The following is a 72,089-nucleotide window of genomic DNA, read 5'->3' as shown; positions in this document are numbered from 1 at the left end:
TTCATCATCTCTTTGACTGGTGCAGCTCAAGTGTGTGAGGCTTAGAGCGGTAAGGTAGCCGCCCTGCTGCAGTCAGCCCTACTACAGTCGCTGCAGTGCTAAATCAATACACACACACACACACACACACACACACATCTCATGCTTGTGTGGTAGTGTCATATATCACGCTGTAACCGTAATGCAGTGGGTATTCTTTGTTATTGAACACTTGGCAAAAGCCCTGTGTGTATCTATTGTATCTGTGAGTAGACACGAGCACATACAAACACTTTCAGCTGATGCAAGATATACTATCATCATAAAATACATGAATACTAATTAGCATACTGAGTTATAGAGGCTTCACCAAACACTGTATGTAAAGATGAATCATTATCCCAAACATAAACTTGCTAATTTTAAAACGTCTCCTTTCTTGTCGTTGTTTCTGTACCTGAAACTGAGACGTAGACCACGATGATGACGACCCCCAGGGCGATGGAGACGATACTGAGCAGACGGGCGAGTCGGCCCAGCCTCCTGGCCCCGTCCATATCCCCCCCCTGTAGGCTGTTTCTGGACTGAGACACACAAAGCACAGGGAGGAGCATTGAATTATAAGGTTGAGCAAGGCTTAGCTATATAGGATGTGACATAATTACAATAACATTCCACATAAGGGTAGAAAGGGTTTTATGAATAAACGTAATTTCTCTCACAAATAGGCGCTGGAGAGGATTATTCCTTAAATGACTTTATTTCATGAATGTAATCAGCTAGCATACCGTAATAAATATATGGAGGAACCTTCAACTATGTACTCTTAATACTTCTTACTCTTAACAGTCTTAATAGTCGTACTACTCTCCTTGTCTAAAATACTCTTATCAGATCAAAAGAAAGCCTTCACACTGAAATGGCTGCAAAGGTTTGTCAAATGTTTACAAAATAATCTGTATGGAGATTGACCTGAACCTTAAAGACTTATATGAGCAAAATGTAAAATAGTGGAACAAATTGACTAAATATGAGACACCTATTACATTGCAAAATGTTCCAAAAAAATATACTATACTGCTAAAGCTGTGCCTTTTTTCATTCATTATGTTGTTCATTTAGGTCTGTGGACAGTTCATCGACTTTCATATTTTCCATATCCACAATGAGTTTCTATAAGTGAGCTTACATTTATTAATACAAGCGATAAGAAACAAAGAAAACCTTTATATTTCTGTCTCACAAATAAAAAGGGGAACCACTCACTTAGCTGAATCAGCATTTACCACATTAACTCTATCAGTAAAACCTCAAAGTAGCCCCGCCACCATCAGCAGGAGAAAGATCCCTCTGCAGGTCAGGAGCCGTACTCTCCTGCAGTTTTCTGAGAGTTACACTTTGAAATATTTATCAGGTGGTTTTCCGTAAACCGGCCAAGTTAATTTAAAGGGGAAATGAAACACAAGCAGTAAAGAAATGTTGACTTGTCCACTTGCTATTGAAATTGAGACATTCATTTATCGTCCAGCTGTTAACGGGGAAATTGTCTTTCAGATTGGCAGATTGGGATTGATGGAAGGATGTGACATGTAGAGCCAATTGCACGGAGTAGGTGAGCGCAGCAGAGTGAAGGGGCTGTATATCAGCGTGATGTTATTTGTATATTGCTTTATGTATGCTGCGGATATGAAGACAGGTTGATTTGTGTGTGTGTGTGTGTGTGTGTGTGTGTGTGTGTGTGTGTGTGTGTGTGTGTGTGTGTGTGTGTGTGTGTGTGTGTGTGTGTGTGTGTGTGTGTGTGTGTGTGTGTGTGTGTGTGTGTGTGTGTGTGAGAGAAGCATGACGGATATGAGTCCTGCATGCCGGTGTACTGCGCTCATGTGCCAAAGTCCCAAAACAAGAAATCTTTCAGCGATGATGTCACTTTCTTCTCATCAACATTAGATGCTGCTTTTAATATGTGATACTGTTCGAACATATTGCTGTGCATGATGGCACAAACAAGGACCAATATAAGGCAATCACACACACCAAAACAATATATGACTTTGCAATGGTTTGGTTCTAGACATTGATTTTGTTCTGAAAAACGAAAAGATTTACTTTATTTAATCATTTATTTAAGATATTATTTGACATTATCTTGTCTTTCAAATATTTTACAAAGTCTTTACTCCTTTTATACTTGTGTTACTTTCTGAAAAGTGTGTAGTTTTAAATACACATTTGAAGGAGACATTAGAGCCGATCTTCCCTTGGAAGGATATGACAGCACTGTTAGACAAGTTTGTTTATTATGGTAAACATGGGCGCTGTCATTTTTTACATGTCAAATTCAACCAGCCATTGTATACACTCATTAGCTCAACAAATGTGTATTAATCCATGGCTGAAAATAGTCCCAATTTAGTCAAATCAAAACTACAGTGCTCAGCTGTTTGAGGTAATAACTGAGCCCCCCTAGAGACACGGAAAATATAAAGTTTGTGGTTGACCCTCTGTTTAAAATGAGTGTTACAGACAGGACAAGGACATCAAGCGTATGAAAGACTAAAATACAATATATGGTTTGGATCATGTATTGTGATTGGTTTACTAGGAGAAATATATACAATGACTAGATTTGGCCTCTGTTTGATTTCATCCATTGACATTATACTAGGTGAAGAGATTACAATAGTAATGGAGCTAGAAAACCTAAAATAATATAATAAGAACAATGCATAGCCCGTCCCACCTTACCACACATATAGTGGCCCAATTCCAATCCACCCCCTACACCTACACACTACCCCTCCGTTTGCCACATTAAGTGCTGTTCCAAACCAACGAGTGTGGAGGGGGAGTGGGTTATCAAGCCCTCAAACAGCGAGTCTGCATCTGTGCTGACTTCACCTGCTGCCCTACCTGACCGGAGTCAACGCTGTGTGGGTCCGTCAGGAAACAAGCCGTATACAAACAGTTCCTGCAAACATCCACTGATAAACTGCGATGTTAACAACCTCATGATAACCTCATATTTTTTTAACGTAGGATCGTATACCTGTGTTTAGTCTAGAAAAAGGTAAATGTGTGCATTTTATTATAAAGTTGTGTATATTTACAGACTGTTGCAAAAACTAAGAAGACACAATTAAAGATGTTTGGAGTTTTATTTGAGTTATTAATTAGATTTTTTGTCAAAGAGATGCTGATTTGAAACCGTTGTTACATACAGGTACGGCATTTCCTGTTTCTGCCGGAGAGAGGGGAGGCCGTCCCAAAGCTTGCCGCTGTATTTACTGCCTCCATCTGACAGGAGGGAGCCTCGTTGAGCTGCGAGTGTCACTCCGCCACGGAGTGGCAGTGGGCAGGGTGTGATTTGGAATTGGGCCATATAGAATGACAGCTAATGGCCGAACAGAGGCATGTTTCTATCAGCACTCAGCAAGGATTATAGGTTGTACTGAGCAAAGGAACAACTTCATTGGACACTGGAGAGTAGGCAAAGCGTTGCAGGGTCTGATGAATGACGCAGAAGATGGCTTCTAGCTAAGAGGCGTTTGGTTTTTCCCACAATAAAAGGGAAGATCATTTATCTGGTCGATGCATTCCACTTCCTGTTGTCTGTCTCTGGTTGTGTGACTAATGTCATCCATCATGCAGAGTGAAAACACTGCAATGTTGTTGATTGCATTTGAATGGCACCGAGCGTCTTTATGACAAACATTTAAATTCTAAAAGACAACCGACCCTCCTTTTATTCCAGCACTGCCAGCATCTTTTAATCAGATGACGTGCCACGCCAGGAGGTAAAAACTGTCTAGGAATGCATTTGTGAACAAATTAGGGAAGTAATGCAGTGGTCCGTCCTCTCAGTAGATTGTAATCCAGAGCAGTTTGTTCACAGTACCAGCGTGTGAGAGTCAACCTGGGTCAGCTTCCCTGTGTGGGGTCGCTTTAACTACTTTTTGAGTCCATGCTCCGGTAAATTGAGACTGTTCTGAGGTCAGACTCGGGGGAATACAAAGTGTCAATCATACTCTCTGTTAAACAAGAGCAAATATAGAAAGGGAAGGGAACACATCTTTAAAGTTTTAATTCAAACCTCCCATGTCATTTCTCATGGAACACTTTTACTTTTGAAGCCTGATGAAAACTCTAGGAGCTGTCCGTGGTGCTGCATTTCTTCATTTTTATACTGTGCGAAGTACAGCAGGTCCTCTCTTTCCTCTCATCTATATTAAATTACACCACTAGATGTCTGCTGGGTGCTCCATAAAAAGGTATTGTATTAAATTGAATCATTACCACCCATATCCTCCTTTTTGGAGGACAAAATGGCCAAAATGTCCTATTAGAGCTAATTCTGTATAAAGAATGACTGTATGAACGTTTGCCTCTTACATTACCCTCAAATGATGTTAGTTTCTTTAATTTAAAACTATTGTTTTAAAGTCATAGCAAGGACAAAACAGAGAGAGAAGTTGCACTAGAGAGGACGTTACATGAAGGGAAGACGAGGTAAAACTATATTACAGTGGAAACAAAAGCCTGAGCTAAGGTGTTTTTGTAATCTAGTAAACAATATTTCTTCCTTTGTTTAGTTTTTGACCAAAACAATGCAATTTAAATCAGAATACGGTGTATGTGTCTGCAGCCGATCGGTCAATACTGAGGGTGCAGAATTGGGGTTGCCTTAGTAAGATTACACTGCAAAGAGAGAGAGACCCCCTCATAATCCTCTCACTCCCATGAGCCTCTCTGTCTCCAGACTGTTTCGGTCTAGTTAGATCCCACAATGCACTCTGTGCAGGTGGTGCAACCCTGGGGGGCTTATTTAAAGGGGACCTGTCATGCAAAATGCACTTTTGTACGTCTTTTATACATGAATATGTGTCCCCGGTGTTCCAGGGAACTCACCAAGTGTCATAAAACACAACCCTCTCTATTTTCCTCCATACCCAAATCTCTAAAAAAGGGGCTGCAACGGATCTGATAAAAACTGATCCAGATTTGAACACTGTCCTGATGTCAGGACGGTGGCGCTACGGCTATTGTGCCAACTCTCCACCTATCAGGGGAATGTGGGGTTGGGCCACGGCCGGCCATTGCCGCTCGAAAGCGCTGGAGACGCTGTAGTACATATGCCAGGCCTGTAAGTGGCGCTGTAGTCTGCCACAAAAGCAGCGAAGAAGACTTCCCTTGCATGGTTGCCATGGTTGCCCTTCTGTTTATTCTCCTCTGTGGCTCTTTTTCTCCCTCCCCGAGGCAAGCGTTTGCGCCTCCTGCTTTAAAACAAATGAATAATGACTCTATATAATCATATGTAAGAGATAATGTGCAGCGACGCGGTCATTATGGGGAAAAGAACACCTTCATGCCGATCTATGAAGAATGTTGCTGCACATTATCCCGCTTATTACATGGCCACATTCTCAACAAAGTAACAATATGACTCCCAATATTAATTGAAATGCTTTTATGGATTTAGAAAATGATTTTATTGATTTAAAAAATAGTTGTATGTATTTATTTAAATTGACATGCATCCACTAAGAAAAATAGTCCATTGTTACTGTTTGAACTAACGTAGCAACGGCAGGCACTGCTTCGATAGTGTTTTTGAGGAGCTTTTTGATCACAGATTTGAAAACATCGTTGCTTGCTTTAAAAGTAGAACAATTCATTATGTCAAACCTTGGAAAGTATCTAGATATCCCTGCCCTAATGCCAAAGTAACTGCCAACACCCCTCTCCTGCAGGGGGGCATGGTCAGCTGCAGCTCACAGAATCAGCCCCCTGCAAAAACAGGGCTGGAAAGAGCAAATAGAGCGAAATGAGGCATGGCTAAAATGCAGGATCTGTTTGGTATTTTGAAAAGATATATATATTTATATACTTTATATAGGTATGGCCCTACAATATATGTTTCAAATATAGCATGATAAGTCCACTTTAAATAAAGTGCTGCTGACCAGGGAAGTACTCTTAAATAAGTACAGGATTAAAAACGTTTGTGAAAATATTAACTTTTTAGTAACCTTTATTATTTATAAGAAACATTATTCAATTGGCTTTAATTCAAATGCCTCTGGAGAAAGTGATTAGATGTTTTATTGGCGAAAAACTATTAAATTAAAGGGGTTAATTCTAACTTCAAAAACTTAAAATGTAAATCTTAAAAGGTAAATCAATGCACAGTCAGTCTGGGCTCCTGACAGTTACATAAGAGATCCTCTCTCTCTCACATAGGGACACACTTCTAACTTCCAGGACTGCAGTGTGAAGCTATCGTGCAAACACAGTCCCAGTGGAGCCTGTATTGATCACAGAGAAAAGCAACATCAGCACCTTTAATCAATGGAAGCTCCTTTCAGAATACACTGTCCATTTAGCCTGCTTAGAGACGAAACATTAATTAAGGTAGATTACAAATATAATTTTATTTTACATCCATGACACATTGGAACGTAAAATAAACAAAAAATAATTTAAAGCAAGCTCCTGTGTCAGCATCTGGGCAATAATACACCCTGCATTGTTTGATGTATGCTTCGAGGGTGATACATGTATTTGTGTGTGTGTGTGTGCGTGTGTGTGTGTGTAGCACAATGAGCACTGGACAAAACACTTTGAGGGTAGAATTTCCCATTCAGAAAACAAATATGAGCAGGCTCACTCTCACTTTGAATCAATAAAGACATTTATCAGCTGAGGGAACCTCCCACTAACTAAGCACACACACACACACACACACACACACACACACGTTTGGTAGAGGAAGGTGGAGGCTCAGTCAGTAAGTGCTCCCTCTCTCTTGTCATTAATAATGGAGTGTCAGCAGCAGCCTGGTGGAGAGAGATAGTGTATAACCAGGAGCTGGTGTGCAGTTATGTCTGTTAGACTGGCACTTTGGCTACAAATAAAATGGTTTGTTTGCATTCATTTTTTTGTTTATGTTGTTCTTTTTGAAAGTGTTTTCCCCATTTTTTTGGGAAAATAATATTTTTTTTCAAAATTATTAGCTGTTTTTTAAACCTAAAAGAGAGAGGAAAAGACTGTTGGTTGGTCCGGTTGAGTGTCAGAAGCACCACGGCCTCCAGGGGCCGCTAAGCAGGGCTTTTAGACTCCGCCTTGTTACACTTGAATCTCCATTACATTTGCAAACCACTCAATGCGGTCAGATGATCAAATCTGTCAGACCCGTGATGGCACCGCTCTCATTCTTAGGGCTATAAAATGCATTTTCTAGTTGCTGCTGCAGCTCATACATTTGAATTGTATTTATATATTGGTCAGCTTGCGAAACGCAATTCAAATGAGGCAGAAAGGACTGCTAAGTGTTTGCAGTCCTAAAACACAGGTCCATAATGGTGCATGCCTTATTCCATTTAGCACAAATGACACTGTTTAAATAGATAACCAGGGGTCAAATTGCACAATTTAGTATTATGTTCTGTATTGTTATCAGGATTAACATAGCATGTTGCTATGCTATTAGTGATGTTATTGTCAGAACAAAATGAGATGATCATAATTCAGTAGATCTACAGTGCTGGCTGTGCTGTGCAGTGAGGCGGGAACACATTGGTAACCTAATATATATCAGATTGATACAGGAAAAGGAAGCTGAAATTACGAGATGGTTTGTCCGGACCATCAGAGTACAGTTACATTACATCCATGTTTGTACTAAACACAAACACATACCGCTGTCATTAGTGTGTCATTAGTATATCATTAGTTTTGCTTGTCTTAAATTAAACACTAAAGAATTGGATAAACATTTTGATGGCGCTAAACAAAAAGTCAAAGTATCCTCAGAGACATTCATCCGAAGTGTGTGAATCAAATGTAATGGTAAAATATTATTTGACTGACAACCAGTAGCATTCAAAAGGGCATGTAGGATTGATATGCACCTAATAAATGTAACATGGAAAAATATGTTTCATATAAATTATAAAAGAATAGTTAAACAGTACAATGAGGTGAAGTTGTACCCATAAGCTTTGGGTATACAACTTTACTTTTTTATGCGATAAATTACATTGATAACAATGCTAACGAAATGAAAGAAATGAGAGAATATGATGAACAGAAGGATGTGTACTATCATATCCTCTGCAACTCAGAGTGCCCCAAGATGGATGGCGCACAAATGCCATCACTTGTAGCCATAACATGACGCAGTTAGCTTTCAATACATCCTTTTTTATCCACTTTGGAATGACGATATCATTATGTGCCCAGATTTAACTTTGGGTTTCTCTCTGCAAGCCTCTGATAGGCTTTATACAATTGCCAACAACAGGATAAAGGGCTCTCCCACTATATCTGCAGTATTAGATTGCTAATAAGAAGTAATTTACCTATGCACATGCGCGCACACACACACATATGTGCGCGCACACACACACACACACACACACACACACACACACACACACACACACACACACACACACACACACACACACACACACACACACACACACACACACACACACACTCATCCAGTGCAGCATTGCGAGTCCATATTTCACAGGCAAATCTGCCGAGCGTGCAATAAGGCTCCTGCAGTTTGCTCCTTCCCATTACTGGGATAGGCCGGTCTGAGTAGTAACAACCTATTACCGCTGCCTCTCCAATCCCCATAATTGACTGCACATCTTCCATGTTTGCCAGCCACAAACCCTCCTCCACCAGAGCATCTGTCAGAGATCTGTGGTGGCAGCCAGCTGGAGGTTGGCTTTTTGGCGGGACTGCTGCTGGACGATGATGGATGGAGATTTTGGCAGTCCTGTTGTTGGCAATGCACCATCTGCCAGTATTGAAATATGCTGAGTCCGTTTACAAGGCGAAATGAGACCTCAACAGATTTTACTTTAATTAAAGTTTTAAAGATTTGGGCCTTTTACAAGATGAAAACGCTGATATTGTCTTATTGTTCTCGGTTATCACTTCTACAATAAATGTTTTGCTCGCTGTGTTTTGCTTCAGCGAAGCCTCATAAAAGTGAATTGAAAAATGCAGGAATTTTAAAATGCAGTTTTCTTAATGTGCACACACAAGATTATATCTTCCCCACCATTAAAACGTCATTTGGCAGTGCATGTTAAAATTGCATTCATTGATTTTCTTTGGCCACTTAGGGACAGCGCGCCAGTTTGAAACACAACACGAACAAATGATCGCCATATTAAGTTGCCATGGCGAACATCTTAGCAAACAATTGCCTATTTTCACACACTTATAGTAGCAATATTTGCGATGATTTCAGACCCTGTTTTTGTCCCCTTAATGAATGTTAGTCCAATAATCTCACTGTTTTTACTAACGTCTGAGGAAAACACTTTGATCTTCAGCTGTTAAATGCTCCATATATTCTTCAGAAAGTAGCTTTTGTTTGCTGGGTAGGTGAACATTGGATTTAAAAGAGCATTTTTGCTAAAATGTGCGGTCTGCTGCTGAAAGCAGGGTGGATGACGGTGAAGGTGGGAATTTAGGAAATTATCCAAAATAGACTAAAAGGCTTTTTAGAGCTGTCGGGAATCTGATGTCAGAGTTGGGTGATCATTATTGGTCGGTTCATCACTACAAATGAGCCTTTTTTGTATTTCACATTGCCATTTGATTGGTTATAATTATATAAAATATTGATTTGTGCAGGCTTACGGTTATATTTAGGTTTGCATGCTGTGCTCTGACAACTTCAACAAGATAAGGTTTTAAATTAAAACATCCATTGATCTGGTTATCCCAGTTCAATGGATGGCAGCTTAGAAAGAAAATATATTGATTATTTTTTTATTTCTCTGTTTACAATCTCCTGATGTCTGTGCAGTATCCTCATCTCCCCATTTTAATCCCATTTTAACAGCAGTTGAGCAGTTTCCTTTTTTCTCTCTTCAACTTTCCAGAAGTATCCATTTCACGTGTGAGAGGATATTAGCACTTAGTCTTGAGCTTGCACTCTAGGTCTTCATCGTGCAGTGTGGTATCAACCACATTACTTTTTGATTCATTGGTTCGTAGTGCCTGTTGTAAAACCTCTGCTTTCCTGCTCTGACTCACTTGCACTTACTGTATCTTACATATCTGTGGTATCTGATTAGATTCTTTCCTAATCCAGTGATAGGAACTACTTTATAGGCATTTGCTGTATCTCTCACACCCATATGTCCTTGTAGGTACAAATGTTTTGGTCTCCTTTTGAGGCATGTATCCCCTTTCCATACCCTCAGGAAAGAGAGATGATGTTGATTGCTGCCACAGAGCTGGCTAACTGCTGCAATCTGCCCTCTGCAGAGAAACGAAATAGACTTCTCTCGCCTTCTATCGAGTTAGTGGCCAGCTCCAGTTTCTCCCTCCTTCACTTTCCTTTCTTTTGCCCTCTGTCAAAGCCTTGCTCTCTATCTCCATCTCTCTCTCTCACACACTCTCCATGCCATTAGCAAGCGGCTGACTTGTGAATGTCAGTGGGATCATGGTGATGGCTTGGGGAAGTACAGGCTGTCTCGTGGATACTGCCTGATATTCCCTTTGGTGTGTGGTGCACAGGAATGATATTACAGAACTAATGGGTCTACTGCTTTGTCTTTGCCTTGTTTCTCTGTGGATCTGAGTGCTGGCTGCTGTACAGCGTCAGAAGTGAAGTACGCTGGAAACACAAATTGCTGTGCCAATAGAAACTAATCTGCCATCAGCCAACATGAGTTAAAATCCTGACACAACAGAGTAACATCTGATACCATGAATACAACTACCGGTGAAACCCTGCATGACACATGCCATGCTGTGTAAAATATATTGTTTATCTGTACTGCTCGGTTACAGTAATCTTTATCTTGTTTCCTGGCTCAAACACACAAGAGGTTCAGTGATGGAAGAGTATTTAAAATAAAGTTGTCCAATGTTGTCAACATTTTACTTAAAGGTATGTATTTGTATATGATTAAGGGGGATCCATTGGCAGGGAATATAGTATCATGTTTCTACAGTAGCCAAGAACATAAAAACCAAACATCGTATACGGACAGGGCCGTTAATATTTTTACGTTGATGTGAAAGCTTGCAATTGGTAGCATGAATGATTTAACAAAGCAATACAAGGCCACCTAGGTTCTACAAAGCCAGAAGGGTGGACTCTGGACTCATCCCTTTAAGAAAAATGATGTTATTATAATCAGGATAATGTTCTTAAAAAAACTGAATGCACAATTAAACTCCTCACTGTGCTTTTTGTTTCCCTCAAATTTCATCAATAGATGTCTCATGATGACAACAATCAAGATTTGGGAAACTCCTTAACATATGTAACACTGCCTCTGTGGGCCACTCTCCCTTCATTAGCTGCATTGATGGAGAGACACCATGAACTGGTTCTAATATTCTGTCTAAAACTAAAATGGAAAGTTAAATAAAGTGCTCCTGCCTTAATGTTTTAGAGAAACTCAATCAATTTCTCCAGTAAATCAATTATAATGAAGTAGAATTTGGAAAGTAAAGTATTGCATAAAGACTGTAAATGTAGAAGGATAAGAGTTTCAACCTTAAAATGTTTTAAAAATAAAACCCAACTCTAACCATTAGCAATAGATTCTCATGTTGGTGTAAATTCTTTGTGCAGGTGAAATAATACTAGGTGCTTCAATAGATTTTACAATACAGGAAACATTGCGTAAAACTTTGTGGGAACAAACATTCAGTTTAAAATTAAGTAAACAATTCAAACACAAACACACCAGACGTCTAATAAAGACAAACAGCCTTTGGGTGATGCAGCAGGGGATTTTACCCTGATGTACAGTTCCAGGGCCGAGTAGATGAGCACCTGATGCCAGGATTTCGTGGTGTCAGTCAGCTTAAGACCTTTTACTGAAGATTAAGGAAATAACAAATTGAAAGGTGGCAGATTACTGACCTGCCAGTCCCAGGGAGGTTCTTGCTGTGTCACGCTATCTGAGTGTCTGTGTAACGATCCTTAGGAATGTCATCGGTTTGTGTACTGCTCTTTTGTGTGCAGTAAACACATTCAGTGCAATGTTATAATAAATGATTGATCTTCTCATTTTAAGTTATGTCTTACCTAATCAAAATAAATATTGAGCAGTTATTATCCAATCAAACCTTCACATTTTGTATTGTCAGTTGTCACATGCCTTTAACAGCTTTTGTAGGAGCTTACTCTAGCAGGATGTTTCATTGCATCAAGCATTATTGGAAGATAAAGTGTCACCTTTTATTAATGTGTATTTAGCGCTGCTGCCATATCACTGGTATATTGCTGCATAAGCGATGAGTTTTTATTGATGTGTGAAAAGTGATGCCAGGGTCACCATCATTGAGGTATAGCCATTCTTCATTCCGTTGCACCTGCGCTGTAGTTTTTTTACACATTTCTTGTCACGTCACACTTGACCTTCACACTGTTTTTGCACTTTTACACATCAAAAATCAACTAAGCCCAGCTGTATCTCCCTCTGGTAACTGGGGCATTCCCTGACTATTTAATTGGCTGATTGAAATAAACTACACTCTCTCACAGCCTTCAACAGCAAGTCCACCATTTTAACTGCAGACCTCTCACCACTGCAGAGGGTGACAACAGAGAAGTGTCAGCTTTCAGTTTCAACAGTGGAGTTCCCTCTACATAGATTGTAAAACTCAATTACATGTGCAATGTGAATTTGAAGAAGACAAGCAGTCCATAGGCGGTTTTTAAAAGTGTTTGTTGAAGACCCACTGAGGACTGTGTCCCCTGAATATTGATTGAAGAGTACGAAACCTTAGCAGCATATCAAGCATCTGTGACTGCCCTGTGTCGCTTCAGTGTCTAGATGCAACGTGTATCAGCATTTTCTGCATCCTGAAACTTTCAGGGAGAAGATGAATCAAGTGTCAGCGCCTCTAAACCAGAACAAGCAGCAAACACTGGAAAGGTAATGACGCACTGAGATCTAGGTATAGGTGTGTGTGTGTGTGTGTGTCTAGTCAACCATGACATTAAGAGTTTGTAAGGGACCTCTCAATGAAAAATGCCAATCCTGGAGAAATTGTATTATATTCAGATACGTCAATGCGCTGAATAGATCTGTTCTGCAGATTTAGTTTCTGTGGAATTGCTTGGAAATAATTATAATTGTATTACTTTTTTATTTCTTAATTTTTTATTAAACGTGACCCTCAAGTGATAACAATTACATGTTTACACTTAAACCCTGACCTGTCGCAGGCCACTGTGGATTGGAATCATGAAAATGAATCACTTACCATTTCATATTAATTTGTCGTGATTTATCCAACAGCTTGTCATTCCCCTATTTTCTTTCCCAATATTTCCTGCCCCTCAAATGCTTAAAACATGACAGAAAAGGTTAATGGATATATTTCTTGATCTGCTGGTATAATTTGAAAGGAATATTCCCTGTCAAAGACCATTATCTCCCTGAATATTAGAGAGATATTATCTTCGTCCAAAATATCATTGTCACTTTCCGAACAAGTCCAGAATTAAATGTAGACAAAATAGCAGCTTTGGAAATCATAGAAGACAATCAATAGATAACTGATATCTGTAAAATATAGACTACCTTTTTTGGAACAGACCCTGTTTGTCAACAATATGTTCACATTTGGAGCCACATTTGGTCCACCAGAAATTACATGAATAGGCCCTGAACTTTATGAAAATACATGTTTTTTTTTATATATTATTATTATGTTATAAAGAAGCTCTCTTATTTATGTTCTAAATAAACTGAGATATTGATGTTAATATTCCACACATTAATCTTTGCTGCTCCACTTTGCTGTTGTATACTTTCTGTTGTAGATTCCTTCAGAGACAGTTTAGTAATGTGATACTCACCATGATGGAGTACACCAGTGCCACGATGCTGACGGGCCACACGGGGCAGAAGCAGGACAAGATAACGAGGATGAGGTAATCCTTGGGCTTCGGGGTCTCCTGCACGGTCGCGTTCCCGGTGGAGGAGCGGCTCAGGCTGGCCTTGGAGGGGGAGAGGGGGGCGGAGGCACCCAGTTGCCCGGCGGAGCCTGACCTCACCGACACACTGTGGCCGTTCTGGTCGGCCTCCTGGCCCTTGTCAGTGTCCATGTTGACGGTGAAGGAGGTGGACATCTTCATCCCATGTCCCGCTGGCTCGGTGGTCAGCGCGAGGAGTTTCTCAGTCTCGTGGGGATGTTCAGGCTGCGTGCCTCCTCCCAAGTTGGACTTCAGGAAGTCGGTGTCCGTGTTGATGGCCATGTTCAAAAGTCAATTGTATCAATTAAGATCAGAAAAAAGGGAATTGAGTTTAAAAGTGGTTTAATTAGTTACAAGCTGGGATGCACCTACATGCCATTACAGCTGAAGCAATAGGCCTATTTAATTTGAGTGAGGTTAAACAAACTGAGGTATGGGTGGGTGCAAATTAGATTATTTGAAAGGTGCTTTAAAAAGGTTAAAGTAGATCAACCCGGCTAAAAGAAAGTAATAAAATCAGAAAGGAGATGTGGGATTCCTGCAGATATCATTCTTCCTCTTGAATCACTTTCCGTCACCTTCCTTCACTTCCACTGTGTGGCTCATTTCCGAAGGGCCTCAGATCAGAAAAACTCCCGTCTTCTTATACATCCAAGGAGGAACAGTTCAGACAGATGAGTTTTCCGCCTTGATCCAGTCCCAGTACTTTCCTTTAAGTCTGTTATTTGAAAAGTAGAAACACGCCTCTCTTTCCTTTTCTTTACGCAGAAGGATGGGGGTGAAGGGTCTCTTTCAAAGCCACTTTCTTATCCTCTCCTCCTCTGTCTCAACGACGCAGCAGCACAGCGACTGTACTCAATTTGGGACCATGTCAAGTCACCCATACTGAAACACATAACTTCCGGCGACGAAACACAAAATAAAACACCAGCCATGAATATACAGTAAACTAAAACATAATTAACACACATCGACTCATATATTTTTGGAAGTAAAACAATGCAAAAATGAAATAACGAGTTAACAACGTCATCGAGGATTGCAACGTTATCTCACTTACCTTAATTAACCACGTGTTAAAAGCAACTGCACAACACCGGCCAGCACCCTAAAGTGGCCAAAATCAAACACACAGGTGCACGCTGTTCTTCCAAACATGCTAGGTGCTGTGCTTATGCTAATGTCGGATCCTTGCAGAGAAATTTCCATCTTCAGTGAGGTGTGTGGAGCTTTGTGCTGCTGTGATCAGCTCAACAAGTTTGAAAACTGTGGACTATTAAACGAGCAGAGAAGTTGAACCTGCAGCAGATTGAGCAGATTGACTTCCCCATACATAAGACTATGGTGAGTACAACAAACAAACTTACTCGTGTGTTTCACTAAAAGTTGTAGGCCTACACCTGTGCAGCTCTTTTTGCTTGAATGTATGTTTTCTGGCTGTACTGTGGTCATTTAATCGTTAACCTCTGTGTTGTTGCTATGGTGGTGTTTTATTTTGCTGCAAATAAAAGTCAAATGACTTTTTGTGTTGCTTAATGTTGGTTTTACCTGGTTTGACTTGGTTAAATGTTTCAATTATGTCCTCGTTGTCTGTTTGAAGTGGTGTGCAGGCTGCAGAGTGTAGGAAACATAATATATTGTTGATTTGTATTGTAGCTACACAATGGGTTTGTGGTGTGATGTGGAGCGTTGCGTTACCTTACTATCAACATGATAAACACAACACACCCTTTTGGAAAACAAGGATGGGTAATACAGAAATGAATGGGTATTTTCTCTTTTCAACCACAGTGGGTAAAATGACGAAATACTATGTTGTTTTTTAAGTATTGTCAAATAGCATAACTTTAGCCTGTATGGCTTTTGCAAATATATTTCAAGTGACAGGCTACATTTGGTAGTCTGCTTAATTGAATGGCTACCAGTGAACATCTTCTGATGATATGCCAGATTACTTCCAAAGAAGTCTAAACTACTGGGTACTCCAAGCAAAAAACATTTGACATTCAAACAATGCAGGAAAGAGTTTATTAATTTGTCTTTCAATCAAATGCAGTACATGAAGTAATTAGGGTCTATATAAAGTATGCATTCATCAAGGAGTAAGACCTAAACAAGGAGCCAAGAAACATACAATAAAGACAATTATTTATTACTTTCCTTTCCAAATCCTAACATTACATATTTTATTTTGAATAGACGATTGCCTTACTTCCTGTATGACATTTTCTTTCTCTGGCTAACTTGAGGCAACTCCTGTTGGAGCAGGGGCACAGAGCCCCCTCCTCTTCCTCCTCCTGCCTCCTCCCTTTCTTTCCCTCTTCTCAACATCAGCACCAGTGGTTTATGGAGGAAAGCCAACTGCGGATTGTGCTGCTATGCAGAATTGATTGTAGGCCTGTGTTTTAGTCCAGGGCAGGGTTTCCAACGACACAGCCCCATCACATAAATCTACTTAATCTAAGTCCGTTTTCTAAATAGCATTGATGGTATTAAAGTGTGAAGATAAAGAAAAGGTTTTACTGGATCAGAGCAGAGATAAATTGCCTACGGTCTCTAATGAGTGCTGTATCTAACCACAGTTTTAGTCTCCTTGTTTACCTTCCTAAGATTAGGCACGACTCAGCAGCAGGAACTGCATTAGCAAGGTGCTTGTAAAGGGATGGATGCTATAGCTTGAATGTTTAATCATGATCATTCGTGTGTTTTTTTCTCTTTGATCTGCTCCTATTGATTTTCTTCATCATTAGACTAGTGCATTAGAGTCCGCCTCATTTCCCTGAGTGACTGCTACGATGTGCTGTGAGTGACACGTGGTCATGATGAGTGGGGGGGAACAGTGCAGATCGTGATGAGTGGGGATTCCCTGAATGAAACTGAGCTCTCTGTGCAATGTCATACTATTGATCGAATACTATATTTTATGTCAGTGCAAAAACAAAAGTGCATTAAAAGTTTTTTTTTAGTATATTTCCCAGATGTATTCGTCATGTCCTTTTGCATCACACTCTGTGTTTCCTTTTTCTCTCTTGAAAATGTACAGAGGAAGAGAAAAGAAGGAGACAAGCGATGCAACCCAGATTGTTTTTTTTTACGAGCCCCCAGACTGTTCATGGAACTGCGTAAAGGCTCAGGATTATCTCTCCAATAGTGAACCATACAAATAATCATGGTCAGAGCACCACCTTGTGGAAGGCCAATGAGCTCACAAGACTGAGTAGTTACTTGACAAGTCACTAAAGATAACACTTGAGGAATAACTACTTTGGAATTGTATATGTTTTAGGTAAAATAGTGGCAAAGTGTGACTTGACTTTTGGTGATGCCATGAGCACATTTAAACATTGAAATCCAACTAGTACAATTTATTAGCATTCAATAATGCTTTTTGTATACATGATCGGGAACAAATCCAAAACAATATAACAAATCAGAACAGAAGCAAAGGAAGATTTGGACATTTTGGGAAATACACTTATGCGCTCACTTTCTGAGCGTTAGATAAAGACTGCTTTTTACTTAACCACTAAATACATTTTGTGTTTTGGTACCTCTCAATGCTGCTTTTTACTTAACCACTAAATACCGCTTTTTACTTAACCGTTAAATACATCTTTTGTGTTTTGGTACCTCTCAATGCCTTGCTAAATATGGGAGATCATTGAATACAAACAACCATATCAAGCAGTCAAACATGTCCTTGAAATGTAACCAATTTAGGTAAGATTACAAGTGTGCAAAGACGAAGTCCTCCATTTAAAAGTTTGATTTAATAGTTTTGATGACCAAGAAAGACGGGCAGAAAGGAAGCAGCTCATATATCATCCTTATATATTCCATCTGAGTGTCTCCCAGACCTTGTGAAAGTCACTGCAGTGAAGCAGATGTGGTTGTTAAAGGTACAATCAATCTTGGGGATTCCTCTTCTTTAGCCATCACTTTTGTGATTCTCCTAACCTCTGCTGCAGCCTCTCCTGGTCAAAACATGCCTCTGTACTTGTTCTTGTCCTCCTGGTTCTTTTCCTCCATGCGCATATTAAGCACGGCCAGCTCTCTCTTGACGACCTTCTTCATGCCTGGGTCCAGGTCCAGCACCCGGCTGAAGTCCTGCCGAGCCTCTGCCTCGTTCCACACTTCTGCGTGGGCCTTCCCTCGCAGGAAGAAGGCCTTCATGTCACCTGGAGAAGAAGAACAAACGCATGTTTGACAGCTACCATTTTCAGCTCTGTAGCATTCAATTAAGGCGTGAAGTATTTTCAAGTAAATCATTTTAGTCTTTTGTGGCTTACTTAAATAAACATGTGCTTCTATGAACACATACACGATAAACTGTGCATGCTCAAGAACAGGCAGGATCTTTTATGGGATCAGAAAGTCATAGACACATTACACATCGATTTAAAGCTAGCATTCAAGATTTCAGGGGGAAAAATACCACGCTAGGTTGAAGCTAAAAAAAAAAGCTGTAAGGCTGGAGCAGCTTGAGTCTCACACTCATATCAACAGGCTTGATTTACATAATCTTGGCCTCACAGGCTCACACACATCCTATAAGTCTCTGTGAGTGTTACCTGGGTGCTGGTTGATGATGTCGGTGGTGTGCTCGATGGCCTCATAGTACTCTTCTGTGCGCATTAGACACTGGCAGTAGTTGAGCGTTATGGTGTTCGCCATCTTCTCCAGCTTCAGCCAAGGGACCTCCCATGCTTTCTCCTGAAGAAGATCAGATCCATGTCTATACATACTGTTTTTCAGAATATAATTATTAGTGTTATTTCAGACCACTTTTGATCACCTTTGTCTGAACATTCTTGATGCAGATGATGGCCTCCTTGTACTTTTGTGTGGCCTCGTCGTAGTTCCCCTGTTTGTAGAGCTTGTTCCCCTGACCGTGAAGCACAGGCACCACCTTCAACCTCTCCTCATCGTTCATAGCCCACGTCTCCCTGTTGTACTCACTGGGCTGCTGAACCTGTCAATCATACTCACAGTAAATGTATATAACCTCCCTTGGCACCATGGACCAATGTTTTCTAAAAACAAGTTAATAACCCTATAACAAACCTGTTGGTAAGAAAGGCTAAGATATTGAGGTTGTGTTTGTTCCTACTCACCTTGAGCAGCTCCAGGACAAAGTAGAGGGGTTTTGGTTCCTTCATCAGCTCATCCAGGTCGTCGTAGCCCAGGCTGTGGTAGGCGAACATGTTGGCCATACCACATGTATGGATCTGCCAGTCCACTGGGTCTTTGCCTTCTGCAATGCGCCTCATACTCTTGGACACTAGTGGATAAATGCCAGTGTGCTGGAGAGAGATCACATTTTTATTAAAATATCAAAATGTAAACTTGAATTAGGCTTAAGGTGTTAATTTTCAAGCCTCTTCCGAATTCTGTCTTATTAAAGAGGAAAATGGTGTTGTACTCATTTATCTCATACTTATTCTTCATACTCATACTTCACTTACCCTACACAGGGAATCGGATTACATTTACATTCAACTGATTAAAGATTAATTATATTATAAAATGAGTTGTTTAACATTATCTCCAGTCTATTTCCTCACTCAGCATGGCACGTTTGCCCTCCACTGGCTGGAAATGATACTGCATACAGGAGTCTGTGGAATGTGAGGGGCCGCCATGTTGTTCAGAGGAGTGAATAAATGCTGTAAGCTCATTCAAATCTAATCAGAGTGGAGGTGAGTCAGGAGCGCTGATTCAGCAGAATCAGAGCCGATTAGGGAAAAGTGAAGCTGCTGCAGATTAATGAAAGTGTGCCTCAACCATCTGTCTGTGACAGTGTGGGGCACACAGAAACATAAAAAACATAGATCTATGATTCTAATACTTCAACATTGTTTCATATTCCCATCTTCATGGGACAAACAGCTTTCATAACAGGGAGAGGCCACACAAACAACGCGACGACAAAACATTACTCAGAGAAAATACGCAGGGAATTCAAAGGGAACTTTACTGACAGTAAATCACATATTCAGGACGCAGTGTTGTTGATACACACACATACTTTATAAAACACATATTTTATTTTATTTTGATGTAGTAAGTCAGAGAGCCTGTTGATCCAGTTATGAGCAAATCGGTTCTCTGTTAGCCCTGCTTAGAGGATATCTTTATAAACTGAATACTTCTGTGTTTTTGTTTCTGTATCATGAACAGGAGGATAGTTTGGCATGTGTTTAATGTTTAGGTGTCACATTCATTTAAGTATAGCACCTACAACTTACAGTGTTGTTTTGCTGCAGAGTCTATAGCCTCCACATCCTCAGTGTTATGACATGAAGTGAACAGTCAAGCTTCTAAGAAGTCATTTGCACTAACAGACAATAATGCACTTCAATTCAAAACAAGCAAAAAGGGAACACGCAAACCATTTTCAACACAAACCATGATGTCAAGCACTCACAATGATGTCACACCAGAATTCAGCCACCTCTCCGATCCTCAAGGAGGACAACAGGGTTTCCCAGATGTCCATTTTAAACATATTGCCGATTACTATCTCCATGGGCGTCCCCACCACTTTGCTGTCATCTATCACTGTCCGCTCATCATCACACAACTGGGTGCGGAAGTGGAAAGTCACCTGGAGTAAAACGAAACATAGAGAGATGATGCCTGCTCATTACAACTAAAACAATGTGAGAAAGTGGGGATCATAGCTCTTTCTGTCAGCTTTAAATATATAAAACCTCTTAAATAACCCAAGGCAGATAAAACTAATATTAGGAAGACCAGATAGTGCCTGAAGAGCAATGATCAAAAATACCATAAAATGAAATACAATGTTTGTTAAAAAGGGAACTGAACAAACCTTCAAAGTCTTAACAAAGGTTTTATATTACAAGCTCTACACACAGCTCAGTTATTCAACAGGACAGAAAGTAGGACAGAAAGCCAAGATTCCCTGGTTTTATAACATCCAAGGAGAGTGAAGCAATACCAAACTGATCCCATATTTCATAATAAAAGTGTCCTCAAAATACAGAACCAGCACAGGTAAAGTATAATTTTATGAACCAAGGATGATTTGAAATTCCTTAATAGGGAAACTTCCGCTCTCAAAACAAAGCTATAAAATACAGAACAAGAAATCCCCAACACAGTCACAAAGCTAGAGTTCATGAATGTGAGCTGGGGCCTAATTTATAAAGGGATATACGCTCAAAAAATGGCGTCCGCCAGTTTCTACGCAATGTTTGCGATTTATAAAATACTAACTTGACGGGAAAATGTGCGGTCCTCCACGCAAACTACCCATGCGTACGCACTAAGCACAACAATGGGAGAGACGAGAAACTGCGACACCGTTGGCAGAAGGAAGAATGGAGAGAAATGTGTGGAAATAATACCATAAATAAAATGTTACCTCTTATTTATCATGAATAATTCATTTTCACAAATTGATTAAAGCCAATCTTAAAATGATTAAACAAACGCCTGTTGGAGACTCCTCGGTGCACACAAAAACATAACTTGGAGAAATAAATAAATGGATATGTTATTTAAAACCACCTCGAATATGTTGCAGTGGAGACGCTGCGCACAGCTGATCGACAGCTGGGACACGAACCACAACATACAAAAACATAATTCAGATCCAGTCGTCGTGACTCTACTCCGGAGGGATTCCCCGATCATTTATTTCTCATCAAGGGGGTGTCTCCTGTCCCCGGTACAAACACACTGCCTGAGGAAGGCTATGTGTATTTTTTTTGTCATTAACCTTTTTCGGACCACTTATTTATTTATTTTGGTGACGATCCTACCTCCATGCTGCTACTCTGGTTTAAACTGCATCCACCAAACAATATGATTTATCTCGACCTCCCCAAAATAACCAGAATCTGACACGGTGTGAGATGTCTTTTTTAGCTGTCGTCATTTCCTGCTATCTTCTTCATAAAGTCAGTCAAAATGAATGAATGAATGAATGGGCGTTTCTTTGACTATTTATAGGCAAATATGGGCGTTACGTGAAGCCCGCAAAAGCTGCACCGCATTTCGAGTCGAATGTGATTTATAAAGGGAAACCGGCGTAGGAAGTCCCGTACGCACTTTCCTCGCCGGTACGCAATGTTTGGTGAATCGGAAAATGTCGGAACATTTCTGTACCTATTTTTTGGATTTCTACTACGTAAGCAACCTTCCCACGTGAATCCTACGCACGGCGTTATAAATGAGGCCCCTGGTCTGAACAGGCCACGCATTTGTATAATTTGTTTTTTTCAGATTCAGGAATGGTTTCATAAGTCACAGTCAAGTGAAGGCATTCTTTCTTGAGGAAAGACCAAACCAGACGCAGATGGTTTAAAGTGTTTTGAATAAGTTCTGAAAAAAGTGTTCTTATTAAAGCAGCATTGAGTGAAACATGTCCTTATTAACCTCTTCTGGCCACCAGGGGGAATTGCAACTTCATGAGTGAGCCTCCCCTCTCATCATGTTCACATGCAATAGCTTAAAATCGAAACATAAATCTAAGAGATGAAGTCATGCATCATCAAACCTGATAATGGCTTTGCTTTTCAGCAGGCTGTTAACAGTATGTTATATGCTTTTATTTCCCAACTCATTTTGGTGGATTACCGATGCGCATGTTTTTCAAATCACTCCTGGAGTGGAATGAGCATATTATTATGTCTACTGTTTTTGTGATGTTCCACTGGCAGATGCAGATATACAATAATGCTTTTCAAATTGTAAACATTGCCCTAATGTCTAAATAAAATGTCATGTAACATAATCAAAAATGACAGACGCTGAGCATCCATCATAAGTGAAGAAACTTCACTCTGTTCAGACAAAGAAACCTCGGAACCTCTTGCCACTTGAAGTCTTATGGATATTAAGGGGGATCTTGATGGAGAGGTATCCATCATAGCTAAATGATTAGATTTAGATCTTTATTGCATGTTTAATATCAAGTCTATATAATAGTCGTCACAGATAAGAGCCTCTAATTGAACGTTATTCTCTTTGGTGCTTTGCAACCACAGTCTAGAAAGAATGTTGTTCTCTTTTGTCTTTGCATGGTCCTCAACTTCTATATCTCTAAGATACACATTTAAAACCAGCTTTGTGAAGCGAATTCTAAATAACTTGATCATGAAAATAGGAGCATACATTGCTGCTATTTTCCTGAAATATCTTTCAGAGAAATTGAATTATTGACTGCAAACTAAATAGACTCTGTACTGAAGTAAACGTACAGAACTTAGTCTACAATGGATGAGCTAAATGTAGCTCTTTAATGGATGATAAAGCTAGAAGACATGTATTCATAGAGAAATGTAAGTTAGTGAAGGTCAAAAATACCTTTGATCCAGAGATACATTTTGGAATTTCTCCGGTCCCTCCATGCAGAATAGTTTTCTTGATTCCCTCCAAGCCCAACAACATTGTATCCTGCATATCCGACATCTTTTTTTAAATGTTGATTAAAAATCCCCTTATTTTACCGTTCACATGTGTTTCACAATAATGTGTGGGGTACAATATGTGTAAAGGATATTGATTACTTAGAGCAGTCGTTCCTAGTGGATTAGTTGAGGCAGGGATAATGAGATTATAAACCCCTCCTCTTATGTTTGAATCATCTCTCTGTTGCTTTGTGCATTGGTCATCATCTGCACTTTCCCTCAATACAGTCCGACCCCAGATCCATCCAGAAATAACGAGAAACAGACAGAAACAAATACAGAAATGAGAGGGTGATTACCTTTTTGGATTGACTAAATATATACTTTTTGTTTCTTTAGAGGGAGATGAATCTAAACCGGTTGAATGCACCACAAGATCAGAACAAAAGTGTGTGTTAGGGAGAGACAGACAGAGAAAATAGGAGAAGAAAGAAAATAAACATAAAACGGTCCGCAAGAGTAGGACATGGTTTCCATTCCAGAGGAAATTTCCTGGATTTATGTGGATGTGGTGATCTGAACAATATGGAGACATAGTGAAGCAGACAATTGCTGTATGGACTCCTTGACCTTGTCTATTAAACATCTGTCTTCCATATGTGCAGCGTCTGTGTGTGAGAGAAAGGCAAGGCTCCTTTAGTGTGTGCTAAAAAAGTCTGCAAGCAGTTTGAGGAGGCAATTATTCTAAAACATTATTGTTAATACCTTATTACTAATTGCGCGAATAGAAAACCCCATGACCGCACCTTGGCAGTGCTCACAATTGTATAACTTTACTGCTTTGTGTTTCCTCTGTGGAGAAAAAGGTATTTCACCATGGAGTATGAGGCAAGGCTGCAGTCTTATCTCGATTCAAATGAGACCTCTGTGTCCTTGGAAAGAGCTGCAACATACTATCAAGTTTGCCTTTTTTTACTCGTGTGACTGGTATGTACTTGGCCACTCTTGAAGTACAGGCATTGAGCCGATTCTACGCCCTCCTGTGGAAGAGTTTGGTAGTGAAGCAGGAGTTTGTCCTCTTCTTCATCACACCGGCCCTGACATGTCCCTGTGTGTGAAGCCCCTTTCAGAGTACACACATAATCTTAATTTGACTTCATAATTATTCTACAACCATCACAAACAGTTACAAATTGTGACTGGCAGAAGTTGGTTGAGGGGAAGGCATGGGCCTTATCATTCTACTAATATTTTTGAAAGTAAAATGGGTGCATTGTTTCTCCACCCGCTGGATTTTGCTCCTCCTTTCTTCTCTGGGGAAACACTGAACATATAGCAGGGTTAACAGGTTTGTGTTGCTATAGTAACAGCCCTTTGAATAATAATTATATCTGTGAGTTATGAAATGGAAAAGAAAAAAGTGTCACCCTTGTCTATGAACATTTCATGAGAGCGTTACTGACTAAGGTTTTGGTTTGGTGATTTAAAGTGTTCTGTGTACTGACCTCAGGCCAGTTTAAGTATGAGTGAGTGGTGGGAGAGCAGCAATACATCCTACCTGTTGGAGAGGCAATGACACTGTTGTGCGTTTAAGCGCTCAGGCTTTGTGGCAGTGACTCATAATGCTTGCGTCACAACGCCTACATCTCTCTGTGCTTTCTTTGTGTGTAAAGGTGCATATCTAGGTTTGCTGCATGAACATTGTAGCGTGGGGAAATCTAATGTCTCAGTTTGCTGAAGCGCATGCACACACATCTTTTGACAACAGGTCCAGCTATAAGTTGTCCTGCCAGCAGGAGGTACACCCCGGTCTCTCTAATTTTTAGCCTTGCTGGAAACCCGTCGCTGATGCATTAGTTCCACTTTAAGCAAGTCATGCTCTATTTCTGGAAAGTCCAGTTGTGGATTTCCTGGGGAGGAGCCGCTCCCTGTGAAGAAGCCATTCATTCATATACATAACCCACCGGGGGAGGGCTCCTTCCATGACGCACAACATATACGCACATAGCATAATGTTAATGAATGTGTAAACCTTTTGAGCTTCTTCTGTGGAAATGAGGCACACAGTAAGAGGGAAAGACAGGATCCTTCTTTCTCTCCCTGTCAGATTGACATAAAAAGCTGACCTAGCAGATCTAAAAGAAAGACAAACATGCAAATGGGGCAGTGTGGGGGTTACTATGGTCGGTTGGTGGACATAATCCACTACATTTATTTAGTAGATGTAGTAAAAAGGTAACATTTAGTAAAAATTAGTTAAAGGAGAAATAATATGCACATTTTCAGGGTCATATTTGTATTGTAGGTTTAGGGCATGAAGGTATGTTTGAATTATTTAATTTGAGTCAGTTTAGATTAATTGAATCGGTCTCTAACGCTCAGTTTTAGAACCTGTCTCTTTAAGCCCCCCTCCAGCAAGAGTACAGTCCGCTCTGATTGGTCATTGTTCCAGGGTCTTCCATATCTGTGAACTCTGTGTCTCTGCATCGTTATTGCAGACGGGAGGTGATGACACTGTAACAAAACTTTGTCCTTGAAAATGCATCATTTTTACATCACTACCTTATCAAAGTCCTGGCCTTGTTGGCACAGTTTCTGTAGACAAAATTAATTAAACATAATGTTTTCTTTGTGGAACAGGATAACTTATCAATATGAACCCTTCATGAATAGATACACTTTACACATACATTTTTCCCCACCTATTTTGAATGTGGGAAAACACACTGGCTGCTCTGAAATCGTCACAATGCCTCGTAACCATCTGGAGCGAACATTCTTTTTTGACTAAATGTATTGGTAGAAGTTAAACATACTTTAATTTAAATAGACGATGCTAAGTAATAATAGTACTTTAATTCCACTGTGTCGCAGAGAGAGGAAAACACACTTTCATCCAAATATTAACTGGACTTAATCAGCCCTCATGTGTTTGTTTAGAGGTTATCATTTTATAGCAAGATCTAAAAGAGTTAAGGTATTGTAGTTTACTATGTCGTTTTAGCCTAGAACAAGAACTTGTAAATGCTGGGCCTCAGATACCAGCATGTAGTCTCAAAGTGTGGAACAAAAAGGCCTAAGAATATTTCGGCACCAGCTGCCATTGTCTTCATGAATACATTCATTATCAGTTCTTGCCTACAATACTCTGTCACTGTTCTCTGCTGGTTGTTTAGTTTAGGGATGAACACATTGACTTACAGGAACTGTCAAGAGACTCACTCCAATTCGTGCATGCATGCAGACTCATCAATGTTTGTAACTGGAAGACGTCCAGGACTATGTTCATGTTGATGTCAGTCATAACTGCAACCCTGAATACTGTTCAGTACTCTGTCGTTAGTCATAGCTTAATGATGGCTTGTCCAAACAGGTGAGAAACAGAGGAGGGGCTGACTAACAGCAACAGTAATTCAACATAACTTGATCCTCATCTAAATAGCAATTTGCACACTTTTTCTTATGACGGGGACAATTGTTATTTACATATACAAATGTAATGCATGTATATCCTGCACCCATCTGTGCACCAAATGATCCAAAATATGCAATAATGGTTGTTATGCAATTCCTTTCAAATTCCAGTTTATTCATGCTGGCATCTGCAGTCATATGAGTCATTGTTGAGGATTCTGATAAACAAGAACAATACAAGTTGTGCTTCTACTCCACCAGGCTGGGAAGAGAAATGTTGAGGATTTCCAGTCCACAACTCATATTTCCTCCAAAGATTTGCAAAGGATAAGAAAGATGGCTGCAGTTCAATCAAGCCAGTCATAAGTTTATAAACGTTGTGTCTGTGTGTCTTATTTATTAAAGGGGCCAAAATTGAGCAAAGCTATGCAGTCAGTCAACCTCCATTCATAGATTACAGATGTTTGTGGAATTTGAACAACTGCCTGCAAAGTTATGGTTAAATGTGTGTCTACTTTCTTTCAATATAACTTTAGTATGACCAGATCATGCAGGTGCTTACCATATTGTTTCTAACTTGTGTAATATTCCACCAGCACATATTTCTAAGTTTAAATATCCTTGCAGAACGAGGTCACAGATCTGGAAAGATTGCATAACCAATGGCAGCCTCCCAAACATGTCTTACAAAGTTCTGCTGTTAGTCAACGAGACAATAATGACTTTGTTCTCTGGCTAGATTAACACAGGAGCAAACAAATTACACCTTAAACCCTGGCATAATACACTATTAGTGTTTCTATATTTAACTGATTCGGAAAACGTCCATCCAGGCCATGGAGTGATCACTACTTAATTATCTTTTCCTCTTGTAAATCCTGTCTATTCATGTTGTAAAATACAGCCCTGACATACGTAGAGCAGACAAGTGCAAGCAGAGAAGGTCAGAGGTCAGAATCACCGTTCTCTAAAGTTAAACCACTGAGGAAGAGGACTTTTGACCTGCACTCCTTCGTCTGGCACTTTAGGTGGACGGCTGGATAGGCGTGTGTGTGTGTGTGTGTGTGTGTGTGGTGTGTGTGTGGTGTGTGGTGTGTGTGTGTGTGTGTGTGTGGTGTTGTGTGTGTGTGTGTGTGTGTGTGTGTGTGTGTGTGTGTGTGTGTGTGTGTGTGTGTGTGTGTGTGTGTGTGTGTGTGTGTGTGTGTGTGTTGTGTGTGTGTGTGTGTGTGTGTGTGTGTGTGTGTGTGTGTTGTGTGTGTGTGTGTGTGTGTGTGTGGTGTGTGTGTGTGTGTGTGTGTGTGTGTGTGTGTGTGTGTGTGTGTGTGTGTGGTGTGTGTGTGTGTGTGTGTGTGTGTGTGTGTGTGTGTGTGTGTGTGTGTGTGTGTGTGTGTGTGTGTGTGTGTGTGTGTGTGTGTGTGTGTGTGTGTGTGTGTGTGTGTGTGTCCTGACTTGCAACATTCTCAGGAACAGTGCTGTGCAGTCAGGCAGTGGGTAACGACAGGCGAGAATCTTCTGGTATGATACATTAGCTCAGATTGTGCATCAGTTGCTGCTCATAAATTACATGCATGTTTCACTTGCAGTCTCTATAAAGGGAAATAAAATAAACAGAGCTCCCTGACTGATTATTTCCTCTGGCATTCTATAGCCTGTAATCTTTTAACCTGGGCACAACAACCTGTATTGTTTTACTCTGATATCCACGGCTCCGTCCTAATCCCCGCTCTCGTCAGAGCCGCTGGCCTTTGGCTCTGCAGCTCTTCTCAGCCACAGTTTCCCTGAGCGGGCCCCTGGCGTCCTGCTCTCCGCCTGGCCCCGACCTTTAGCAACATACCAGAACACATGGCAGCCAGGACAAAGGGCAAATGCACACGACACATAGAGACACTCGTATAGTACATACCGGCTCCTTGTTCCACACGCTAATGCAAAGGTGTTCTCTGTGGCACAGGAAATATTGGATCTAGGTCTGTGACGTGCAAAGAGAATTGTTTAGATATAATAACTTGCAGTACATAACGCTCGGTTGCTGACCGTCACCTTCACGGTTTTACAGGATCACATGAGCTGGGTTTGCCCTGGTTACCAGCTATAAGGGAATAATCTGGGAAAGAAACCCTTGGGACCAGTGGGTAAATGAAATCCACCCCACACATTTAAAATACAACAACAAAATGTCACATTCAGGAATGGAAAGTATAACATATAGGACTGCAGTGCACTATGAAGCTTATAACATCTAAAAAACACATTTTTTAGCTGCTTTTAATTTTTCTGAAAGGCATACTTCACCCCCAAAATGACCATATTTATATAATTTATTGATCCAGTGTTGCCTTTCATTATTAAAGATACTAACCTTTTCTGCCATGTCTCCATGCTTAATAAAGAATCAAAAAGGGGAGAAAGTCTCCAATTAAAGTTAAGATAGGCCGCAAAAGACGCGTACATTTTCACAAAAACGTAAAACATTTAAAAACACTTAAGTATGTTTGAGAAGTACTGAGCATAGGACTGGATAATGAGACCTGGATTATACTGCAAACATTTATTTGAGAGTTTGTAAAAGGATGTTAATTTATTTTCTGCTGTATTTTAACGTGGACTATTCACTTAAATTCATTAAGGCTTTTGTCCTTTTTTTGGGTCATCATTTAATGTTGAATCATGGGAGAACAAATTCTAGGTAACATGGGCTAATTATTGATATATATAGATGGTAATTTTGAGGGTGAAGTATAATCTTTGTATTTATGGTTAAAAACATTATTTAGAGAATGCATCTCTGTAGCTTCTACACATAGGCTCCAGGAATCAGTAAGTGTTGTTCTAACAGGTGTCTGTGGTAATTGACAGTGTAGTTTTCTTTTGATGAGACAGTGAGAAAGACAAGACAAATCCTCCTGCGCCCCTGCTGGGAGCTAATGGAGTTTATTGACCTGATAGACCCAGCACAGACCTGTATGTCATTCTACTCCTTTCCTTCAACAAGAGCTCAAGCCACTATTATGAAATCCAGGTCTATTACTCTAACACCTGACATTCATTTAATAACATTGTATCATCTAATTTGTGTCAATGCAAAATAACCAAGTAAAATTGGTAAAAACATTAAGGCTTATGTCCAAAACTGCATTGTGTGAATTTGAGATAAATGCATAAAACCATTTTACAGCTAACGCCAATTATGAGTCCCCAAACTATTAGTTTTGTACAGAAAACATTACAAAAGTCACTTTTTTCTCTCCCTTCTTATGTATTGTACTTTCAACTCGTTCTTTATCAATTACCTGTTATATACAGTTAGTATGTAATCTACCCATCACATGCTAAATATAGACATTCAAATAGTTGAATAACATGTTCTGCAGCTGTTATTTAACCTGTTACATAAGTGCTGTTAGCCAGCTTAATTACCTTAATGGAATTGCTCTGTCTCTTTAGGGTTATATTGTCTCTTGCAGTATCGACTGTGTGTTCCTATTTTCCCAGTACTGAACACGCCTACCATTAAGTCACCCTCTTGTGAAATCCTGCCTACCGTCATTACTCATAGTTCTAAGTAGTTTTAGGCTGTGATCAGGCTATTTTACGCCACCATATTGACCTTTTCTGCTGGGCAAAACATTTGATAATGAAGAAGGATATTGAGTGTGGCCAAAGAGAGTGACATGATGGACCTTAGTATTTCCCCAAACAAGCCAGTTTAATCTGTTGGTTGGAACGGGTCAAGGGATTAGACGTGTACTGTTTTGCAGCCATCCTGTCTGACCTTAATACACTTAACCTGGCCCAGTCCATAAACCAAATCGTCTACCTGTTTAGAATCAGATGTATAACGCTTCAAAAAGAGGCGGAGACCAGCCTGTGTTATCTTTGAGCTCTGGAGCTAAACCAAGTTATGTGAACAATGCATCAATCCTTACTGTATCAGAGGCCATTGTTACACTGCATGACTAAACACAAACCCAGTGAACTTTGAAGTCTCTGCTCACACTGCTGGAAAAGATTATCCACCCAAAGGCCCTGTTTCAAATGTAATGTCATTTCTCAATGTAAGGATGATAACTCAAGTAACCAGACATTGGCGCTTAAAGGCGAGCAGACTTTGTGAAGGATGGCTTTAATGTGGATCATGTGCTCTCAGAGAGCAACTGGGGGCTGGGCTGCTCTTCATGAGCCACTATTGACAATTTCCTCAAGTATTCGTGAGATGCACACAGAGAGGGACACTCCCAGACACACATGCACATTGTAACGCACACACACGCTCACACACAAGCACTTTTTCCATCCTAGTAAGGTTGTCACATGCAGCTAAAATCAAAGGTCAGTCTGCTCTCACATGGGTGCTGCATGTGGTTTGCAGACACACAGACGGTACACTTGCATGCATTCATCTTCTCACTCCGTCTGTCTTAGTATACATCCTATGCTTTTGTTTGCAACCTTTATCTGTTGAAGGATGTGATGTATGAGGCCGTTTGTAGTTTGATGCGTGCAACACTGGTTTATACAATTGTAAAAATCCTTCTTTCCAAAAAAATTCTAGTTAAAGCTGTTGCCTGCTTAAAACACCTTAAAGCTGCCTGTGGTCATGGGCATGCATCCAAAGGAGGACTCCAGACGATAGGTTCAACCACCTAAAATTAGAGGAAGCTTGTAGGCGTTCTACATTCAGTACTAAAAGTAAGAAGGAAATGGCAAAAGCATCTTCTTTACAGTAGAACTTTACAATCCTTTATGTCATGTCAGATAGTTTCTTGTTACTACTTTGTTTATTTAGATGTAAATATACATTGAAGTGATTTCTGTTCACGTTTTGATCGTGACTATGACATTTTTTACAGAATTTGAGCATGTGGTGGGAGTTGGCTTTAATAAGTGCATTTTGTGTTTGCGCAAGAACCACAGTTAAGCCGCATTGACCTCTGTTGTGATGACTGTGGGAGAGGCTTTTTGTTGTTACATGATAAAGAAAAGCAGCACAATGTTTTTATCTTTATATATGAATGTGCCAACATTATGCCTGCATCTATTACAAGCGGAACTGTATCCAAAAAAGAGCCAATGTTTGCTGCTCCTCTCTGAGTGTTAATAAGCAACAGTAGCTTGGAAACCCAAGACGGCCCCACGTTCACCAGTCTTCCTCTGCCTCTCTCTCTTACACGGGATTAAGTTGTCAGGTTACATTGAACTCTGAGCGTTCTCCACTCAGACAAAACCGTTGGTGCAGACCGTCCAGTTATTTATAACTCTGTTGAGTAAGCTTCCACTCGCTACAGCCCACTCCAGCACATATACATGTATGGGCCTCTGTGTTTAACTTTATGACATGTCATGTTTATGACTCATCAAAGTGCTTGTTTTCTACATACGCTCTTTTGCCAAAAATGTGTGATACTTTATGTCCTTGTGCCCATTACATCATTTAAATAAAATTGTCTGACAACTCAGACTTTCCAAAGAATTACATAATGGGCCTTCACTCAAGAGCAGCAGACTGACAAGAGCACATTTACTGACGTCACACACACGCACGCACGCACGCACGCACGCACGCACGCACGTACGTACGTAGTGAATTAGCAGCGAGGGCAGCAGATTGCAGAAACACAATATGAGTCCTCGGTCCTCTTTGTTACAATATTCTCCGTCTCACTCTCTCTGCATTTTCCACTTTCTTTCTCTTTTGCTTCACAGCCCACCTATCTGGAACTTCAGTCTATTTTAGGAGCGCAGTGCCGGCCAAGTATCGGCTGTAATGTGTAGAACACATCATGAGTAGGGTCCCTTTGAGACAGGATGCATACTGGGTTAAGCAGCACAGTGAGTGGGTGTAGGCTGCTTTGTTTCATCTATCAATCCCTGGCTATATATTGCCTCTTTTTTTGGATGACATAGTTAAGTAGATCTTTATCTCTGGTATAACATTAACGATCACCTAAATTAGGTATGTTAAATATTAGATTTTTGGTGCAACTGCAACCAGTACCCAAACTTTTCATTTTTTTGGCCCCTCTCTGATTTGATTTCCATCTGTATGTTTCCACATTCCACACAAAATTGTGCACATCTGGCTAAAAATGGGTGCCAATACTGTGCTCTTTATACTATACTGTAGGTACTCATATGAATCATGGTCATGTCCATAGGCAGTTAAATATGACAAAAAGCTCAGACAGTTATTGACGGTTAAAATATATTGGTTTATTCATTGGTCATTTATCAAAACCGGGTAGCCACCCACCCATAACTGTGTCCTTGGGCAAGACGCTTTACCCGCATTTGCTCCTGTGGGTAATGTCCGCAGTAATGACTCTTACATGTCTAATATGTGTAATGTGTACTTGTAAAGCGCTTTGAGCACCTGTAAAAGCGCTCTAATAAAAAAATGTAATTTATTATTATTATTATTATTATAAATCAGATGAATGAGACAAAACAGAAGACCACGATGATAGATTCCTAACATTTAAAATAACCAGACCTCACCACATTTAATCTACGGACGTTTTTACAATAACTCAAGAGTTCTCAAGAGTGAGTTGCTGACATTTTTGTACATTTCACAAACTTTTGTGAATATTAGCAAACGCGATGATTTCCAAAGCATTTGCACTTTTTCGATCTGGCGTCTATTCATCTATTTTATTTACTTTAATATCCATTTATTTAGAGAGTATCTACATTTTCAATGATTAACAGTGGCATACATACACTTTCAATGAAAAGCAGTTGATGTTAATAGGCTATAGTATCTCTTACATCTTTATGTTGTATTTCTGCCTACAAATAATGAAACAATATTTCCAACAACCTTGAACTGTACCATAACAATAGTGAGAGTGAATGCCTTGAAAGTCTGCAAAAACATTTACCAGAATCAACCTGGACTCCATAAATGTAAGCGTTTCACCTGGCAGCCAGTTGTGTCTTTTCTTGTGTAATTGTATAGCGAGAATTGAGACAGTGATTCTTCTTTAAGTTTTTCAGTTTTCTCTTAAATCTTTTTTAATCAATGACTACAGACGTCATCTAGACAGTTTACCATTGTTAGCTTTGTTCTTTGTGTAATGGCCTCTGAAATCGTATTTATAATTGACTGAAGAGTACTAACAGCTCCAACACCATAGTTCACATCTTCATCAGCTGAAAGAAAATATTTCTCACAAACAAAACTCTGTGTGTCACTGTTGCAAATAATATATTCTTCTTGGGTTGTACTTGGCAAAGGCTCCTGTGTGAAGCATTCATTTGTAATGAAACTTGCCTCGTTGGCTGTGATAGGGTCGATTTTATTAGAGCATTGTGTTTCAAGAGATGACGGTGCACCTGGGACTTCATTAAAATAAACTTGGAGGAAAGCCATTCTTCTTCTTATGCCTGGACCTAATTTAGTAAAATGACACTTTTCATTGACGTGTAAATTGCCAAGGCCCAACCAATTTAAACACAGATGGACACTCTCCACCTACACACATTTAAAAAAAGCCTGAAGCAGCTTCCACAGATATATTGAGACTTTTTTATTATCTGATAACATACAATATGGACAAAATACAATTATAGTTGGGTCAAGATATGATAATTACCTGGAAACTGGACAGTGGATTTACAGAAATGACTTTATCTTTCATTGGGATTTGTAATGTGTAGTTTTGTCAAAACTGTTCTTTTTTATGATTTGATATTGTTCTGGGATGTTGTCGCCATAAACAATCCAGAACTAAGGGGGAAATGTTAGATATTAATACAAGAATACAGACATCTAAACAATAAAATTAACAGATTTCTCACAAAAGTTCAAATATTTATATCGAATCACTGATATGTTGATCAGTGTGAGGAGTGTGTTGTCTGATAGATAGTTAATTGCTGCTTGCTCCGGGCTACAAGATGCACTTCCCCCCTGGGGCTAAAGGTCATGGAGGATTGTGGGAGCACGTAGCACAGAAGACTGTTGTGTCACCACCAGTAACGAGTCAAGTGCGCTCCCAAAGATCTCACTGCCTGCTGCCGTCGAGAAAGGGATAATCTGCTTAAGCAGCTTTCACATGATTTTACCCACAGGGAAGAATTTAGGAGAGGTTTGTTAACCTCTTCAGACCTGACCTTGGATCTTCTTCCTGCTTTGACATAAGAGGTGAACAAGGGATGTACAGCAGACACTACACCCGAGAATAGAGAGAATCCTATCACCCTTTCTAACTAAGTCACGCCTACCACACACACACACACACACACACACACACACACACACACACACACACACACACACACACACACACACACACACACACACACACACACACACACACACACACACACACACACACACACACACACACACACACACACACACACATACACACACACACACACACACAAAACTTAATATCCAGGAGATATGTGCATCTTGTCCATTAGTGCTTTGTTCTCTTTCACTCCATTAGTCATTAACTTGACAGCACCACTATGAGACAATAAGTGATAAGGAACATAGATCTGATCTAACATCCTGTGGGAATATCTCTCCAGCAGATCGAGAGCACAGTTAGATATATCTTCATGAAAAGACAGCAGGACGTCTCTGTGACCTTCTCTAGGAGGGTCAGATGAATTTAAACAGATGAAGTTAATCTACTAACAGCTAGGGGTCAAAGTCAATGGTCTGATGACTACACATGCTGTGCAAAGAAGTGACTGGTATTACATATTCCAAAGGGCACAGGAAACCCAATCCCTGGAGGAAAAACTGTCCCCGTCTCTTGTATGTGCTCATGCAGAGCTCAGACTTTTGGCATTTGATGGCACTGCAGATCAACTGAATATTTTTTTGAAATGGAGAATCACCTGACCTCTGTAAGACTGGAATATAAATGTTTATTTCTTATATTTGTATTTGATTTGCTAAGCTATAATGCTGTCATAGCCATTTAAAATTGACAATCAATCAACAATCTTTGGTTGGTATAGGAGGTTGTTTTAAGATGATTTACTTCTGTCTTTACAGATGTGGTAGTATCTACATTTCCTTCAGTAGATGTATTGCTTCATACGACAGCGTGCTGCATGTAGTTATTGTACTTTTGCGCATGAGGGTCAGTCAAGACCATGACCTGTTCACAATGGAATCTAATATTGGCCACAACAATTGGGATTTCAGCAATTAATCTGAATTGAGCATTGTGAATGTAGCTTTACCAACCTGTTGGAGAAACCAGCCTGATGTTGATTACAACTGTAGGGTTGTAATGAAACAATTGACTAACAACAAGCAATCTTTAGTTAAAAGCGATTAGACCATTTCATTGTGGATCCTTTATCATGTCATAGCATGAACAGCCCAGGTGTTATCGATAGCATTAATAATGGCTGCATTCAATAGACGGCTCATTAAGACTAAATTACCGACTCACTGATAAAGATTACTGTGATACCGCAATCTGCCATTGTAAGTGTTACTAGTCAAAGTTTGCAACCTAAAGCGCAGGTATAAAGAGCTGGTATTGAAATTGATTTTAAACTGTCTGTGTTTTATCAGAGCAGGTTCACACAGAAATTAACCCTTTTTAAATAACATAATTATATTTAAGTCCATGTTAAGTGCCAACTGACTGAGCAGATAACTGCAATATCCCATCATGGTAGAGTACCTGTCTTTGTGTTATATTCAGATACAGTAAGGGCTTTCTTATACTGCTCACAGAGGAGCTCACACCTTTTTAAGAAGATTATTCTTTATGTTCCCTCTGGCTGTATAATGTACTTCTCCAACAGGAAGTGTGTTTGCTAAGTCCATAAGCCTGGAGACAGGAACACTAATGTGCTGTAGAGCAGCTCCCGTCGTCTGAACCCCCGGTCCAATGCACGTTTCAGTACTTAGTTTCAAGTGTAGTGCATTTAAAAAAAGAGTGATCAATGACCCAATTGTTGTAGGAATGGATATCAATAAGTTGTTTATTTGAGAAAGCTGAACATGAATAAAGACAAAAGCACAATGATTTGTAATTAAAAGGCATGTTTTACACGGACTGCAACAAACAGATAATAATATACATGGGAGTGGAGCTAGGGAAATAACATTTGCTGAGTTGCTATGGCTTGTGATGTTGCGCTTGCACTATGCTTGGCTGTACTAAACAAATTGTTGACTGGATAGTCTCTGATCCTTATATAATCACAACAAATGCACTAACGTTACAGCTCTTCATATTTACGACACTGAGTATGACTGAACTGCACTCTGGAACTGTAGGGGCGCTAAATCCGAAAAAATAATGCATCCTACATCATCTTGCTTAAATTCGAATTTTAAATGCTGTAAAACAGCCAAGCGAACAATAAATATATCATGATTGATGGTGTGTTGGTTGACTCAGCGCTCCTTTGATGACGCTCCTCCGTCTCTCTGTTTTCAGCAGCTGTCTGTTTATCTCTTTCTCTGATGTTGTTATGCGTGCTCTCCCTGCACAGCTGGCACAGCAGATGGTACAGGTACAAGCCACCCAGGTTTAGTGGCACAGGTGTAGCACATCTGTGTGGGAAAGAGAAAGGCAGAGAAGGGGTGATGAACACACACTTACAGGGATTGCAGAATGGTCCGATCCCGTAGAGTCAGTTGGATTCTTCCTACGGCCGGCGCATCCCTTCTTTTTCAATCTCTTAATGCACAGATGCCCTGGGAGCCGATCATTCAGCAAGTCATTGAATTAACCTAAACCGCAGACAAGGTCAAGCCGTGACCCTTGTTTGATCTGGTGTGCCGCGTTAATGTAAGTACTGGCAGTGCTCACTGAAGAGGATGTACAGGAGAGAGTGGAATAATCCCATGTTAGTGTTACCTGTTAGTGTTACGTGTGTGTGTGTGTGTGTGTGTGTCCGTGTGTGTGTGTCCGTGTGTGTCCGTGGAGTGACGGAGGATTGTGGAGGATGGGTTGAAGAAAAGGTCTGCCAAGCACTGAGGAGCAGACAAGAAGATAAGGAGATTGGGACACAGACAGGGAGACGGGAACCAAACAACGTTAAAGGTAGTCGATAAGGAAGACGGTGTACTTAAGACAGGCGGAGGAGGGAGTCTGCTGCACAACTCCTCTTTCCATCTGTGGTGTTAAGTAAGAGGCTTGAGGAACGAGGGAAGGCAGCAGAGAGCATGTGTGCAAGGGAGAGTAAGCCGGGGCATCTGGTTTTGTTAAGGCCCCAGAACATTCCTTCCCTCTGTTGGATTCTGGCTGGCAGCTTTTAAAGAGACACATTCTCATATCCTGCTCGGAGCCCTGCCCTCTCTCTTGAAGTTTATTTTATGACAGCCGAGGGTCACATGCAAGATGTATGTTATGTGCGCTGTTTTGCATGACATTCGGCAGGGTTGTTGGATGTCTACTTTAACATAGAGGAGTAAAAGCAGAAGCATGTTAATGACAGGTGACTGTTTATTAATATCTTATTTCAATTATATTAGTTTGGTTTTAAGCAAACAAATACAGAAGGTGCTACCACTTTGTCAATGTTAAATCATTTCACTTTATTAGCTTCGACTGTGATTACTGAGCTGCTAGCATAAGTGGACAGCTAAGATCATTGAGAGGTTTGTCTTTGAACACCAACAAGGTTTATCATCGGTCATTTTGAGTATCTTTTCCAAACCTGAAATAAGAACAATAGGATGTACGTTTGACTGCTGATGCTCAAATCCTTAAAACACGCACACAACGTCATCACAGCTATCATGAATACTAACCTAAAATGAGTCAAATGCCCACGATGCAATGCTTTTGTTACATGATACGGCAGGTGTCATGGTAGGAATCTCAACGCAGGAACGTGCCGCATAAGTAACAGGGTTTTAATTTGACTGTAAGAGACTGGATATGATTGGGTCATTGTCCTCATGTCACTCATGGGGATGGACGGGTCTTCAATGCAGTTAAGGGCCGACCACAACAGTTCTTCAGCTGGCAGCTTTAGCTGGTACATGAGGACATAAAGCTTGCCAGTGAAGAACTGCTGTAGGTCTGCCATCGAGCAACTTTTACCCAACATCCACTTGAATGCACAAAACCTGCATAGAAATACAGTGACATTTACGGGCATCTGTGACATTTACTGAGACTAGTGTAAATAATTCAAACAGAAATCAGTTAAATACTCAAGTCCTCATATCTACTTAATGAAACAGTCATTCACACCATCCTCACCATCAAGGCAGAACTGAGTGTTCAAAAGGTTGTTGAGGGCATGGCTTTCCTGAAAATAATAATAATATATATATATATCTAGAAAGAAATAAGTGCCATTTCAATTACATACCCTGCAGTTCGAGATCTTTTGGAGCCAGGATCTAGCAACCATTATTTGTGCTCCATCTTAAGGCTTTGCACACAAACGCGTACACAGACACACTCCTTTTTATTTCTGTTTTACTGAGAGAGCTTGCTGTGGGAGAGATGTGGGGAGGTAGAGAGAAAGATACCGGAGAGGAAAACGTATAACATTCCTTTCTGCTTATTTGTGAATACTGTGGTTTACGGCGTTTTAAAATTAACGCGCATACTTAAACACGCAAGCTGCATGTGCGTACCGGAACAGAGCTAGCCTGCATCAGACATGCCTACTGTTTTAGCATTCTCTCTGCTTTTGCTATAATTGAATACAGAAGTCTTTTGCTAGTTAGATAGTTTTGCCCCTGGTTACAGGCTGGAACGCCTTATAGAAAACAGCTCTTGTCCTGTGGGGCAGTTCAGTTTACAGCCGCCATACAGGCCTGAATGAAAGAATTTTCCTTGCAGTTCAGACACTTCCACTCCCTTGGGTGTGTAACTGCTTGACCAACATGTCAAGTGTGTCATTATTTTACCTTGGGAAACTCCCCAAAAATTCCACCCCAATGAATGTCAGTTTAAGAAATGTTGGTAGAAGGATGTAGCCCTGAAGAGTAACTGCACAGCTCCAATTTGGTCCATCATGTTCTTTGCTATGAAATAGTCTTGAAAGTTTAACAATGGCCTAATTGAGTGTTAGAAATACAAAGTGACAAGAAAACCCTCCATGTGATGTTCCACTTTAACGTCCCCTTTCCGCTAGCCTCTGTGCGATACTTGTGAGTAGCCCAGGATTTGTCTCACATGGCTTCCATTCAGCTGGCATGACTTCAACTATTGCAGTCACTCAGTCTGAAAAGCCTTTCCCTAGCAGCATATTCTTACACAGTTCAAGGACAGGACTTTGGGCAAACTAGCTCTCAGCAGCACTGCGAACCCAGCAACCCTGTGAAACTCAATGAACCCCACGCTGCTCTGAGCAACAGTGGAAAGCTCCCGACTGCAGAGAAACACACACACGAACGTACACACACACACTTGTGGAAGAGGAATGGTCCTCTTCCACATACATTCTGAATGGGCTGTGGGACTTGATCTTGTACTGAATCCAGAGGGATCCATTGTGGTTGCATTATACTGGAGATGAGATCCCGGGCAAAGGCTCCTCTTTTGTTCCCATTGAGTACATTAGTGAAGAGGCACCTGATATCCATTGGCCTTTCTAAGGAAGGAAGAGATATTCTGGTTCTCAAGTTGTATTTAAACTGAAGATTTATGGAGAAATTGAGAGAAAAGTAAACAGAACAAATGGATTTATATAGGAGACAGAAAATGATGATGGAAAAAAGAACTGATAGGTCAGGGATCAGCAGTGCTACAATAAAACAAACTGGAGACCATGTGAAAAACCTGTTTTCTCTACTGACTGGACATTCAAGTCTGAAGGACAATTTCAAAGAAACGCAAGAAAAAGCACTGAATGGTACAAAACAAAGAAGGGACTATATAAAATCAATTTACATCTTCATTATACACCAACTACATGTTGGTTGGTTTTTCATATAGCATACAAATTAAGTTGAGCCTCTTTTTGTCCCTTTTCGTGACAAATAGAGCTGCAGTTTGTTTCCCGTTAATGTCCTTTTCCCCTATTATTCCTTAACCATGTTCTTTCTCTGCTCACAATATGTTTAGCATGCACAAAACACGCACACAGAGCCCATCCCAGAGTGAGGAACACAGTGTACCAGAGGAGTGATTTATTACACAGAGCTGATGATTCCCAGGACAATTACAGCCAGCCTAAGCAACAGGCTGAAAATGGCTACTCGGAGTGTGTGCGCACAAATACGCAAACACACATCATGTACACAGTGCGTGTGTAAGAGTGATTCAAGCACAGTTGGCAGTGTGCTAATGATAACTAAAGTTGTGGGGAACAAGGCCTGCTGTCATTAAGTTGTGTCTATAAAGCTACAAAAGTAAGGTCAATGCATTAAAACAAAAAAGACGAGGTAGTTAGCTTTAAGGTAGGATTAGGTGAGGTTTGCTGAAGTTAAAAATGGTAAATGGACTGCATATAAATGGCACTTCCCTACCTTATCAAACAAAACTGACTTTTGAAGTTGTCTCTCATTCATGCATTCATATTGATATTATTATGTGTATAGCATATCATCAACCTTTCTGTAGCAGCATCAACTGAAAAAAATCTATAAAAGAAATCTGCTAAATACAAATACCCACACTATACAAAAGTACAAATTAACGATCCAAAAGGAAATGTGAATAATATACCTATTAAGAAAAAAGTGTTATGTTAGTTAGGTATAGCAAGTCTGTTAAAATGTGTCTCAAGGCAGGATTCGAAAGCAGAACGAATACTAACTTGAGTAGAAGTAACAATTCAAGCAATGCGTTTTCAAATGCAAAATCACTGTCAGGCTTTCAGAGAAAATGCCACCTATGACACTTTGCAAACAGCCAGTATCAACATACCCCCATACAGAGAGTGATTAGACTTCACACACAGCTCGCTCCTTCAGAAACACCCTTATTTGTTTTTAGTGCCACCTAACTCGTCTGAACGCAGCCGTCTGATCAGTTTGAGCTGTGATGATCTTTATGAGAACATTTGACTGATGTCTAATTGCTGAAGTATGATAAAAGAAAGCACACAGGGGATGGAGAATGGATTAAATCTATGAATGCTTGCCAATAACATATCCTTGAGGGCTGTGCAGGGAAGCCCCATGAATCATTGTAGGAATGTAATTTGCTATCCAAAACTGATGCGGAAAAATGCATCCAGTCTATGATATTTGAACAATTCCAGTATCATGATGGTTAAGTAAACTAACAATTCTCCTGCGCCATGAGAAGGCAACAGGAGAAACCAGGAACTAATAATCTGATATGTTTATTTACCTGGGAATTAGCATTCAGATTATTTCCTCAATTCTGACACACTGCAAGCGTGCAGCAATTTTTGTGCATGTGATCACTACTAGATCACATGCACACCCTACCCCCATAACCTTTACTCAAGGCCATGACAAATTGCTTTCATGTCAGTGTGGATCAATATACTATAGCTATAGCTCTTCTCTGACTGCCTTAAATGGGATTAGTGAAAAGAAAGGGACCTCATTTCCAGATAAGAATACATATACAAGCAAACCTTGCTGAAGTGTAATCCTGATGGAGCAGCGTACTAACACTAGCACTCTGTCAGAATATGTGCATCATTCGCACTGCTTGTTTTTCTAAATGATAGAGATGAAGGATGCAAGCTAGAATTGACTGGCACTGATTTTGTGTGTGTGCGGACAGGGATGATTTGTATGTGGTATGTGAGCGAGGAAATGTATGCATGCACGGGGAGATGGATCGGAGGGGGGGAGGATTCCACGCCCTGTTTTATAGAAGCACGACTAGCTTCCTCACTCACGACACATGCACACTCACGCTATGTGTATCATGAAAGGCAACTTTACACGGCAGAAAGACAATCACGCATGAACCCAGCAGTATATTGTATAATATCTATTCATGCCTACGGCTGCTGTTTATCTGGATATTAATTAATGATTACAAATTAAACAAATTACAGTACAAAACAACTTCCAGTGGTAGAAGACATGAACATGCATGAGGCATCCTTTAAATGTTGAGACCTGTAAATGGCTAATGTGTTCCTCATAAGAAGTTCTGTCTCGAAGGGTGGGGCCCATGACACATGGCACAAACTAGTGACTCAGCCACATACGCACACCATTGTTTTTAACAAGGCATTTATGCTCTAAAAATACACCTGACAGCAATTATGTCAGTTATTATCCACGTAAGTGTGAAATGTTGCAGCAACCTTTAATCCAGTGAGCACAGCTTGTTACTGGACCGATGTCCTTCAAGTGCATTATGACATTTGTTTAAGGAAGAGGTGATGTCAACTGGCAGGAAGACAACAGGTGGGAAAGCGGAAGAGGGAAGGTACCTTCCAGTTGAGGCTTTCAGAGCATCTAACACAATTTCATACTGAACATCTGGAGCCGGGAACACATGGGAACAGTATGGAGTATGAATTTGTGTGTGTGGGTGCGTGCGTGAAGGAAAGGGGGAGGCTGGTGTGTTGCTTTTTTGATGTCATCAAGTGAGAATCAGACAACCTGATCATGGTGTTCCCACCATGCATACATGAGACAATGACATAGCATGACTCTCTAAGTGTGTGTGTGTCTATGGAAAATATAACTGAAAAGGAGGGGGCCGGAGGGCTCCTGAGACAGTGAGATACAGAGACAGAGGGGTGGAAGTAGGGGTGTGAACACTGGGAAAAGAGGCCCAACATAAAGAAAAGATTTGTGTGCTTCCTTCGCCCGTCATCTCCCTTCCTACCACTGGAAGAAGTGTGTCAAAGAGCACATTGTCTCCCTCTATGTATCTGTTAGTGTCCATCCCTCGCACTGCCCTTGTAGTCCCTGCAAATGCATCCTCCCTCTCTCCCCCTCTCTTTCTGTATGTATATCCTTTGTCCCTCCTCCAAACTAGCAGCTTAGTTAGGGTGCTGAGAGACAGGAAATGCCTGTAGGGCATATGAATAAGAAGTGGCAGCTGCCCATGCGTGGTACGAATCCCGAGGATCTCCTCAGTATCATCCTTCACTGCACGTAGCCTCCTTACAGTGAAGGAGAAGAAGACATGGAAGGCTAAAACACACTATCATCTCCTTGCTGACCAATTTCATTTTGTTTACGAAAGATCATTTAGTTTTAAAGCAAACCACTGGTTGACTACTTGCCTTTCTGTCAAGTTGAATGGTCATTTAGAGGCAGTTATTATTTACCACCCACCCTTTTGATTTTACCCAAACACACACCCACTCGACCTTCTCCTTATGTAGACTTCAAACTTTACTCACTTCTATTTGCTTTATTGGTTCCTGGTTTCTAATTGGATAGAGGATGATCAAGAACATCTCATCTATTGCACTGAGACAAGATGAAATGATAGTTTGCTTGGTCAAATAAAACTGTGCCAAGCAAAGGTCAACTGTAAGTCAACCACAGGCTTATCACAGTCCACTGAACAGTATGTGTGTGTGTAAGGGAAATGGCGGGGGTATGTTAGACTAAAATGAAATGCGTTTGTAAATGTGTGTATCTGTGAGTGAGTGTGTATCCTGCCGTTCTGGCCCGAGCTGTGCCCAGATGGCCTGAGAGTACAGTGTGCTAAGCTAACAGAGACGAGACAGACATTCACCCCGAGTTACTGAGCTGGAAGAACACCGAGGTCTGACACATAATACTGATCCACATCTCATCCAGAGGCCACGCCCTATTAAATATCCTCAATTAAATTGTACAGGTTTGAACGTTTGAACTGAATACATTAGATGCAACATGACATAAGAATCCAACAGATTTACTCATTGAATAAAGAGAGTAGATAAACACATGGAAATACTGACGCATAGCCACAGTAAAATCAGCCATCTTAAATATAAATGCTATTTATTTTAAGACACTCATGTCCTGATATTTTCATGCATTGCATTTTTAAGTTCCTTAGTTCTCTGGTCAATTATTCTTTATTAAATAACTTGAGGGTTAAGAACTAACCCTGACAAATAATTGATTATCAGAATTGTTGCATATGCATTTCTCTCATTTGACTAAAGTTCCTTTTTATCAGTAGACGTCATGGAAAGAGACGGTGCTGCATGAGTATACTTGGATAATATGCTGATATGTAGTTCAAACTATACTGTAGGTGCTATCTTATATTCACAAAAAGACCTGTTGCAGTATCCTGCTGAAGTTACTACAAAAGGAATGTACCAAAGTGTCCTTTTTCACCTGTCCATTGCCTATCACTATCACCCATTATTCTTCCTTCCATCTTTCTTCCATTCATCTCCATGTGCTTCATACTTCTCTCTTTAACAGCCTCCCGGACTTTCATTTTCCTCCATCTCACTTTTCCCATCTGTGATCTACGTATTTTATCCTTTTATATTACTTCCTTGCTCTCCCTTCGCAAGATCCCTTTCTCTCCTCCTCAACCGGCTCAGCTCTCTGTGTCTTTAGGTTGGTCAGTTCAGCAAGGCCGAGTTACATTCCTGGGATGCCTGCTACATATGGTCCACATTCCAGCCGGTCTGCTGAGAGGCCCACCGCTCCTCACCACCGGCCCTGCAGGGACCAGCCAAAAACTGAGCGTCCCACAGCAATGCTTCAGAATTAAAAAAAAAATCTTCACACAGCTTTAGTTAGTTCAGCCTGTGCATGTATGAGACTTGAACTGAAACTCAGAACTTAAGGTCCATGCTGAGCCTAAAACAACGTTTCATTTAGCTCTTTGTCCTTACACACAGGCGGCTGTGCTCTGTATGTCTGTTCCCTCAGGCTTTACCTCTGGCTCTGTGTGAAGTTTTACATTTTTATTGCAGAAGATAACTTTTCCAGTGGGCAGGCACGCAAAGTGCAACATGTGTTTTACATATGCGTATGGCGCTGGCCTGGTATACCTCAAACAGCCCTTCTGAGGAGTAGTGGGAATATCTCTCCATATGAGGCAGTTACAATTTAATCTGGGACACAGTTGGAATACTGTTAGTGCTGCATCACCAACCACTACATTTTAGGCCTTTCCATCGTGCATACACCCACACATACTGGTCCTGTGCATGTGTGCACATGAAAACACAGAGTACATCTGTCTCTTCATCAGATGATACCATACACACACCTTCGTACAGCACGCCAACACCTGCCAAGGAGCACTGCCTGTCTTAAACAGACTCAGACACACACCCTTTAACCATCCTACCATTTCTATAGTTGCTAACCTCTTTCAACCTAACCATGGACATTAAAAGCAACATTTACAATCAATGCTGTACTAAATGTAAGCACGTAAAATTAGCCTAGGCTAGACAAGGTTATCGCTCTCTATGCTGTCTGGGTGTGGCCATAAAAATGTGCAACCTCACTGCAGCTACCGCATTTCCACCGCAGATCCTCCCCTCTTTGATCGGCCATCAATAGCATTCAATGCTCAGTACTGCTCGGATTCATTCTCATTCATAAGCTTAAATTAGCAGAGGAGTGACTCATCAAATAACACACTTTATGGCTCTGATCAATGTTAGAGACTCTGACGGGGTAAATGGATTCCAGATCTTTCTGTAGGTATTTTGACTAAATTAACTAAAAGGCCTGTTAGTGAGAATAAACCATTCCCGATTTTCCCACTTTAACATATACAAATATTCGCATAAAAGATGGCAAACACTCTAAAACACACACAAAGATACAAGCATTCACATGCAATACAAATAAAACGACTGCCACATGATTTTACATTTAACTCTTTAGATTATAGGGCACAGGGACACACATTGCTGGCACAAACGCCAGATCCCAATCTTTCCCCTCTTACATGTCCTTTCTGTGTGTTTCTGGGGAGTGGCGCAATATACGTCACTACTGGACGCCTGTATTAATCACATCTAGCCGTGCAGAGATAATGACTGTGCCGGCTTACCACACACACACACACACATTTTAGCAGACATAGGTCAATTCAATGTGGCTAAACAATCTAGCTCAGACAAAGCAAACACTCACACAAGATGGCAAAGGGGAGAAGGAGAGGGTGGATAAGAGCTTAAGGGGGAGCTACTTCTTAACTGTAAAGATTGGTACACTATACTTTACATTTATATCAGGAGAATGGCTTTGTAGTGAATTGGGGTGTCGACAAACAGCAGCTGACTTTATAAAATCTTTAAATTCTTCACAGATCCACTGTAGTTACTCCTGTTTGCAGGCAGCTAGGCTGCAGATTCAGTTCCTTTATACTGGACGTGACAATGATGTGAACTTCTAACCTCGCCCCTATTTAATGCCGTTTTCTTGGACTGAAATGTTCACATCCTTTTTGTCTTTTATCCATCATAATGTGTCATTGTGACCACAGTCAATGAGGCATTGTAGATATATATTGACACATTCCTATATGTGAAACCAATCCCAACACGGCACTTCCTGCATTTGCGTGCGCTGCAGTTTCGACTTTATTATAACCAAGGTTGATTCAATAAAGAATTTGCAGGGCCTGGGCACTTGAATAGAGACATCCTGATAATCCAGATGTGTCCAGTGGCCCAGACTCTGACCGGCCTGCAGTAGCATGTATAATTCACTATTCATACCCAAAAGAGGGGGATAATTACAGCTGGCCGGGTGCTCTTGAGGAAAGGGAGTTAGTGGGGGAAGCCAAAATGAGTCCTGTGCAACAAATAAGGATTTCCAGAGCATCTCTTGCCTGAAAATATACTTTCTTTAATTAATTGTGCAGAATTGGAGGAGGAAAGCAGGGGGAAAGGACATGACATTGTTGGCAATTTAACAAGGTACACTTGTCAATGCTGGGCAGGCCCTCGGAAAAGGAGCAGCAGTGGGGACTTCTTATTAAACCTTCACAACTACAATCTGTGGAGAAGAAAGCCATCTGCCAACAGAAATGGCTGTGATTCGCGAAGGGTCAAGTTATCCATTAGGAGCCTTTATGCCAAATATAAAAGATGAAAAGGTCTAAGCTGACGTAGAAGGAATGCAAGTGGAAAAAACCCACTGATTGCTAAACAGAATGAGAGGACGCGGAGTTTCAGCTCAGCAGATGAATCACACCCAGACTCAACGCCATTTTCTGAGCTTTGGAACCTGAGCTTTGATAAGTTGTTATATTTAAACCCATTGCCTTCCTAATGTTGACATCTTTAACCCAAGATTACATAAACATTGAGGGCCCTGAATGCTGCCTATAAGATTACATAACCTGTGTCACTAGCATACATACAAAAGGAGGACATAGGAAATGGTCTGCCTAAACTTGCAACAGGTTGATGAGCACAGCACAGTAATCACTTCACCAGTAAAAAAAAAAAAGAAGACGAGCAATGAAACATAACAGCCTAAATTAAAAAAACTATTACAAATACAACATGCCACACACTTCTCAAGTAGACCAAAATGTGCCTACCTTTTTTGCTTACAATAGAGATGTAATCATTCCACATGTTGACTCAAATACAACCACGCCTTACCTAAGTCAATTTACACCTCTGTTGATTCCTGAAGGTAGATCCTGATGCGGTGATCTAAAGTTGGTTTAAAGACCAGAAGATCTACTGTGGGCACCTGGAGACACTGAGGGGAAAAACAGCATAAGACAAGCTTGAAAGGGGAAATGAATGACGCGGAGGGAGAGAGGAGGAGGAGGAGGTGGTGGGGGGGGCAACTCTCCACATCCATGCTGCGCTACAAAGGGTGGGGCCTTGAGGAATTCACCCTATCTACTCGACTTAAAGCTTATCTTAATTAGACTATACAGGGTCAGTTTGCCTGTGCACCCAATTATGATTGAGTTATTGTGGTATAAACGAGTGAGGAACGACGGCTCGATGTTCTTTGTAAAGTCGAGCAGACTACTGTAGGCTAATATAGACCCAACTCTTTTTTCAGCTGGGTTTAGATTTATTAAACGCCTAAACGTTTTCCTCGGGAAAGACACACCCGCCCCATCCCAGTATAGTAATATACACTGTATCATAGACAAACAGAAAAAAAAGATAGGCCACGACTGATCAACACGATACCTTCAAAATCATTTGTTTAGACTGACAATACATATTATTGGAATATTAATACAACATATTCAAATGGCTTTGAGATGACACCGTCGCACACCCTCTCCTGTGGCCTTCAAATGTCACCTCCGCTAAAAAGTTTGCAAAAATGAATTTGACAGTCGCACTTACTTTGGTCCGCTCCACTTGTAAGAACGCCTACACTATGTCAAATATGCGCAATTTGTGCCATGCTTGTATGAGATTTGATGGTTATTACGCTCTCCTCGGACCGTTTCCCCCACGCCCAGTTTGCTTGTGGCATTCTGCAGGACCGGCTACTGTAAAGTTGCCACGTCCGTTGCATTTAACTTATGAAATCAAAACGACCGGCCAAGCAGTAACACTTGACTTACTTATTTACTGCGTAATAGTCCAATTATTCAACTGCGATGGATTTACAGCATAAGGTGCGCACGTCAGGATAGCAATACGTTTGTTATGTAATATCGTCCTAGATGTAAATGACTGGATATAATCTATAAAGCCATTGGGATATAAAAACAGCCTCAGCCCTCACTGAACACTCGAGTAGAAACAGACGGTTTTGTACCAATTTTCCGTGCAGAAGCCTTAAAGAAACCCTCAGCCACACCTTAACTCTCAATCAATTTTTTTCTGACAGTTCCAGAGGTTTCGACGAGATTCAAAGCCTGCAAGTTCTCCCTAACCAGACGGTCGCTTTCTGCGTCTCGTTCACTCCGGTGTTATCGTTTAAACGTATAAAAAAGAGAATATAAAAACGGTCCAATCTGAGTATCCGGTTGGCCGGTCCCACCCCGTGCTGCTCGCTGCTCGCTGCTCGCTGCTCCTCGGGGCTCCCTCCCCGGTCTCTCTCCCGTCCAACTCCTCTCTTCAAACCGGCTACTCACTCCGATCAGCTGGCAGGGCTGTGACGTCAACACCCACAACCCACCAATCAGACTTGGACCGGAAAAGCCACTGCAGACGCCCACTGTGAACGCACGATGACGATCAGGTGCATCGACCATTGAGAGTGCAACTCTCGGTGAGAATTAAGGCGGGCGCAAGAAACAGTGACCAATAGGATTACATCCGCCCATGGGAGGCGTTTTATCATTTGACCTATTAGGTGTTGGGAAGAATCATGTGTGAAGTGTTAGGAACTTTTCTACACCAACAGGCTACATATACAATTGAATTGATTTGACCTGATTAATTTTACATAGTTGAAGTAACAAACATATTTGTACTATAATTATATAATAATTCCATTAGTCAAGACTTCTTACGAAAGTTATTTGATAATTAGGCTGCAATTATTTTCAGCTTGTGGATCACACAAATGTCAAATGCTGTCTATTCTATCAAAGTCGATTTTATTTGTACAGCCCCAAAACTTCTGCTTGTAAATCTCATCTTTAACCCAAAGCTCCACCTCATAGCTGCTTTTTATGCTGAATTATAGCTGCTTATGTTATGTCATAGTCCTTTATTTGTATAACTATGGAAAGCACTCCCTTCTTGAAAATGTTCCCTCTAAAAGTAAACTCTTACAGTGTATTATTATTGTAAGTTTAAATATTATTTTTAGCACATTACCGGCATTTCCATTTTGACTTCTTGGTCATACAATCTTGACACCTTTGCTGTTGATGTATAGATGGCTTATTTGTTATTTAATGATTCCCTACACCAGAGAGACACAACAGGGAGGAATTCCTCTCCCACCCACCTCTTCACTACATTTCCCATCACAGCAGTTTTTGTATCTTTTTTTAAGCAAACACAGCATTCCTGTGGTTTTGAGTTGGGAAAGAATCGGGTTATACTACCAAATAAGTGATTGCACTTCTCCAGGATGGAAACCTCAATTGGAGGCTTGCTTGTTGAAGTCACTACAATTCCACATTTGGAAAAGAGACTGGAGTGTGCTACATTTTCCCTGCAAACCACACATGTGGCAGCTGTGGAAGGATCTCTCTCTCTTGAGGATTCAATGTGAAATGAAAATGCACTTAATGTACTTGTTTATTTGTTCAAAACATTAGCCATGTCTGCAGAGAGCAACATAATTTGGGGACTGAGTGTGACATGAAGACATGAGACAGTAAGGACTAGATAGAGTCTTTGATACTGAGAAGCAGGGCCCAGTGCTGCATAATTAAAGATACATGAAGTCTTCTCAAGCCACTGCAGTGCATGCATGAGAAGAACCAAATCTTGAGTGAATTTTCTCATGCTTTTTTAATGCACTGGATATCTGTGTGCATGTTGTGCACACATTGTTGCATATTAGCATGGTTTATCAGAGTGGGGATCATTAGATGGTTCTACATGCCTGTCCATATACAGCATTAACACACAGATATTGCATGCATTTTTAGTTTAATGAGCATGCATATGCTCACAAACAAGCTGTAAATGTATGCGTTCATGTCAGGATAGAATCAAAACCATGCAGTATACATCGCCTTGTCAGCTAATATTTTGGCTGAGGAACAGAGCAGAGAAGTTACGCAGATCAAAGGCAACAACCTGTCATCCCTTTTGTTGTAACATATATTAAACAGGCAGTAACACAACGCCGCCTCAGCACAGTGACACAGCTTTTATTCCTTGCCTCAATTTATGTTGATGCATTCACAAAGCTGGGCAGGAATGCGCCACAGGCACACATCGTTCAAGAAACCAATCCTTTCCCTCTTACATGGCTCTAACACATAACGTGAGGTGGCTGTGATGGTACCCTCCCCCCCTCCCTTTTTCTCTGTGTCTGCTGACTTTTAACCATCTGGTGTACCATTCCTTTCATGTCTCAGGGATAATGCATTCTCACACACGTCTTTGCTGGAGAACTAATAAAACAGTTCCTGTAGTCTTCAATAAAAACACCTTGGCTAGATTTGTCTGATAAAGATGACCCTCATGTTCAAATACTAGTTACATCACAGTTGATGAACAGTTGTGTGTGCTGATATGGGATTATCGGCTGAGCCCTTTTTAGAAAAGTAAATAGATTGAAATCTAAGTAATATTTTGGCAATCATTACTTCTCAGTCAGACGTGATCTTCACTCATTGATGATTTACTTACATCCTTGAATGCAGGCTGGATACTTGTGGGGACAGTTTATCTCCACATACAGTGGGGCAAAAAAGTATTTAGTCAGCCACCAATTGTGCAAGTTCTCCCACTTAAAAAGATGAGAGAGGCCTGTAATTGTCATCCTAGGTATACCTCAACTATGAGAGACAAAATGAGAAAAATAAATACAGAAAATCACATTGTCTGATTTTTAAAGAATTTATTTGCAAATTATGGTGGAAAATAAGTATTTGGTCAATAACAAAAATGAATCTCAATACTTTGTTATATACCCTTTGTTGGCCGTGACAGCTCTGTCACGGCCAACAAAGGGTATATAACAACGTTTGACCTCTAGGTCAAACGTTTTCTGTAAGTCTTCACAAGGTTTTCACACACTGTTGCTGGTATTTTGGCCCATTCCTCTTTGTTTGTTACTTTGGTCCCAGCTCTCTGCAGGTCATTGACTAGGTCCCCCTGTGTGGTTCTGGGATTTTTGCCCACCGTTCTTGTGATCATTTTGACCCCACAGGGTGAGATATTGCGTGGAGCCCCAGATCGAGGGAGATTATCAGTGGTCTTGTATGTCTTCCATTTTCTAATAATTGCTCCCACAGTTGATTTCTTCACACCAAGCTGCTTACCTATTGCACATTCAGTCTTCCCAGCCTGGTGCAGGTCTACAATTTTGTTTCTGGTGTCCTTTGACAGCTCTTTGGTCTTGGCCATAGTGGAGTTTGGAGTGTGACTGTTTGAGGTTGTGGACAGGTGTCTTTTATACTGATAACGAGTTCAAACAAGTGCCATTAATACAGTTAACAAGTGGAGGACAGAGGAGGCTCTTAAAGAAGAAGTTACAGGTCTGTGAGAGCCAGACATCTTGTTTGCTTGTAGGTGACCAAATACTTATTTTACCGAGGAATTTACCAATTAATTAATTACAAATCCTACAATGTGATTTCCTGGATTCTTTCCCCCCATTCTGTCTCTCATAGTTGAAGTGTACCTAAAATGAACATTACAGGCCTCTCATCTTTTTAAGTGGGAGAACTTGCACAATTGGTGGCTGACTAAATACTGTTTTGCCCCACTGTAATAGGGGCATCTTTGATATTTTTTTACTAGAGAACTTTTTGTTGGACTGGTATTTGTATTAACTTTAGAAATAGAAGATTGACATCCTCAAAGTAATAAACCCTTTGCAAAGTGAACGTCTCAAAACAAGATTATGATCAAGCAATGCTGCTAAAATATATCCTGTTGAAGGATAGAGAAGAGACATCTTAAAACTTTAGTTCGATGGGCATGATTTATAATCCCTACATATAGGACAGTTTGTTGCGCACCACTTGAAATAATCTGATTATATTCCTGTAAACAATTACTTTGAGAATCACAAGCCACTAGATTTCTCTCTGGCCTCAAATGATGAATCATTTGAGCAATCATAGAGAGAATGGTTACAGTGAACCAAACCAGTAATGACTATGATTGGTTGGATTTTAAGGCAGGATGAACAACATGTTGAATCTGATAAACAGTTACATTTAAGTCTATGACCTTTTTCTGATAATTTTAGTAAGTAATTGTGAAAGTAAAGGATTTTGATGGCATTCAACTTTACCTAATATACCACTTGCCAAACAGATTGCTGTCTTTCCTGAACTTGCTTATAATTTATCATCTAAATACTCTGTGGTATCATTACAGACTACTGAGTTCTCCATCACTGAGCTTATCCGTAAATCCAAACCTACTACCTGTCAGCTCGACCCACTCCCCACTGCCCTCGTTAAAACCTGTGTGCCCTCTACTTGCCCATTGATCACAAGAATCATTAACTCGTCCCTCGCAACTGGAACTGTACCGCCAAACCTCAGAACTGCTGCAATAACACCAACACTCAAAAAACCTGGAGCTGACCGAGATGACCTGAATAACTACAGGCCCATCTCTAACCTCTCCTTCATCTCAAAAACCCTTGAAAGAGTGGTTGCTGACCAACTTCAACAACACCTGGACAAAAACAACCTTCATGAACCCTTCCAATCGGGTTTCCGCTCAAAGCACAGCACCGAAACAGCGCTGGTAAAAATCACCAACGACCTCCTCCGTGCAGCTGACTCTGGACTGCTCACCATCCTAATCCTCCTTGACCTCACAGCTGCCTTTGACACCATCTCACACGCACTGCTTATCAAACGTTTGGCAGACATTGGGATCACTGGTACTGCACTCTCATGGTTTTCATCCTACCTCACAGACAGAAAAACAATATGTCCGTCTCAGCACCCACCGGTCAAGCTGCTCCACTGTCTCACATGGTGTTCCTCAGGGGTCAGTATTGGGTCCACTCCTGTTTATTATCTACCTACTCCCCCTTGGCACTATCCTCCGTCATCATAATGTCCATTTCCACTGTTACGCCGACGATACCCAGGTCTAAATTTCCAGCAAACCCAACACTGCCCTCCCCCCAACCTCTCTCACCAACTGCCTCCAGGACATCAGGAGCTGGATGAGCAGGAACTTCCTAAAACTCAACGGCAGCAAAACCGAAGCCCTGCTGGTTGGCACCAAAACCACCCTCTCCAAAACCTCATCCTCCCCTTCCTCCAACCTCATCATTGATGGCTACTCCATCCCCTTTTCTGGCCAAGTTAAGAGCCTTGGTGTCATCCTGGACAGCTCCCTCTCATTTTCACCTCACATAAATAACATCACCCGGACTGCCTTCTTCCACATACGCAACATCTCCAGACTCCACCCATCCCTTTCTCAATCAAACACTGAAGTCCTGGTCAATGCATTTGTCCCGTCCCGCATCGACTACTGTAACGCCATCCTCTCAGGCATACCCACCAAGCTCATCAATAAACTACAAATCATACAGAACTCCGCAGCCCGGATCATCACCGGCACCAAGGCCTCCAAACACATCACCCCCATCCTCATCCAACTCCACTGGCTCCCTGTTCAATCTCGTATCAACTTCAAAAACCTACTGCTCACTTACAAAGCCCTACATAACCTGGCCCCCCCCCTATCTGGCTGACCTTCTTCAGGAGTACACCCCCTCTCGCTCCCTCCTCTCCTCCTCTGCTGGTCTGCTGACCGTCCCCACCCCACGCCTCGTCACCATGGGTGCTCGGGCTTTTAGCTGCACTGCTCCCAGACTCTGGAACTCCCTCCCCCTGCACATCCGACAGTCAGACACAATCACGATATTCAAATCCCAATTAAAACCCACCTGTTCAAATCTGCTTACTCACTGTAGTACTCCCCATTATATGTTTCTTTTGTGTCCACTTGACTGTCTCCTCCATAATTTCCTGTTTTTATCATGTTCTGTTGCCTATTAGCGTTTATTTATTTTTATTTTATTTTTTTAAACAAATTGTACGGTGTCCTTGGGTGTCATGAAAGGCGCCTAAAAATAAAATGTATTATTATTATTATTTAGCTTGGATTGTTGTTGTATTGGACTGCATTTGAATTAAAAGTGTAAAGACAAGTTGATAAAGTTGCCATAATTGTCCTCAAAACACTAACTACATACAACCTTGTTGTAGTAATCCGATAAGGTGTTTTAGTTTTCTTTTCTTTGACTGTGGTGTTTCACTTTTCACAGTATGACTTCAGGAGAATTTGTTGACAAATCAAAAGTGCGTGGTGCACAAAATTAGCTTTTACTGATATATAATTTCAACTGCAACATGAGTCAAAACTTAATTAAAGACTAGATTACTTTGCTTTGTAATCCACAACCTCTGAGTTGCATCACATCTGCTACATATTTAGTGGTTGCTTTTGATAAATGTGGCTTAAATGAAACATTCAGTTACAATTGTACAGTGATAGGTTTTGGTTTCCAACATTAAAAGTGAGTTTAATATATTGAATCAAATATTTACAAGCAGGCTTGTGTATAAGCTTTTTTAACAACTATCTGGTTGACTTCATTCAAAAATGTATGTTCACATGACCCATTTTGTCCAAACAAGATGTGGCTCAACTTCCCTAAACTCAAATCACCCAAGCATAACTGACAAACTTTTTATTTGTACTAAAAGATTATCTATAATAATGGAAACAGTAATCCCAAGAAATATTGCCAAAAACACTCGTTTGTGTTATCATCATCATTACAACAGTAGTTGGTTTACAGAGTGCATGTACCACTTATTTCACAAATAAAGCCTGAATGAATCGGCATTTTAAGCAACAATGAAGAGAGCAGCATTCCTCCCCTATAGAAAATACTTATCATGCATCACAGACAAAGCCAGCCTTTACGCTTCTGCCTCAGATCTGACGTGTTTAAGGTTATCAATGGAAACATCATTTTGTCACTTCCTGTATCTCTCGTAACCACATAAAAAAACCAAAGCAGTGATTTGAAGAGCTGCCGCTAGTTAGAGCTACACATTTTCCATTCATATGTCTGAATTCAGTTCATGCTGCTCGTTTCTGTCTTCCTTTCTAACCTTTCTTCACTTTGTGATCTTGCATAATGAATACATAAATCCCTAATTTAAACAGATTCCAAGAGGCACTTGCCACATTTGCCAGTCAAGGTGCAATATGAAAACTATTCAAGCCAGGTTATGGCTCTCCAAAGCCAAACGGAGAGATCACACTGTATAGTCACACACCACACCAGGCTTTCTGCTCCGAGTGAGTGAGACCAACTCTCACAGCTGAAATTGAAAGCCTCAAGCCATAAATCAGGGGGTTCATAACTGACAGACTGCAGAGGATATTACCAAAACCATCCTTGCCATTCAGGATTAAGGTGTTCTGGAACTTGAAAATGCAGCATAATCACAAAGAGGTTTTAGGAAATGTTTTTTTTCTGTTAATTAAGGAGCTAAGTAAACTTATGATGTAAAATGTAACCAACATACTTTGACCTGAAGATTCTAGATGAAAAGTCATGTGTGTGTGTATACACCATTATATAAATCTATCTAATGGTTGTTAAGATATTTCTGTCTGGAAGTGATGGATTAACAGACTGTCTGACAGACCGACATGGCCACAAGGCTAAAAATTACATCTATATGTGTAATGTTCAGGGGCTTAAGGTTAACGGTTGCCAGGTCTACATCGGCAAACATTTTCATAAATATGCTACTTATTCTTGGCCTTTGGTTACTTTTTAACTTATACAAAAAGGGACAGCAACCGACAATATGCACACCAACATACCTCTATTTTTAATATGTAATATATATAAATGTTGCTGTGTACAGTTAGTTCCAGAACCAGACTCAGCTGCATGTGCGTTGATCGGTTTCCTCACTGCTCACAGGCCTCTGTAGTAGCTGATGCCACTTATAAAAGTTAGCGTTTTATTAGTTTCTGCTATCTTTTCGGAACTACCCTAATGGACTGAAAATAAGACATACGGTTCTGGTTATAATAATGAGAATTTGACAATAACAAGTTAAAGTGATTATGACACTCTTTACTTACTTGGAATAAAAGTATCGATTAAGACGTTTCGATTAATTATTGCTCACAGTTACACTGCACCTCTGAACTAGGTTAGATATTTAGATACATGAACTCCTTGATAGCCTTTTTTTGGATGTGTCACATACTTTACACCTATTGTTTTGTCTGGACCTTTACTCCAGTGCTGCTCTGATTTTTGCCATCTCTGGTGTTCACCTGCCACCACTCTACAACCCATCCTGTTTTTCTCTTGAGAGCTGTCTGCCTCACAGCTCCTCTCTTTTTCAAACTGAACTAGCATGGGCTTTTCGGATGTGGTCCTCTCTGAATGTCAGTTGGACATTAGTCACAGGGTTAGGGTAGCACACCTATCACTTTAAGAAATACCTCTAGCGAAAGGAAACTGATTAGTAGTGCTGGCAGCCAACCACGTGGAGTGCTGTGTGGAGACCGAAGCCAATGAGGAGCCCTGCTGGGTGGAGGTTACAAAATCAGTCTGAACCCAATGACTCAGCAAAGTTGAGTGCGTGTGAGATGACACTTTGGAGCGATTTAAAGGGCCAGCGTTATGACTTGCAGCCCTTTCGAAGGAAGCTGAAAAATGCACTTTCAAAAAATCAGGCCAAGTGTTTACTCCCTCCCTCTTGTGCAGATCACAAAAGTATGTGTCCCAGGTTGTTCTGCAGAGTTATCGGTAAATAGTGTTTGGATTACAGTGATACACCCATCTCTTTTTTTACTGTCATTGGAATATACTGTATACTTGTTTTAGAGTAATCCAGCACAACCTTTGCATCAGATCAGGATCTTATTCTTCATCTAACTAACTTTGAGATCTATGCAGGAATAATAAATGGCCTCTATGTCATGAAATGTGTTAATTTAGTTTTGACCTGATTTGTATTTTAAGTCGCTCTCTAGAGAATATCACTCTAAAAACGGTTTTCATTTAATTCAGTAAGAATCAATCATATTCTTCCCTTCCTCTAACCTGTTTCCTCCAATATCTCTGGCTGAGTCATCCTGACACTGGTGCACAGATTTGCAGTTGATAATGATTTAGCCCTTTCAGCTTTGTTATAGATTGAATGACCCACATTATGATCTGGTCAGGCACTGTTCATTCTTCCTCTCCAAACTGTAACACTGAGCAGTCTGTGAGCAGCAGTGGAAACTTCCATTAGGCCACAGGGCACATATACCCCTGAGTATTGTTCTGGTCAGGCCTGCAACAGTCAGCATAGCACACCTCTGTGACAAGACACGGGCTAAATATATATAGTATGGCTAGCAGTAATTCAGCAACTGCAGCCATCTCCAGCTACCACTGCAAGAGCAGAAGAGGCCTCTTTCACACCAACGCAGTTCCAGGGCCGGTTCGGAGCTAGTGCCTGAAAAGCACAGGTTTTTCCTGTTCACACCGCAGCGGATCCGGCTCTAAGCTCCGGAATCCAGTTCGTTTCAAGCTCCAAAAAATTGTCGGTCTCGAAGCAAGAACTGCATACGTCATGCTCACGTCGGAAGGGGGGCGAGATTAACCTGAGCTAACAGTTAAAGGTGAGTACGGCAAATACAAGTTGTAACAAGCAGTAGCGCTAGGGCTGTGCGATTATGGCAAAAATCATAATCACGATTATTTGGGTCAATAATTGATCTCACGATTATTTTGACGATTATTCATTGACCATTTATTGAACTTTAAAACAAATAATATTGTACCAATAAACAAGATCAACAAATATGTTGGAGCGCACTTCCAAAACCATATATTATTAATATGATAAATACAAATAAATTAGATCAAAATAAATTAAATCAAATATGATGCAGTGCACTGTCACAACCTACTGAAAACTCCTTAACATATAGCCAACATTTTGGTAAAACATATTCAACATATTCCACTCAGTTAAACGTTGAAGGCTGGCCAACCGTCATGGTCCAGAAGTAACAGGAAATAAATGTTGAACTACAATTTAAGACCAAATAAAAATGTTTAGGCCACCATGGCAAATGCTGGTAGGACTGCTCATGTCATCTCTTAAAGATTTTTTGCAATAAACACCAGCCTGTTTACATGGTCTAGTTTCAGAGATGAGCGCAGGCAGGTGACGATATTGCCACCTGTACTGAAGACCCTCAGCCACGCCCCGACACAGACGCCGGCCAATCACAAAGCTTTGATGCGTTCAAGTGCATTATTCTGGCACAGGAAGATTATGTTACAGGACATAAAACAGAATATTGTTGTTCTATTTTTAGACACATCTCGCGATCGACTGGTTGGGCACCCCTGGGCTAGACCATAGGTCTGTTGTGGTAGCAAAGTAGTCAGCTGAAGCCACATCTCTCTCAACTTCCCCACGGCATTTGTCATATAGTGCAGGCAGCGCATACCTGCTGAAATAATACCGAGACGGCATCGCGTAACGCTTGTCCAACGTGTTGACAAGTTGCTTAAAGCCCTGGTTGCTAACAGTGCTAACTAGGGATGGGTATCGTTTGAAATTTATCGATTCCGATTTCGATTCCGGTTCTGCTTATCGATTCCGGTTCTTATCGATTCCCCGTTTCGATTCTAAAATTGTAAAATAAAGAGGTCAAACGTTTAGATAACAAAAATATATTTATTCTTAAAAGCTTTAACTGAAATTGTTACTAAAAAATATACATGCAATACAAATGTATTGCACAATAGCTGTGCTTTATTTTAACTGAGCTATGCCTGTGGCGAGCTATTAACAGGCATTACACTTTGCCTTTTCTTTTTAGTGTAGTGGAGCCTCACTTCAGAGTGTTTACCGCGACCTATCTTTGGTGTTATGAAGTGACTGAGCTCGTGAAATGTCTACGGGAGGGCGGGGGAGCATCGCTGCGGGGCAACTGTGGACCTCTGTCGCCTGTCAGCGCAATTTACATGATGCCGTTTAAAAAAATGAAGGGCGGTGCCGGCCGTCAGCGTACCGAGCCGGCCGTCAACGGCCCGCTGACGACCGGCCGTTCTGTGATTCTCCAGGTCCGCCCTGTATTCCACCGGGTCACCGCAGCACCGCGGTGCAGACGGACCCGCTGGAATACAGGGTCTACCGCGTTTAGGAACCGTTAAGCAGAACCGAAATTGTGTATTTTGTATGGGTACCCGGTACCCGGCATTTTCTTATCGGTTCTCATCTGGAACCGAGTTTCGGTTCCCAACCCTAGTGCTAACTGGGCACATATCTTTAGCGATGTGAAATGTAATGGCACCTGTAATATCTCTGTCTCTGCGAGCTCGTCGCGTAGGCCGTTGCTCTACAATGCGTCCTGAATCGATGACTGTGATGATGTGGTGGATGAAGTCGAGCGGGCATCTGCTTTTTGTTGTATTACTGCCCGGTCGTATTGCACTTTGTGGTTGTATTTTAGATGATTAAAGAGATTGGTTGTGTTAGCGTGTGGTGCCAACACAACCTGGTAACAAATCCTGCACTGTACTTTATTTTGCTCCACGTCGGACTCCTGAAAGCCAAAGTACTTGCAAATTGTGGAAATAGTTTGACCCTTCTTTTTAACGAGTTGCTGCTCTTGTTCTGACATCTTCGCTAGCGCTGAACACTCACAACACATGTCACTCCCACGTGGCCGAGTGGGCTTTTAGGGAGGGGCGAAAGCACACCCAGCAAAATAATCGTATTTTGTCAATTATGCTGTTTTCATAATCGTCGCAAACCATAATCGTAATCGCGATTAAAATACGATGAATTGCACAGCCCTAAGTAGCGCTGAGCAAAGTGACTAGAACGCAACCACACACTTATAAAAAAACACACTTTATAAAGTCAGGCAACACTAACCAGGCTTAGTGTGATTCTGTTTATTTGTACACTGTTATTGATGATTGTGGAGAGCAGGCAGACGTTTTGTTTTGTATTATAGCAGCTATCGGATGGAATCAATACATGGGCTGCACAGGTTGTCATGTCCGACTATCACAAGTAGAATCGTAATGAAAAATACGCCGGTAAAATGTGCCTTTTTAGAAAACGGCTTATGCCACAATAGGATAGCAACAAGTTGTCAAGATAGTCAGTTTAGCTTCGGTTGCTATGCTAACATCACCCGTTTTATACCAGAGAAACTTTCATAACAGCGTCGTGATGCCAAACAGCGTCAATTCATACTGAAACACATTCAATTGGGGATATGTATCAGCTGCTTATGTGACAGTCAGACAGGGAATACTTTACAGCGGCCGCTGCCGTGTGAGCTAACCCGGAGCTAACGGTAGAATAAACTCCGGTGAAAGAGCAGCATTGCAGCGGTCGGTAAATGCCGCTAAAACACATTAATAAACAATGAACCATGGCACTCTGGAGAAAAGTATAAGGTTGGAGAAGTCGTTATTTTTATTTAATCTGGCTTCGTATGATTAAAAGCAACACAATCATCGACCCGACGCAGTCCCCATTATTGTTGTAGTGAGCGTCGTAACGCCGTTGGGGAGAAAAGCAGCGACATAAACGGTGACGTCGTGACGCAGCAGTGGCAGCACCAGTCGGGCTCTAGGCGTTGTGAACAAAACGGGGGCTGAAAATAAAAACTGGTTCCGAACCAGAAAAGCTCTAGCACGGAGCTAGAACGGGACCCGCGTTGGTGTGAAAGGGGCATTCACAATTTTGTGTCAGTAGAAGAACAGACACTTTGGGAAATAAGATTGTTCACTTTATTTCGGAGGATTAAATAAAAACAAGTGTTGGTTAGCAATGAGACGCATAACAAGTAGTGTCTAATTTCTCCACATTGCTTTTGTTGTCAAGCAGATGGCTGCCTGTGACACAATCCCGCTGTCCTGATAGCGGATGCAAAACAAAATGATTTCATGTAAATGCCAGTGTTACGGACCCAGTGACCTTTTTGGAATGTTAATTTTCTCATTCATTCTAACAATTCAAATGAAAGATATGCTGAAATCCAGGTGGTGCTCAACCAAGGCAAGCCATATATTGTTTTAACCCTGTGGAAAATACTTTTCAAGGGCTCAGTACATTCCTTACCATAATTGTCAGTTACACTATGCAAATGCAAAGACACGAGAGAGAATTTAGGGCAAAGGTGAGCTGAAGATCAGACATGATTTATTTTCTATTCATGCTACAACGTGAATGTACATACTGTTTCCATATTAGTCATGACAACAGATAAAGTAATAATTCTGTTCCCAGTAGATTACACATTGGTCCAAAGTGCAGTACTCCTCGTGCTCTCCTTTCTGTGCTCGTTGTACTCTTCTGCAGTCACTGAACTGTAACCCTCAGTCTCCTTCACCTCTCCACATTGAGTTTGTTTGTTCCAGGAACTGCTCTCACATGAACCCTGACCCTGAGTCATCCTCTTTGTGTTTCTCAATGTCGAGGACGCTTCCTTGGTAGGACATGTCTTCCGAGTCACTTCCTTCAGAAGAAAGAATCCTGTGCGGCAATAATCCTTCCTAGCCTCGGAAAACGAAGAATGATGGAACAGGCTAACAGGTGTGCAGGTGTGCGTCATATATACGAGGCCCCACCTTAAATGGAGCGCGATTTCCGACAAAGATTTGGGAAATTAGTCCGTGCGCAAAGCATTGTGGGGATTTTAAGACCGCGGAGGATACACATGTGCAGCCTCGAAATTTCTCGCTACGAAGGACGCCGGGCTTGGTAGAATTCCAAGGAGCCTGGACATTGGAACAGTCCTTTGGCGGGACTCGATGACGTAGCATCCTTGAAATAGTGGCTCTGGAGCATCCTTCCTTGACATTGAGAAACACCCACTGTCTTCACAGATCGAGCAAGAAAATGGTGGTTCCTTATTGAGTCATGTGATCCCCATCCAGCCATTTTGTATAGTAGGCTTGTTCATATAACTGTTACCCGGATTAACCAGAATATATTATGCATAGTCACAGCTGACACCTCTGTACAGCCAGTGTAGCAGTTTTTTCAGTTTAAAGGGTAACTTTGGCCTGTTATATCATTCTACTTGTTACCCTCTACTCTTCAAGGCAGACCGGAAAATCTGAATCCTTTTGCATATAAGGACATGGTGGCCACAGCAAAGTGCACTAATGCCTGGGAACAGCATTTCCATAAGGTTTATCTCGGTTGGCACATGCAGGGCCAAGGCCTACCTACTGATATGATAAGTCCTGCTGGTGGAATAGGAAGATATTATCCTCAGACCATCTGATCCACGCACCCTCATTGCTCTGTAATGCACCTCTCTCTTAACAAAAAAGAGAAAAGTAGTAGATGTGACTGTTGAAGCTAATAGATGGAGACAGGCTGGTTGAACTGTGGCCGTTGAAAACTGATGACATCATTGCGATAGGAAGACGTGTTAGTGACAAGTGGTCGCTATTAGAGCTGACAGGACACTCTCCGGCACATTCTCTTTCTCAGTATCAAGAATGCAAGGGCTTGCTTTTTCACACTTGAAAGATTAAATATTCATATTGGCTAGCTGTACTATTTCCCCCTAAATTTTCATATTCATTTGATTTGTTCAGGCCAGTTAGTAAGCACCTCCGGGGGTACTCTGACATGTCAGCTTTCCAAGCTGTGACACCATGTGACACCAGCAAGAAGCTCCACCCCAACTGTCACTCTCACTGATCAATAACCTCTTACATAACTCGGTTTGGGACTGGAGGCCAAGATTCCAGCTGACTGGAACATGTGACAGGGCTTTGACTGTGTTGACCCACATTTTCCCTTCTCCTGAGAACCCTGCCCCCCCATTCCTCTTCCCTACCTCCCTTCCCCCCTCTCTCTCTCCCCTCTTCCCACCTTCTCGCTCCATTAGCCCAAACCCCTCTCTCTACCCCTTCACACCCAGCAGGGAAAGCATTCATGTAGTCAGTCAGATCCAGACTTGGGTGGGTCAGGCCTTCTGCGACATGCCCAGACATACATCCAGACAGAGCGGATGACACACACAGGGAATAGCTTGTGGCAGAGCAGTAGCTTTTACTTGGACAGATGACATGACAGAAGTGGTGTTGGAAAATGGTTGACTTTGTATGGTGTAACAGACAGATACAGTGTGATGGCTTGATGCTTTGCCTGGAATTGTCAGTTTTTCCTCTAACTGCCATCAGTCAGTGTTGCAGCAACACATTACTTTGGGACCCAGAAATGGGATTGCTTTGGGAATTTAGAGATTACAATGAGAAATTCTGTCATTATATAAATGTGAGTAATAGACATTTACGGGTAAACTTGTTTGCTGATTTATCAAAAGCTTCATGAAGGGTTGATATTAATTTTGGCTGCATTCACAAAATTGAAAGCTAAATCTGTAAGAATAGAAAAACCTGTTTCTGACAGAGGCCTTTTTTTGGTTAAAGGTTTGGTAAGGTGTCAAACCGGTGTTACAACAATAACCTTCAGAGAGAAAGAAGATCAAATATAGACAAACAATAGATGCAGCAGGTTGCACACCGCATTATGTCTGCACAGTTCTGTGATGTTCTTACAGCGAGCAATCAGACAGTTTTTTACTGGGGTGAGGTTACGCTCATTGGGTTTCCTGCTACATTAACCTGTCTGACTTCGCATTACTGTAAGCTGATTAAGGAACCACAGGTGTCCCATTTTAAGTGTTTTTTCACTAAAACTTACTCCACAAGCACCCTGAATCTTGTGAATATTCCTGACTAATCAGTTTACCCTCAGCACTGAGTGAGTATCTCTTTGCTGAGAAATATCTTTCCTACAACCTTGATTATTCTGAGCTGTGAGTGCAAATAAACAGCCAGACGAGGCTTTGTGCTGGCCCAACAAACTCTTTTGTACCGAAAATGTTGCAAGTTTGATGCTGGCTTATAATGGTAAGTACTACTTCTAGGAAATGGCCACATGCTACATGCCACAACACATTATTATCAGTTTGTATAACATGTCTTGATTGAATGTGTAGGGATGCACGATATTGTTTTTTGAAAACCGATAACTTCCTGCTTCGCAAGAACCGATATCGATACCGATAACCGATAATAATATAATATAATATTAAATGTACCTGTAGTTTTTGGCAACACCTGGTGGTAAAAAAAAGACTAGTAGTGAGCAAATGACATGAGCATTACTACTATGAAACAAAACAAAGCCAAGAACAGTTTTGACTCTTCAAGTGACCATATTTATTTTCCCAAATAAAAGTTCTTGCCTTTTTCAAAAGCCTCGTCGATAGGTAAAAGCCCCGGTGCCTTTGTAGCTGGCTTTGGATTCGCCGCTAGTTTAGCAGCGCAGGCGTCTTCGTACGCTTTTAACACACCATCGTAGCGATGGCGATGTTTCAGGTGACTAATCAGGTTGGAAGTATTATAGCTTGTTGCCTTTTTCCCTCCTCGTGGAACTTCTGCATTGCATTTGTTAATACAAATAGCAAGCGAACTATCTAACTCTGAAACTTTGAAATAGTCCCATACTACCGACGACATGTTTGTTTACTGTCCTGGCTTCACGGCATAGACTGTATAGCTTCACGGCCGCACACCATTTACGTCACAGCCAGGCATGAGTTAGGGAGCGCTGGATTTGTGAAAAACTCCCCTCTTCCTAATCCACTAATACCACAGTACTGGCAAAACGGGAGGAGCCGAGTGAAAAACAAGCGCCCCTCATCCCAATCCACCCACACCGCAGTATTTTTTTCTTTTACCCAAAAAATATATTATCTATTATCGGGGCTATTAATACTTTTATCGGGTTTATCGGGATGACGTCATAATTCCTAATATCGGGCCGATAATTATCGTGCACCACTAGTTATCAGCTTTATGGAGTCTACAACTTAATGTTTTGATGCCGATATATCATGGCCTGAAAGCACCAAATATTTGTAAACCTGAAATATGAGGTACATTTTCAGATCCGGGTATACCAAGGCAACATAACACTGGAAAACTCCAGGCACTGATCATGATTCATCCTTATGGAACATTTTACTTATGTGTTCTTCATAACTTTGCATCCAAAGACATTCATTCATATTCTGTTCTCAATAAATTATGTATTTATTTTGTCTCCCAGTCATCTGCTTAGTATGTTAGAGTGTGAATTGCACTTTGCCTGCAGCTAGTTCTTTAGGAAGTAGCAGTGACTCATCAGGAGCTCGCTTCCTGCTCCCATAAATAGCCAGTTATTCAGCTTAAACAACCGGTACTAATCAAGTAAAGAACCATCTCTTTTAAACCTAAATGTTAGCCCATCATTCTCTGTTAGTAAACAGAAATAGAGTGTTTGTACTTCTCAATCAAATTTCTGAATTACATTTTTACCATTCAAGTTAAGGTGAATATGAAGTTTTGAAAAGGTTTTAATGGTTGTATCTTAGCCTGACAAAGAAAAATCTAGTGTTTACTGTTATAAGTCTCAGGTACAGACTGTTTGATTCCCAAGTACACCATTAGTTCACATTCAGAGCCAATTAATGCAAATTAAGCAACAGTGACATCTATGAGACGGTCTACTTTTTCACACTTGAATTGCTATAGTGGTAAATTAAAGGAAGCGACTGAAGAAGAATGAGAGGAATGAAATACATGGGGCAGAGGAGAAGGATTGCAGCAGAGATACAGAGATCTGTGAAGGAAGAGGGCTGGTATTTTTCCAGGGAGACTTGTACTGCATGTACACACACACACACACACACACACACACACACACACACACCCACCACACACACACACACACACAACACACACACACACACACACACCACACACACACACACAACACACACACACACACACACACCCACCACACACACACACACACACACACACACACACAACACCACTCTTTTTCTGTACATCCTCTTCTTTCCACTCTGTCTTCCTTGTGCCTTTTGTTCTTTCTTTCTTTGCATAGCCTGCACTTTCATTTTACTTGTCTTCTCCTACATTCTTGTTTTCCTTTTCCCTCAAGCCAGACCCCTGTCTTTCTTCCCCACCTCCCCTCCAGTCCCAATCTGGAGCCCTCGTCAGAGTTGTCTAGCCTAGACAGGCACCAAGGGCAAGGAAACATCCTTGAATGACGCCTCGCTATCGCACACGCTGATATGACACAGACTGAAAATGTTTTCACTTATGTTTCGTGCGTACAGTATTTCAGTATCTCGGCCAACATGTTCCGCAATGTATGTGCTTGCATGTGGAAGAGAACACTCCCTGAAATCCATTCTAAAAGCAGCTGCTCACAGGCTGTTTGCTTATGTAACTTGTACTATAAAACACAGCAGAACAAGAACAAACTGGCTGCACAGGACAAAGGCCCAGCCCTCACTGCTGAGACATGTGTGTTGGTCTGTCTGCATCTAGGAAAGAGGGAGACAAAAAATAGAGTCAGTGAAAACCAGAGACCAGCTTGAAGGTAGTGTAGGGTCATACTGCACGGGACTAGTGTGCTGCAGATGAGGGGAAAGATGAGCCCTGCTGCGCCCTGCCAGCCCACCTGCTGCTCTCTGGCCCTTATCTACTGTTGCTCTGTCATACAGCGCACTGCTTTGCACAACACCCCATGGGTTGCACAAGGAGGGAGAAAGAGACAGAGAATGAGCAAAAACAAGATCGCATTACAGGCAGAGAGAATCAGTGTTAGAATACAAATGAGAGAATATCAGAGGCCTTTTAAAACTGTGTTCTGAATGCAGCTGCTGCCTGGAAAACCTTTTTTGTATCCCTAAGCAATCACAATATCTTGAAACTACTTGAGTTGGTATACAGTTAACTTGTTTTCTTTAACACTAGAACCAGCCAACGGGTACATTTTACCCGCAGCTGTTTCTTGATTGTATGTAACTATTTTCAATAAAATATTCAAGTCTCCCAGTCCGTGACTTTTCCAGTGTGTTATGTAGCACCCTCTGGCCATTTTTCAATCTGACTTCATATTGACAATTTTTAACAACAAAGAATTGCCATTTATACCCATCAGCGCCAGCGGGTAATATTTACCTTATAGAGCTATTGATCTTGCGCGTAAACATAAAAATGACGTGTTGCTATAGCAACGCCTGTTGTTTACTGCGGTTCCTTATAGATAGAGGGATAGACACTTTTAGCGATATTTTATACTTCATGCTATCTGCACACTAGATATCATATGAAAGCTGAGAGTCCACAGATTATATCGGTATAAATGTCATCACTGTGCGATCAAAACACACTGTTAACCCTGTGTTCTAGTATGATAAATAAAAGAACATTGCAGTGTAGCGACCCTGCATAGGGTGCTGGGTATGTCACTCAAGCGTCCCCCGTTTCTCTGCCAATCACAGAGCTGCACAGTAATGCTGGTCGGTGTGCGGGCCTGTGGTTGGGGAGCAGAGGGGGGAGGGCGGGGAGTTGTGACGTTGACCCTGTTTTGGGTGTGTGAGGAAGTGCATCATCTGGTGTGGATAGCAGATGTACAGGACCCGTGTATTCTGGGCTTGGACTTTTTGAGGACGTCTGGTTGCCACCTGGATCTTCAAGCAGGCACAATGAGTTTCCCACGGGGGGGCCTGTGATCACTATGACCCGTATCCACACCCTGCTGAAACCTGCTGGGAGACCCCTACACACCCCGTGAGTACCCTAGAAACTGAAAAAAATCCTCCCTCCTTGCCCTTATCCCCTGTGACGCCCACTCAGGGCAACTCCGCACTTGTCACCCCCGGCCTGTGCCACCCGACCACAGCCCCCCCCCCCAGTTACCCCAGACTGGGGTGGGAAGAGGCTCAGTCTGCAGTATTGGAGGTGTGGAGGAAGAACTGTGGCGGCCTTACGGCCCGTCCACACAGCAGCTTTTGGCGATTTGTCCACCGCTTCCAGCGCGTCTCCGCCATTGACTTTGAATGGGGATGACGTCACTTTCCCTCGCTTGTCGCCGAATTGCATTGTGGGGGGGCGAGGCGAAGATTTCCAGGATTTCCAGGATGTTCAGGATTCCAAAGTTGAACAATGTTCAACTTTTGAGGCTGAGCTGGAAGCGACAGCCAATCAGATCCGTTTATGCAAATCTGACAGTTCAAGCGCTAGCCAATCAAACCGCGTGCAAGCTGGGAGAACGCGACCCACAGTTTCATTTCTATATTCCACAAAAATGGAGGAGAACTTAGTTATTGCGGTAGCAAATCACCCGGTTCTTTATGACCAGTCCCTATTTACTTACCGGGATACAAACCGGAGGAACCAGGCATGGGGGGAGGTGGCAGAGGCAGTGGGTGAAACTGGTAGGTTTTCGCTTGTTTGGGGATTTTATATCCAGTTTACTTCGTTTGCTAGTTTACTTCGTTGCTAGCAAGCATAGACAGTATCATTAGCCAGCATGGAATGTAGCATAAAATAGCACCATAAACATTAATCTCATAAATGTTCAAAATGTTAAAAAATAAATGTTCATCATAGCCCTTCCTATTTGACAATAGTGTAGAAGAACCGGGGTTTTTTGCTTTGTATGTCGGGGGCGGGATATTCATGTGATTGGTTGTTGGTCGCGAAATCCCCAAGCTGTCAGACACGCCCAGCTCCAGGATTTTCAAGATTTGGTCAAAGCTGCTGTGTGGACACACCGTTAATCCCGAGCAGCAAGAGCAATTGTGGAAGCTGCTGCTAGAGTTCCAGGACAGTTTTGCCATGAGTGAGGAGGAAGTGGGCCAAACTCATCTGGTAGAACATGAGATTGATACAGGGGACTCGCGTCCCATCAAGTGTCGTCCTCGCCGACTTCCCCTGGCTCGTCAGCAGGCTTGTGACGAGGCAGTGCAGAGCATGCTGCAGGCAGACATCATCGAGCCCTCCGACAGCCCACCGTGGGCATGGTCCCAAAGAAGGCTGGCGGCTGTGCTCAGACTACAGGCCGGTAAACGGGGTCACCAAGAAGGATTCATACCCCCTTCCCCGCATCGATGAGTCCCTGGACCTGGTCTCAGGGTCGTTGTGGTTCTCTTCCTTGGATCTCCGCAGTGCGTATTACCAAGTCCCTCTTGCCCCAGAGACCAGACCAAAAACGTCTTTCTGCACCGGCCGGGGGCTATGGCAGTTCAAGGTCCTCAGTTTTGGGCTTTGTAATGCCACCTTTGTGCGGTTGATGGACAGGGTGCTGTCTGTTATTCCCCGTCAGCAGTGCTTGGTGTACCTGGACGACATCCTGGTGCATGGCAGCTCGTTTGAGGCGGCCCTGGGATCTCTAAGGGTGGTGCTGGAAAGGATCAGAGCCGCTGGCTTGAAGCTACACCCAGAGAAGTGCCATTTCATGCAGAGAGGTCACTTTCCTGGGCCACAAAGTGGGGGGTGAAGGTATCGGCACCCTGCAAGAGAAAGTGCAGGCGGTCGCGGACTGGCCAAATCCTCGCAACCAGAAGCGGATGCCACTACTGTGAGAAGAGAGAGACCCGTGCAAAGGAGCTGTTGGAGGAGGACACCGTCTGTGCCCCAATGGAGAGAGTAGCGGTGGGTGTGGTGGGGCCTCTACCTTTGTCCCTGATCAGGAAGCAGTGACAGTCGCAGATGCCTTGGTGGCCGGCATGTTCAGCCGGTTTGGAGTGCCGGAGTCCCTGCATAGTGACCAGGGGAGGAACTTTCGAGTCCCGGGTGTTCGCCTCCATATGCACACAACTGGGCATGCAACAAAACACGCACCTCCCCTTGCGGCCTCAGAGCGACGGACTAGTCAAGAGATTCCATTGCACCATGGGCCAGCAGCTGGCCATCCTCACCTCTCAGCATCAGCGTGACTGGGACGAGCATCTGCCCCTTGTGCTCATGGCATGTTGCTCTGCAGTCCAGGAGTCCTCAGCCTGTTCTCCTGCCCTCCTCATGTTAGGGAGAGAGCTTCGCACCCCTGCTGTTTTGGCATTTGGTCAGCCGCCAGATTCCCTGGACACTCCTCCAGGGCCTGAGTACGCCAGGAGACTTCAGGACCGCCTTGATTCCATTCACGCCTTTGCCCGCGATCAGCAGAAAAGTGCTGGGGTGAGACAGAAACGGAACTATGACACCAGGACAAGAGGGCAGCACTTCCGGGCCGGGGAGCTGATCTGGGTCTAAAGCCCACAACGAAAAAAAGGGCGGTGCCCAAAACTGGACAGCCAGTGGGTTGGTCCCTGCAGAGTACTAGAGAGGGTGGGGGAAGTGGTCTACAGGGTGCAGCTGCCTCCCAAGGGGAGAAAAGTTGTGCTCCACAGAGACAAGTTGGCTCCTTACAGAGGAGTCACTTCTCCACATGCCCAAGGGACACCGGGGCCCACAGCCTCCCCCTCGACACCCCCACTCAGGTCCCCCGGCGAGCAGAGCAGCAGCCCCCCGTCAGTGACTGAGTTTCCCCCCACCTTCTTCCCCTTTTCCCCGCCTGGACCAGAACCGGCACCCCATGTCCCCCGGACCCCAGCCACCCTGCCGAGAAGGCAGAAACGACCACCGAGTCGGTTCAGAGACTTTGTGTGGTAGTTAAAGTTTATAGTGAGACCCCTCGGTTCCTGTAGAGCAGTGGTTCTCAAACTTTTTCAATAATGTACCCCCTTTGAAAAAAATATTCCACCAAGTACCCCCTGATCAGCGCAAAAACAATTTGTTAGGGACAAAAAGCCTATATAAAGAGGTACAGCACAGCGCTGCACCATCAGTGTCTGATTTATTAAAACAACAACCTTTTAACTGAGAAACACTTAAATGCTACATTTCAAATGTTTACAATCCATCACTAAATTCATGGCAAACCAATTTTAACATCATGCAATAACACTGAGACGACATTAGTTGCATTGAACTGATCTTTTTAATAAGTTGTTCTTACACTGTAGTGAGAACCATGGGCTTG

General features: G+C 41.6%; 2 protein-coding genes and 1 long non-coding RNA gene across 3 annotated transcripts in view; all 3 read right to left on the bottom strand.

The window, feature by feature from the left end:
• The window catches only part of trarg1a (trafficking regulator of GLUT4 (SLC2A4) 1a), a 16,534-nt gene extending 1,775 nt beyond the window's left edge, over positions 1 to 14,759 (bottom strand). The window contains exons 1-2 of the mRNA XM_034225430.1: positions 13,835 to 14,759; positions 437 to 563 (exon numbers count right to left, since the gene is read on the bottom strand). Of these exons, the coding sequence (XP_034081321.1) occupies positions 437 to 563; positions 13,835 to 14,233 (526 nt within the window). The 5' untranslated portion in view covers positions 14,234 to 14,759. The remainder of the gene's footprint in view (positions 1 to 436; positions 564 to 13,834) is intronic.
• Positions 14,760 to 15,960: 1,201 nt separating this feature from the next.
• aipl1 (aryl hydrocarbon receptor interacting protein-like 1) lies at positions 15,961 to 29,124 on the bottom strand. The gene is made up of 7 exons (XM_034225570.1): positions 29,105 to 29,124; positions 28,649 to 28,685; positions 20,379 to 20,558; positions 19,066 to 19,254; positions 18,747 to 18,923; positions 18,523 to 18,664; positions 15,961 to 18,129 (listed from the first exon to the last, which is right to left on the bottom strand). Exons 1-7 carry the CDS (start codon positions 29,122 to 29,124, stop codon positions 17,930 to 17,932), a joined length of 945 nt encoding a protein of 314 aa, XP_034081461.1. The 3' UTR covers positions 15,961 to 17,929.
• A 7,554-nt stretch (positions 29,125 to 36,678) lies between these two features.
• LOC117552297 lies at positions 36,679 to 49,596 on the bottom strand. The gene is made up of 2 exons (XR_004569920.1): positions 48,181 to 49,596; positions 36,679 to 37,285 (listed from the first exon to the last, which is right to left on the bottom strand). It is a non-coding gene; the product is annotated as an uncharacterized LOC117552297 (long non-coding RNA).
• Positions 49,597 to 72,089: the final 22,493 nt, after the last annotated feature.

Source organism: Gymnodraco acuticeps, unplaced genomic scaffold (genome assembly GCF_902827175.1).
Source record: "Gymnodraco acuticeps unplaced genomic scaffold, fGymAcu1.1, whole genome shotgun sequence".
NCBI classification, from domain to species: Eukaryota; Metazoa; Chordata; class Actinopteri; order Perciformes; family Bathydraconidae; genus Gymnodraco; species Gymnodraco acuticeps.
The sequence above is the reverse complement of the archived record's forward strand: the minus strand, read 5'-3'. Positions and strand labels throughout refer to the sequence as shown.

Excerpts from the sequence above, each read along its gene's own strand:
- aipl1 (XM_034225570.1), bottom strand. The coding sequence starts at position 29,124 with ATGGAGACATGGCAGAAAAG. Across the intron at positions 28,686-29,104 it reads ATGGAGACATGGCAGAAAAG|AGAACACCTTTGCATTAGCG; the intron begins GTTAGTATCTTT and ends CCTGTGCCACAG. Across the intron at positions 18,924-19,065 it reads TTGTCCTGGAGCTGCTCAAG|GTTCAGCAGCCCAGTGAGTA; the intron begins GTGAGTAGGAAC and ends TATGATTGACAG.